This window comes from Bos taurus, chromosome 13 (genome assembly GCF_002263795.3).
Source record: "Bos taurus isolate L1 Dominette 01449 registration number 42190680 breed Hereford chromosome 13, ARS-UCD2.0, whole genome shotgun sequence".
Classification (NCBI taxonomy): domain Eukaryota; kingdom Metazoa; phylum Chordata; class Mammalia; order Artiodactyla; family Bovidae; genus Bos; species Bos taurus.
The window spans coordinates 74145005-74203180 of NC_037340.1; the positions used below are offsets into that span (position 1 = coordinate 74145005).

The 58176-nt window shown below is 43.9% G+C and overlaps 1 protein-coding gene across 2 annotated transcripts; it reads right to left on the bottom strand.

Moving 5' to 3' along the window:
- Positions 1 to 311: 311 nt before the first annotated feature.
- On the bottom strand, positions 312 to 10086 carry TKDP2 (trophoblast Kunitz domain protein 2). Of its 2 annotated transcripts, NM_001012683.2 has the most exons (6): positions 9974 to 10086; positions 7894 to 7977; positions 6705 to 6764; positions 5399 to 5473; positions 1386 to 1581; positions 312 to 929 (listed from the first exon to the last, which is right to left on the bottom strand). In NM_001012683.2, coding segments are annotated over exons 1-6 (510 nt in total). In that variant the 5' UTR covers positions 10068 to 10086; the 3' UTR covers positions 312 to 928. The 2 variants fall into 2 exon arrangements, with proteins under 2 accessions (NP_001012701.1, XP_059748410.1); XM_059892427.1 differs by lacking the exon at positions 312 to 929 and having other exon boundaries at positions 1331 to 1581; positions 9974 to 10083.
- Positions 10087 to 58176: the final 48090 nt, after the last annotated feature.

A 58176-nucleotide genomic window follows, 5' to 3' on the forward strand; every position in this document is an offset into this window, starting at 1 on the left:
GCCTCATGCCTATTCTCCTGAGAGTCCAAGAGGACAACCTTCCCCCAAATTTGACTGAACTTAGAAGAAAGGAATGAAAGCTCATGTGGAGATTTGTGTCTCCCAGGTTTCTGTGTGGCTTGGGGTGGCTATTAAGAGGTCAGTGATGCTGTCATGGGTTTGCTTCCTATACCCGGTAGGGCACAGTCTCTGGACAGTGAACCAGGAGGTGCCCACTGTCTGGAGAACAGTGAGAAGGACCAATATTCCCATGGACCCTCTTGATTAAGGTTTGCAGTTTCAAGCAAAAGACACCACTCCAGTCAGTTTAATTTAGCATATGCATTTATTGAAATGCATTATTGAATTATTTATTTAAAATGCATAATTATTGAAATATAGCCCCAGTGTTTGAAGCTACGGAAAGGAAAATTGCAACGTCATTGTAGGATCAGGAAGCTTCAACATTGCAAACCCTTCTCCCATTACTGATTCTGAGAACTGGTTGTGAGAAATTCCACCTTGGACACCCACAAAGAGAGCAGTGATGGTAGGGAGGGGGATGAAGCTGAAGATGCAGTGAGGATATGGGTGAAGACAAAAATCCTTCATCAAACTGCAGGCTCTATAGTTACTCTGGTCATGAGGAATGTGCTCCTACATTCCTTCCTTTCTTCCTCAAATAATTAGGAACTGTCTACTTGGTTCCAGGAGCTGAGCTACATGCTAGGAATAAAGGGAAGACATTCTCATGGTGCTGAGAGCCATCTGGGTGAGACAGAATTAGACATATTGACCAATAGAAGACAGGAATTAGACAGGTTCTGCTGAAGAGGGGAGGGGAGAGAAGGACTGCAAGAGACTGAACAGTTTCAGAAGCAGCCATGGCCTGCCCTGCAGAGGTCCTCCCCGGACGTCACATTTTCTGGGAAACACTCTTCACATGTCCTCTGCAAAAAGAAAGGAACTTGTTGAGTGCCATCATTTTAGCCTCAGACATGAACACCTATCATCTTGACAGAGCCTATAGTTTCCAGAAAAGATGAAACTATAGTCCCCATGATCCAAATGGCCAAAAAGAGAGAAGTGAGTTTTCCATGCCAAGGTGGGGCAGTCAGGAGCACATCAGACCTGCCCTGGAGGGTGGTTGACTCAGTATTCCTATCTAACATGGAAGAGCATGTGATTAGGCTTAGATTGTCATAAAAGGCATCCCGCTTTGACCTTCTGCCAAGCTGACCCCTGGAGAACTTGCTCAGTGTGTGGTTTCACAGGACTCTGCCGCCTCTTCTCCTGGGAAGCATTAAGGAGGAAGACACTGTGCAGGTGTGACTGGTGTGTGGTCCCCTGAGCTCCACCTCTTTCCCCAGTCCTTCCCCTGCCCTGTGCCCTGCCCCCTGTCTTACCACATGGTCACAGGCACTGGACAGCAGGTCACTATGCAGTGGGATAATGTCTGGAAGTTGTTCTTGTTCCCTTCGCAGCCGCCATATACAAATGGCTCGCAGTACCTAGTCTTGGCATTGTAGAAGTACCTGGTCATTTGGTCCTTGCAGGGACCCTTTAATTCAGGCTCCATGCAGAATTCAGGCTTAGAAGCTGCTGGGAAAGGAGGGGCAATGGCTCAGTTATGAGGACAGTCATCACAGCTCGTACAAGGACAACAGCTAGAACTGTCAGTTTCTTTGGGGTAGAGAATGCTAGGCTTGTGGAGGATGGTCAGATGGAAAATGCCATTTGAAAACCTTCTTTCTAGGAAAGAATTAGGAATGCTGCTAGGGGTGACATGATATATTAATCATGTTCACTTCTATATCTCCTCATGAAGTATTTTAACAAAAATTGGCATAATGCCTTTGCTTAGCCTCAAAAACTTCTAGGGGACTTCCCTGGTGGGCCATTGGTTAAGCATCTGCCTTCCAATGCAGGAGTCTGGGGTTCAATCCCTTTGTAAGAAAACTAAAGTCCCACATCCTGAGGGACATCTAAGTCAGCAGGCCACAACTACTGAGCCTGTGGCCTGCAACTAACACCAAAAACACCAAATAAATGCTCAAAAGAAAGAAAGAAAGAAAACAAAAACCAGAAATACACAACTCTATAGCAATGAAAACAGGTCAGAGGTGAAAATCATTCCCTATATGTCAATAATTACTGGGTCTGGGTACCTGGGTTTTATAATACTGTTCTCTGAACCTTTGTACATAGCAAAAACTTTCCACTGTGAATAAAAAATGTGAAGGAATCATGCTATAGTGAAAAAGTGCATGAAGAAAACATACCAGTGTGTTTACTTCTGATCCCTCAGGAGGACTGAATAAATCGAATGTTGAACTATCAATATGTTGATACTGTGATTATAAGAAGAAATAAATCACATATATTTCACATATAAATCACATATATGTGATTTTTTTTAAGATTCTTTTTCTGACACTGAGTTCCTAAACATCTTGGTATTTCTAATGTGATGAGAACAATAAAAGTGTCTTCTGGTATGTGAAGACAGTGATTTTGGAAAAACCCTTGTAAACCAGAATGGGCTCTTATCGCACAGGAAGGCACTATCTACAGGGCGGTGGGCACTTTCATTCCCACCCTCCACCGTGGTCTTCTATCCATCATCCCTTTGCCTTCCCTCAACCTCTGGGAGGATAATGGAGCTGTCTGTTGAACAACCTCCAAATGCTAATGATTTAATGCATCATGACTAGGTAATTAAGCCTCCATAGAAACTTCAACAGAGCAAGACATTCATGTTACTAGAGAGACCTGGGATCCACCCAGGGAACAACATAGGTCACATTCCATGTGGACCACTGCAGCAGCCTGCTCACTGGCCCTGGGCCTCTGTCTCTGCTCTTTGCCCCCTAGAGGACACTCTGTGCACTGCAGCCTCAGGGATCCTGCTGTTGAGCCCAAACCCACTGTTCCCAAGACCACCTTCCTCAGTGACTCCCCTTTTCTCTGAGAATCAAACTCTGATTCTTATAAAGGCCCACAAGGCTCCTCAGGACCTGCCCCCATGACATCTCTGCCTCAATCCCTTCCACTCCCCTTCCCTCCACCCACTCAGCTCCAGCCAGCCGGGTCCCAGCTGCTGCTCAAACAGACCAGACGCGTTACTTCTGCAGCCTCTACTCAATACCTCCTTATCACAGAAGGTTTCTCTGAAACTGGAGAAAAAGCACAGCATCCTTTCTACACACCAGTCTCTACTTTCTAAAAAAGTATAACCTACCATAGGATTTCTCCTCTTTGCTATTGCTTGTATCCCTACTACAAGGCAAGCTATATTGCCATATTTTTTCACGGCTTTTGCTCCATCTGAAGAACAATGCACTGTAGTAACATAATAACTCCCATTGTCATTCTCTCCACAAGGGCACAGTCATCAAATAGAATGGATATAATTGATTTCCTTTTAGTAAGAAATCACCTTGATGATGGGGCACATCTACATAATGGTCAATCTCCCTCTAACATTCAGTCTCCTTCCAGGATAAAGTAGTAAATAGTAAATAGTAGATAGTAAATAGTCTGTATGAGTTATCATTAACCTCAAAACATCTCTTAAACCAAATATTTATGGATTTTTGTGGAGGTTAATAAATAGCCATATTGACTCAGTTAGTAGTCATTGCTGATTGATCTCAATCTCAGAGTCTTCCCTCCTCCCCAGAGGTGCTGGCAAGAAAGTGGTGAAATTTCCAACCTCTAAATGGGTGTTTGAGTGTTTTGGAGGAGCAGCCCAGATCTGAATATTTCCTAGGTGCTCTCCCTGAGTGGTCTCGTGACTTAACAAAGAAAGGAAATTCCAAGAATTTTAGGAGGTCTGGGCAATGAAGCAGGAAAAGGATCAAATATGGATCAAATATATGAATAATAAAATAATAGTCAAAAGAGGACAAGTGAAAGGGCCTGGAGACTTTGCTCATATTGTCTTAACCTAGATCCCATGAGACAAAGACTGTGTTTCTTGTGTTACTGCAGTTTCCCTGCTCAGTGATCCTACGTCTTTCTGCTTATTTTAATATTAAAGTAATAATCATTACTTGACATATTAATATTTTATCTTGACCAAAGGAGGTCAAGGATCATGTTCTTCAGATGAACACACTGGTGGAAATGGACAAAATTGGTCATGAAATATGAATAGATTATTGATATTCATGACTGATAATCTGTTAAAGAATGCTTGTATATTTTTCCACTAGTCAGTTGAGGAAATTGCAGATGACTTGCCCCAGAACACAGACCACAGGGGTGGTAGAGTCAGGACAAGATACTATCACGTCATAGCCCATCTGATACAATACCTGATTCTACCAGGAATTCGAAAAATTATGTTTACTTATAAGAGTTTCTGGATGTAGCATCCTACTTTCATTACTTCCCTGTCTGCAAACCTCACCTAAGCTCCCAAATCACAGCAGAGAGTGAGTTTGGGTTTCCCTTGACCAAATATGTGGTATCTAGACTGACATCAACCAATTCCCCAAACGACTCCTGGGTGTCTCCCAGTCACTTAACATGTGATATCAAATCCATGCAGTTAGTACAGATCCCGCCCATTGAGGGATCACAACTGTCCTCACTTTAGTATGAACCGTGTGGTCCAAAGTTACTTATGCTTGTGACCAAATGGCTAAAATTTGGAGGTTCCATGACCATATCTCCATGTTCAATAACTGAATGGAACTAATGACCAGACTAAGGAAAACCCTTACTGACTGTTCTCAGATTAAGTAAGAAGGTAAGTGTTAGTTGCTCAGTCCTGCCCAACTTTTTGTGACCCCATGGACTGCAGCCCACCAGGCTCCTGTGTCCATGAGATTTTCCAGGCAAGGATATTGGAGTAGGTTGCCATTTCCTTTTCTAGGGAATCTTCCCAAACCAGGGATCAAAACTGAGACTCCTGTACTGCAGGCAGAGTCTTACGACTGAGCTAGAGGGAAGCCCGTTCTCAGATTAATAGAAATGAAAATTCAGAAAGAGTGAAATGGAGGAGGTGTGTAGGATGAAGGGGGACTGTAGGTTGGAGAGCCTTCATGCTCTAGTGAGCACAGCACTCTCACATCATATATTTGTATTCACCACCCCAAAACTCTCTGAATCCCAATATTTATGCAGGTTTGAGGTTTCAAAGTGAAGAGGATCTAAAGAGCCTCTTGATGAAAGTGAAAGAGGAGAGTGAAAAAGTAAGCTCCAGTAGATGGTTATGGACAGGAAGGCCTGGCGTGCTACAGTCCATTGGGTTGCAAAGAGTCAGACATGACTGAGTGACTGAACTGAACTGACTGAAATGAGGTCTCAAGAAACAGGCTTATTGATTGAATCACTGGCCACTGGTGATTGATCTCAATCTTAGTGACCTTCCCTCTCCCCAGATGTGAAGAAAATACACAACCTTTCTTACCATGTTTGAGTATTTGTGTTAGGAACTCCTCGACCGTATGGTTCTCAAGTTGTGTTCCGGAAATCATCACCTGACCTATGAAAGAGAGTAAATTGCAAGAGTTTCAGGAGGCCTGGTCCATGATACAGGAAAAGGATCAAATATGGACAAGAAAATGACAGTCAAAAAGGACAAAGGAAGGAGCTTGGGGATTTTAGTAAAATTGTCTCAGACTTGGTCCCAAGCCTACCACACAAGGGCTGTGTTTCTTGCTTTCCCTGCAGTTGCTCTCCTCAGTAGCTCCACATCTTTCAATTAGTTTTCATAATAGAGAAATAATCATTATTTGATAAAGAAATAGATTTAATTGTCCAAAACAAGTAGGTGGAGAAACTTTTTTCAGATTAACACATTGTGGTGGAAAATGGATAAACCTGGTTATGACGTGGGAAGAAACTGTTTATATTCATGACTCGTCATCAGTTCAAAGACCTCATGTAAGAAATTTCCCCTATTCAGATGAGGAAACTACCGATGACTTGCCCCATGACACAAGTGTGTGGGTGGTGGGATCAGGACAAGATAATGTCATATCACAACCCACGGACACACTGTAGATTCTGCTTGGATCTTGAAAATATAGATAACTGGTAAGAGTTTCTAGATGCAGGGTCCTACTCTTACTACTTAGCTCCCCAAGCCCCATGTGAGCCCTCAAATCACTAGACAGGGTGAGTCTTGGGGTTTTCCTGACTGCAAAGATATGATTTCTGCACCAACCTCATCCAATTCCCGATACCCAGTGGGCACCCCACTGTCAATTGACTTCTGAGACCGTACCTGTGGAGTTAGTGCCTGTGCCGCAGGTTGAGGTATCAAGACTCTGCTGACATCAGATGCCAGTCATGCAGTTCGAGTCACTCATACTTCTGACCAAGTAACTAAAAGTGGGAGTTTCCATGGCCCCACCTCCATGCTCAATATCTCAATCAAACCGGCAACTGAACTCATGAAACCCTATACTTACTGTCCTCGGAATAATATACAAGAGAAAACTCAGAAACGGTGAAATGGAAGAGCCATAGAGGGCAAAGAAAGAGTGGAGGTGTGGTGAGCATTCATGCCCCAGAGAGCACAGCACCCTCACATCCTCACCATTGGTTCCCACCCATAAGCTCGCTGAATGCTAGAATTTATGGAGTTTTATTTTTTTAACTTTGATTGAGGTTTCCTTCAACAGGGTTATTGATTGAATCTTTGGGCAGCAATGACTGATCTCAACCCCAGTGCCCTCCCTGCTCCCTTCAGGTGTAGGGAGGTTTCAAACCTTGAATTCCATTACTGATTATGTCAGCCAGTCCTTTCAGTCCATGAAATATCTTGGTACCTATGAAGGACAAAAATTCCAAAATTGTCAGGACTCTTGGACCATGAACCAGAAAAAGGATCAAATATGGATAATAAAATGATAGTCAAACACGGGCAAGGGAAAAGGCCTTGATACTCTGATCATTTTCCCAGGTCATTCTGACTAATTTTTATAAGAGAGTAATAATCATTATTTGACACATAATTATTCTTTCTGGCCCCAAGCAAGTAGGTAGAGAAATTATTTCAAATGAACATATCCACAGGAAAATAGCCAAAATTGTCCATGAATGTGAATAAACACTTTATATTTATGAACAGTAATATGTTCAAAGAATCCATGTAGCAGGTATCTGCTGTTCAGATGAGGAAGTTCTAGACGACCTGCCCCAGGACACACAGCATGTTTGTTGAAGGTCAGGACAAGATATGGTCATGTCACAACCCATTTGATATACTATCCTATTCTGCCAGGAACTCTGAAAATATCAATAACTGCTGAGAGCTTCTGGATGCAGTGTCCCACTTGCATTACTTCCCTGTCCCCCGAACTCACCTGAGCTCCCAAAGCACACAGAGTGTGAGTTTGGGTTTCCCTGAACCAAATACATGGTATCTCTAGCAACAACATCCAATTCCCCAAACATCCACTGGGTGTGCGCAAGTCAATTTTATTCCGATACAAAATCTGGGGAGTTAGTAGAGATTCTGCATGTTGAGGGCTCAAAACTGTCCTCAATTCAGATGACAGTGAAGTGGTTGTCATTTGACAAAGTAGCTAAAACTAGGAAGTAACATTACAGCACTCCATGTTCAATAACTCAATAAATCTAACGACCAAACTCAGGAAGACCACACACATATGGATCTCACATTATTATTAAGGATAAATCTAAGCACAGCAAAAATGAGTGAGACATGCAGGGTAAAGCGGAAGTGGAGTTGTGAGGAGCCTTCATGTCCTAGAGAACACTGGCCCCTCACATCACTGTCGTGTGATACTACCCCAAAAGCTCCCTGATTGCCCATATTTGTGGATTTTCATTGAGGTTTCACTAAACAGGCGTATTGATTGAGTTGTTGGCCAGTGGTGATTGTTCTCAATCCCAGTGCCCTCCCCTCTTCCCAGAGGTGGAAAAAGTTCAAACCTTTAACTACACCATCGATGACATGTGAAATCACATCTATTATTGAACGCTTCTCAGGTCCCCTTCTATGGCTTGTCTCCAGACCTATGAAAGACAGTAGATTCCAGGAGTTTCAGGAGGCCTGGCCCATGCACCATGACAAGGATCAAATGCATAATAAAGTAAGTCAACAGTGGACAAGGAAGGGGACAATATGGATAATCAAATAATAGTCAAAAGAGGACAAAGGAGAGGGCCTGGAGACTTTACTAATATTGTATCAGCCTTGGCCCCAGGGGCAAACCCACACTGGGCTCTGTGTGTTTCTTATTTTCTCTGCAGTGGATCTGCTCATTCATCCAGGTTTTTCTGGTTATATTCATAAAAGAGGAATAATTGCTCTTTGACACTTAAATATACTTTCTCACCCATAGCAAGTAGGTAGAGAAATCATTTCCACATGAACACATCTTGGTGAAAAATGCACAAAATTCACCATGAAATGTGATTCAACTGTTTATGTTCATGACTGGTTTCTGTTCAAAAACCCATGTAACATGTATCCCCTGTTCCAATGAGAAAATTGCAGATGACTTGCCCTAGGACATGTAGGTATCTGGGTCACGACAAGACACTGTCACATTACAACCCATTTGATACACTACCTGATTCTGCCAGGAACTCTGAAAATACAGATAACTAAGAACAGTTTCTGGGTGCAAGGTCCTACTTTCATGAATCCCCACTTTTGGAGCAACACATGAGTCCCCGAATCACAGGGGAGAGTGAGTCTGGGTTTTACTCTGACAACAAATATGGGGTCCTTTAAGAGCAACCGAGTCCCCAAACACCCACTGGGTGTCTAGCAAGTCAATTTACTTCTGATTTGAAATCTATGGAGTTAGTGCAGACTCTGCAGGTTGAGAACTCAAGACCGTCCTCAGCTCAGCTGCCATCTGTGAGGTCCCGAGTCGCTCATGCTTGTGATCAAATGGTGAAAATTGGGATGTCCATGACCCCACCTTCAAAATCAACAGCTCAATAGAATTGGTGGCTGAACTTAGGAAAAACACTTGCTTACACATCTCAGATAACTATGCAAAATGTAATTCAAGGCAGTAAAATGGAAGAGATGTGTATGCAAAGGGGGAGGGAGCTGTGCCCAACCCCTGTGTCCTAGTGAGCACAGCACCCTCAAATCAGCTTCCTGTATTCAAAAACGCACAAGCTCTCTGAGCCGTTTTTATGTATTTCTTCCAAGGGTTCACTAAACAAGCGTATTGGTTGGATCATCAGCCACTGGTGATTGATCTCATTCTCAGGTCCCTTCCCTCTCCACAGAGGTGCTGGAATGAGACATGGTGAAACCTGGAACGGTGAAATGGATGTTTGAAGTTCCTTGGACGCCAGCCCCTCTTGAAGGTACCTTGAGTCTCCTTTTATGAGTCATCTTATAACCTATAAAGTCAGTGAATTCCACGTTTTAGGAGGCTTGGGCTATTAACCAACAAGGATCAAATATGCAGCTTTGTGTTACTACACTACAGCAAGGTTCATGGACAAGGCAGGGACCAGGAATAGAGTCTCAGAAATGGGCCCTGATCTGGCAGAGTTAGCTGGGATAGATATATATTTAATATGAAATTTTAAAGATATCCTCATGAGCATCATGATGTCAGCTGAGTTAAAAGTTTCCAATGTAAGACTTCCCTGGTGGTCTGTAAGATAAGAATCCACATGTTAATGCAGGGACATGGGCTCTATCCCTGGTTGGGAGGATCCACATGCCTTGGGGTAACTAAGCAGGTGATCTGCAACTACTGAGCCTAAATGCCTAGAGTCCCTGCTCTGCAACGAGAGAAGCCACCCCAACGAGAAGACCACACATCACAACCAGAGACTAGCGCTAGTAACTAGGGAATATCCTGGCATAGTCAGCAAGACCAATGCTGCCAGAACTGAAAAAACAAATATCCTGCCCAACGTGACAGGAGAAATTCAGAGAAGACTGGTAGCAGTGTGGTCACAACTGGCCCCCAGCCCTTCCATGGACTTCTATCATTTCCCTCCAGTCTGTACAGGAAGGTGAGCCTGGTCCTACCTTGGTCCTGGGTATGGTGTTCATACACCGGGGTGCTGTCCACCAGGATAACCAGGAGGAAGAGAAGGGCTGCGGAGAGGCAGAGCCGGCTCATCTTGGTGGTGGCCTTGCAGGAGGGCTCCTGAGGATGCTTGGGATGGACAGACTGAGCTTTTAATATCCTGGCTGAGGGGTGGGATCAGAGGATGAGGAAGGCAGCGAGGCAGGGGAGGAGCTGTGTCAGTCTTGTTTATTGCAAAATCTCCCTCCTAACCATGCCTTCTGTCTGGAGGGGCCAAATCTGAGAACTACTCTGAGAACAGTAGTTATCAGGCTTGATTATGCCTGTGGGTCTAATGTAAGCACAGAGTGTGATCAGACAGATGGAGTTTGTCCCGTATGGACATTCAGAGACATCTGAGAAACTAGACAAGTGCGTGGCACATGATGGATGGACAGTGAGGGGATGAGACGGATCAAAGGACATATCGGTGAATAGCAGTGTGTTAGCCCAGGTCCTCCTTTTCAGCCTCGTGCTACTTTCATCACGTCTGGGCCTCAATGCCCTGACCCCCCTCACCTGCCTCAGATGACAGGGGTGACACAGGACAGCTTCCTGCAACCATTGCCACAGCTTCTCCACTGGATGGATGCTTGCTCTTTTTCAGGCATTGGCCCAGGCAGAAACTGAGCTGGAGAAGGTTAGGCCTCCTGGAGTATAACCCTCTTTATGCATTGAAAAATGAGTAAAGGCAGGGGGCCGAAGGGAAGCAGGGAAGTGAATGCATGATCACTTGCTGTCCCTGACCTGGTGTTGCAAACAGAAGTGCTGCCTGCATGAGTGGACTTCAGGCGATCTTGGAAGACTGCCTATAGCCACCTTCATCCTCCTGCTGTCCCTCATTGGTGATGGGGACATAGGACCTCAACTAGGGTACCAGCTCTGTGTAATCCTAACTTTGTGCCTGAGGATTTGAATCTCCCAGAGCCTCATATGTTCAGGTGTCATGTGAGATCCATGCTTCCCACATCATGTGGCTGCTGTGGAAGAAATGGAGGCAATTGGCATGTATTCCTTTCTGGAGAAGTCCAAGTCCTTTGTAGTAATTATAATAGCAGTACTGAGTCATTACATCAGGGAAAACTTAAATTCCTCATTGTGGCAGGCATTTTCCTAAGCACCTAACACATAAAACTCATCAAGTCCTCAAAATTTTTTTTAAAAAGGGGAGAAACTGTTGATATTTACTCATGTGACTGAGGAGGTACCTGAGATAACTAGAAATAAAGTAATTTACTTAGATCATAGGTTGTAGAGAGGGGATTGGGACCCAGGGATCTGACTTCAGTCTGTGCACATGCACTCTGCTGCACTGGAAGCTGTAAACCAGGGTGCACACATCAGGATTGACACACCCACAGTCCCTTCGCATATCCTTGTGTGTTTCCTTGTAGTTAAAACCACATAGCACACTTTAGAAGGGCAGTACGTCTTAATATCAAGTTACCCCAGGACAGAAGGACATCAGTAGCCAGTTACACACAAAATAGCCAGTGTGAGGGGAGGATCTGCTCTATCCTGAGATATTTCACATGAATGATTTCATTTAGCCTCAGATGAACCAAAAACTCTGGATCCTCACCCAGATTGTGTCAAGGAGAAAGCCGTGGCTCCAGATGGGAAGCCACTTGCTCAGGACACCCAACCTGCAGATCATAAAATGATTAATAGATTTTAGTACAAGAGGCACTCTGGCCCTTCCCCTCTTCCTGCCTCAATATGTCCACCTGAGACCAGGGAGCAGCAGAGACTCCCTCTAAGAGTACAAACTCCTCTTATCTACCCCCTCCTCTCTCATCTGTCTATCTTTCTCAACAGGTGTCCTCCTGTCCTGTCCTGTCCTCACTTTGGTCCAGGTGAGAGCACATCCCTCCAGTCTTCTGGAACATAAGCTTCCTGATGGGCTGATCTTCTCTCCACATACCCCCTCCCTGTGTCATGTATAACTGAGATCTCTGATTAGGAAGCTTCCCCTTTCCTGGGCATCTTTAGAGAAATCACAAGGCAGGAAAACCACAGGGTATATATCTGAATAAACCAGAGAACCCCAAACTCTGATATCAGGTCATATCTCTGCTCAGTCATATCATGTTCAGTAATTACCTCTAAAAAATGAGAAATTTGAATTCCATGCTATCTAATGCCAAATCCTAAAAGAATGGAATGTATCTTGAGCATGCAGAAGATGTTTAGATTTTTCTGAGGCTTTGTCCAGTGAGCATCATTTATATTCAAAGCATGTGCTCAATTTCAGGCTAATGGATAAAACAGCCCCTGGCTTTTTGGAAATAAGTAGTTTACTTTCTTAAAATGGTGTTGTGGATACTATTTTTATTAGAATTAATTTCAGGCTTAAAAGGGAAAACACAAAGCAGAGATTGCAAATGTGGCTAGCATCTAGGTATTATTAACCCACACAGTACCATTTACAATTTTGAAACATTTCCAGGATTTAGCAGTGGGAGATTTTATAAAAAATGAACATCTCACATTGTTGGAAAAAGTAAGTGATCTGACAACAGAGTCCTGCCATTTAACAAGAACCCTCTTCTGTCCATGGGATTCTCCAGGCAAGAATACTGGAGTGGACACACATTCCCTTCTCCAGGTGATCTTCCCAATGCTGGGATCAAACTTGGGTCGTCTGCATTGCAGGCAGCTTGTCTACCATATGAGCCACCAGGGAGCAGTGGGTCTCAACTCTGAGCAAGCTTCAGAATCTATTAGGCATTTGTTGAAACACAGATCTGATCCCTCTGTTGGGACATGGTTGGGACCTGAGTATCTGCGTCTAACAGGTTTCCAGGACTGAGGGTGCTGCGCAAGGGAACATGTTCTGAAAGCCGTGAACTAAGCTAAGGAGAGCTGCTCTCTTCTCAGGAGGGGAGTGTTCTCTCCAGTTTCCATAATCTCCCAATCTTCCCTATTGTCCCTCCAGTCTCCACCCCCACTCTAAATATGTCCAGCCATATTACTCACCTGGTCCAGGGGCATTTAACATTGTGACATATGGGACGGGTTCACAGTAAGTGTTCAGGAAAAGGTGTTAGTTTATTTTTAGCCACTAAGTCGTGTACGAGATCACCATGTGTCTGGGACAGACCTCCTTGATCTTGACACTGTTATTCTTTGCTTTGCAGCTGCCAAATACAAATGTCTTCAAGAACCCAGACCTAGCCTTGTAGAAGGATCTGATTATTTTGGCCTTGCAGGGACCTGTGTATGGAGATAGCAGGCAGAAGTCAGGACACAGGGCTGCAGAGATGGGAGGATCTTGGTCAAATAGGAAGGTGATCCTCACCGTTTGGTCTACCAGGTGAACAACTGAAACCACCAGTCTGTTTGCAATAGAGATAGATGGTAGGGGTGCAGGGGGGTGAATGTGAAAAGGCCCTTTGATATCCTTCTGTCCAGGGCATTATTACCAATGTCTTTAGATGTCACACTGACAGGATAATACTGTAAGTAATTACATATTGTTACTGAGTATCTACAGATTTATTGACATTATGCCACTGATTAACTCCAAAAGAACAAAACGGGAGGATACTTATTATGAACATTCTCCATATGTTGAGAATGATCAGAGCTGGACAAAGGCCTGTGAGTTTATAATGCTATTTTCTGGACATACGTGTGGTGGAAACATTTCACCACTGGGAAAGAAAGTGTGACATTGAATAACCACGAGTAGAGCACATGGAACACTGCTCACTGTTATGTGGCAGCCTGGATGGGAGCAGAGTTTGGGGGAGAATGAATACATTTACATATGTGGCTGAGTTACTTTGCTGACCACCCAAAACTGTCACAACATTGTTAATCAACTATGTTGTTAGTCTCTCCGTCATGTCCAACTCCTTGCCACCCCATGTCCTGCAGCCCACCAGGTTCATGGTATTCTCCAGGTAAGAATACTGGAGAGGGTTGCCATTTCCTCTCCAGTCATGACTGATAATCCTTTCAAAAAACTCATGTAACCTGGCCAATTGTTCATGTGAAGACACTGCAAATGACTTGCCCCAGGACACAAAACCTTTGAGTGTTAGGATCAGGACAAGTCACAACCCATTTAATCAAGCAACTTTTTCTCCAGGAATTCTGAAACTGCAGAGAACTGGAAAGCAGTTCTGAGTGCTCTGTTCAACATAATATCGTCCTGTCCCTAAGCCTCACGCCAGACACAAATGGTAGAAAAGAGTGAGTTTGGGTTTTGTCCCTGACACCAAACGTGGATCTCTGCCAGTAGAAAGCAGTTCCTCACACTCACTCTTGGGCATCCAAGAGTCCATTTACTTCTGACACTAAATCCACAGAGGTGGCCCAGACATCACAGGATGAGGGCTCCATCCCTGAGGATGGCTGCACTCTCAAGTGTTGATCACAATTTCCACTGTCACTTACTGTGTGACTGACTGGCTATAAATTGGCAGGTTCCATAACCCACCTCCCATGTTCAATAACTTATTAGAAATATTCAGAGAACTTAGGAAAGCCATTTACTTACTGTCCCCAGGTATTATAAAACATTAAAACTCAGGAACAGCCTAATGGAGGAGAAGTCTCTCAGTCATGTCTGACTCTTTGCAAACCCATGACCTGCAGCCTATCAGGCTCCTCCATACATGGGATTTCCCAGGAAAGAGTGCTGTAGTGGATTGCCAGAAGCATGGGGTAAATGGGGAGTTGGGGTTGCCAAGCCTCCAAGGACTCTCAGGACTCTCACCCTTCTCAATCCCTTGATGTTATCACCTCCCTGAGGCTCTCTCAACCCAGCATTCATGGGTTTTAATTGAGGGTGGAGGCAGGAAAGTTGATAGAATCATTGGCCACTTGTGATAAAACTCAGTATCAGTACTCTGTACAGTCCTCAGAGGGACTGAGGGGTGATAGTTTTAACCCTATAATCAGCTGATGGAAAATTCTGGAGTCCAGTCCCGTCTAGACTCTATCTCAGGTCCCATCCTTCACTCATCTCATGATTTATAAAAATACATAAAGTTCCAAGACTTTCAGGTTGCCTGGAGCATGAACAGAGACAGGGATCAAACATGGATCCTCTTATGACACTACAGTAGGATCAGGGGCAAGGCAGTGACCAGGAATAGTGTATCAGTTTTGAGGTCCCTAATCTGGTAGAGTCAGGTCAGGCACTGATTTTTCATAACTAAACATGTAACGTGACCTTCTGAGAGTCAAGAAACGTCCCTGGAGGGAAAACCGCCCAGTTTACAGAAGAAATCCAGAGGCTTTGCTGCAGCCACTTGCACCCCCTACTCTCTCCCTGCAGCTCTGGTCTCGCCACCTGTGGTTTTGGGATCACAGGACCTCAGTCTGTGTCCCAGTTCTGCCTTTTCCTAACTGTGTGATCTGTGGCCTGAAATTACCCTCATCTTCATTCGTTACATGAGATCATGCTGCTGACATCCTGGGGCCGTTTTGAAAGCAGTGTCTATGGCCTCCATAGACATATATTCTTTTCCTGGCAAAGCCAAAATCCTTTGAAATGATAACAATAATGGGTAATGATGATAGTTAACACTTAACTCTTTTGACCAGAGAATCAAATAATGGCATGGTGTGGTGGAGAAAGGCCTGGACCTGGGTGAGGTCACTCACTGAAGTAAGAGGGCTTTCACTTACCCCTGAGAAAGAAGGAGACATATTTCAAGAAGAGACTGCGACTTCTCTCTGGCACTCCAGGAACTTCCTGATGTTGAACTTCTTTTAAAGAAGGTGAAACTACAATATCCAGTCCTATTTATTCCTTGTATTTACTGCACATTTAATGGAGAAGGCAATGGCACCCCACTCCAGTACTCTTGCCTGGAAAATCCCATGGATGGAGGAACCTGGTGGGCTGCAGTCTATGGGGTCGCTAAGAGTCGGACACGACTGAGCGACTTCACTTTCACTTTTCACTTGCATGCATTGGAGAAGGAAATGGCAACCCACTCCAGTGTTCTTGCCTGGAGAATCCCAGGGACGGGGGAGTCTGGTGGGCTGCCGTCTATGGGGTCGTGCAGAGTCGGACACGACTGAAGCGACTTAGCAGCAGCACATTTAAAGAACATTTAAAGGACAGTCAGTTGCCAAGGAAACTAAAACTCTATGTGCTTCTCGACAATTTGCCTTGTTCCATGTTGTTCAAAGCATGTTGGAGTTCTCAAAAGGAAACAAAGCTGGGGATTTCTTAATGCAAACACCGTCATCCTCTTTTATAAAGAATGAATCTGGGTTTCTGAGAGTTGAAATTTCTTCCTCAAGTCTACACAGTAGCGTAGTGAGTTACTTAACACAATCTCTTTTCATTAATACCAAGTCATTATCCCATTGTTGTTGTTCAGTACCTAAGTCTTGTCTGACTCTTGTGATCCCATGGACTGTAGCCCTCCAGGCTCCTCTGCCCATGGGATTTCCCAGGCAAAAATACTGGAGTGGATTAAGATTTCCTTCTCCAGGGGATCTTCCCAAACTAAGTATCTACCCTGTCCTCTTGACTGGCAGAAGAACTCTTACCACTGAGATACTAGGGATGCCAACAGGGAAAGTTCAGTCACTAAGTCGTGTCCAAGTCTTTGGGACCCACGGACTGCAGATGCCAGGCTTCCCTGTCCTTCACTATCTCTCAGAATCTGCTCAAACTCGTGTTCATTGAGTCAATGATGCCATTCACCCACGTCATCCTCTGTCGTCCCCATCTCCTCCTGCTCTCAATCTTTCCTAGCATTAGAGTCTTTTCCAATGAGTCAGCTCTTCTCATCAGGTGACCAAAGTATTGGAGCTTCAGCTTCAACCTTGTTCCTTCCAATGAATATTTACTGTTGATTTTCTTTAGGATTGACTGATCTGATGTCCTTGTCAACCACAGAACTCTCAAGTGTCTTCTCCAGCACAGCAATTTGAAAACATCTATTTTGGGGGGCTCTGCCTTCTTTATGGTTCAACTCTCATATGCCTACATGACTACTGCTTAAAACCATAACTCTGACTATATGGAATTTTTTTTTTAATGATAGTTTGTTTACAATATTTTCCCTACACCAAGAAAGATGCCTTCTGGGACCAAAAAAACATACATACTTATTAATATTTTTCATTAAATCAATCTCCCATTCATACTCATGCTAAATGCACAGTTATTGAAGAGACTGGAGATTAAAAAAAAATTCCTAATAATCTCTTTGATAATGAGGCCTGTCTATGTAATTTTGAGTCTCCCCTAAAACCCTGCATCCTGATTGGATAATGAAATAATACTCGAGCAGGAGAGCAAAGTGAATCACCTTCACTTGACTGTACCATCTGGATAGAACAGCCTGCTGTCTTGAACAAACTCCCAGAAGTACTGCATTTCCTGTTCTTCCTACAGTTGCCTCTGGAGGGAAGATCAGCTGACTCTCAACATTCTGGTTAATTTCCTAACAGATAAATGATTATATTTGACAGATAAATTTTTTAGAGGGGTGGTAATCTATGGGGTCACACAGAGTTGGACACGACTGAAGTGACCTAGCAGCAGCAGCAAGGAAATGTAGGCAAAGGAGTCTTTTTGACTAAACCAAATTGGTAGAAAATGGACACCTTTGAAGACAAATGTGTAAAATGTTATATTAATGACTAATAAACTTTCAAAAAGCTCATGTAACCTGTTCTCTGGGCTCATGTAAGGAAAGTGCAGATGACTTGCCCCAGGACACACAGCATGTGGATCATGGGATCAGGACAAGACGCCATGCTGTCACACCCCATTTAATCAAGTACCTGATTCTGCCAGATATTCTGAAAATGTAGAGAACATGAATGGGGTTCTGAGTGCTTGGGCCCACATAGTATAGTTCCAGGGCCCTGACCCTCAATCCAGAGACAAATGGTAGACAAGAAGAGTGAGTCTGGGTTTTTCCCCTGACTAGAAATACGTGAGGTCCCTACCAACAGCAACCAGTTCCCCAACACCCATTGAAATCTCAGGAGTCAATTGACTCTGACTCTAAATCCATAGTGGAGAAGGAAATGGAGGATCCCAGGGACAGGGGAGCCTGGTGGGTTGCCGTCTCTGGGGTCGCACAGAGTCGGACATGACTGAAGCAACTTAGCAGCAGCAGCAGCTAAATCCATAGAGGTGACCCAGACCACAGACTGGGGTCTTGTTTCTTAGGTCAGCCCATACTTCAAGTGTCCAACAGAAGTCTGTCTGTCCCTTACACCTGGGATCAACTGGCTATAAACTCAGAGGTGTCATGAGCAAACTCTGATATTCAGAAACTTATTGGAACCACTCACAGAGCTCAGGAAAGCCCTTTACTTACTGTCCCCAGTTATTTTAAAGCAAAACACACAGGGACAGAGAAATTGTAGGGCAAATGGATAGTTAGGGCTGCTGAGCTTCCAAACTCTCTCAGGACTCTCCTCCCATCAGAATCTCTTGATGCCTCACTTCCCCTGAGGCTCTCTGAACCCAGTATTTATGGGTTTTAATTAAAGATTGAATGTAGGCAATTTGATAAAATCATTGGCCATTGGTGACTGAACTCTGTATCAGTGGTCTGTCCTCTCCCCAGAGGGACTGAAAGTTGACAGTTCTAACCTTCTAAGCACCTGATGGCATGTTCTGGAGTCCAGTCTCATCCAGACGCTATCTAGGTTTCTATCCTAGACTTATCTCATGACTTACAGATAGGCAATAATTTCCAAGAGTCTCACAAAGCCTGGGCATGAAAGAGGACAGAGAACAAAAGTGGATTTAGTGATTACACTACAGTGATGTGTACACAGAAGGTTGTGTCCAGGAAGGAAGAGTTTCCGTGATGGGGTCCCTCATCTGCTAGAGTTAGTTGGGATACTTTTGATTAAAAGCTGAACACATAGTAATATCTTTTGAGAGTCAAAAATTGTTCACGGTGTTAAACTGCCCACTTCCCAGAAGATATCCAGAGATGGTTGGCTTCACTCACCCCTCCCATGCAACCCAACCCCTTCCATGGACTCCCCTCATCCCCCACCTCCAGAGAGGAGAGATGAGCCCAGAATGTACTGGGCCTTGTTGCTAGTTTCACACCCTGGTATACTGGCCACAGGGGTGCCCAGGAGGGTGAGATGGGTTGCCAAAAAGCAGAGCTGGCTTATCTTCATGGCCTTGCAGGAGGCCTCCTGAGAAAAGATGGCAGCAGACTGAGCTTCTCACACCCCAGTTCAGTGACTGGAAGAGAGACAAGGAGGGGAGTGAGGAAGAGAAGGGCCTGGGGTCAGTATTGTACAGTGTGTACAACCCCCACTACCCATTGTCCTGCTTTAGCCTGCTGGGGTAAAATGTCCTGTATCAGTGCTTCTTCAACTTGACTTTGCTTGTGGGTCTCATGGAAATATGTTTTGTCATTGTACATGTGGAATTTAGTTCATATGGTCACTCAGGGAGGATCCTAGCACCTAAAGCAGTACATGGCATGTGAAGGACAATCAGTGAGTGGATGAGAGCAAATCACGGGATGAATAAGAGAACAGCAGTGTTTGAGCTCAGGTCCTCCTTTTCAGCCTTCTGTGCTGTCATCACTTCTGGACATCGATTACCAACCCCTGACTCCTCTCCACCCTCACCTAGCGCAGAAGTCCAGTGTGACACACACATATTCCCACAACCATCGCCATAGCTTCTCTACTGCATGGAAACCTGCTCTTTACCTGGTTGTTCCCTACAGGAAATTAGTTAGGAAGCTGATGTCCTCCTGGGGCAGCAACCCTGTTTTCTGTTTCAAATAAGGAGTAAGGGAAGGGGCAGAGGGGAAGTAGGGAGCTGGACACGTCTCCACAGCCTGACCACCTGCCCTCCTTCACCTGGTTTCACAAACAAGAGAGTTGTCTGCCTGAGTGGACTTCAGGGGACCTTGGAAGATTGCCCACAACCACCCACTTCCTCCTCTTCTCTCCCCCAGTGGTTTTGGGGTCACACGGCCTCCTTTTTATGACAAGCTCTGCCTTTTGCCTTTTTTGTGTCTTCAGATGGAAATCTCCCAGAGTCCTCCTGTCTTCAGATGTCAGGTGAGGTCAGAGCTGCCCACATCAGGGATTGCTATGGAAGCAACAGACACAGCAGACACATGTTCCTTCTCCCTGAGAAGTCAGAGTCCTTTGTAGTATTAATAATAATAGTATGAGTAATCACAACAGATAAAATGTGAATTATTCTATGTATCAGTCCTTATTCAAGCACTTGACATGTATTTACAGACTTAATTCTCAAAAACCCTAAATTAAGGATGAGATAGCATTGATAATTCCTCATGTTACAGAGGAAGAACCTGATATACACAAATAAAGTAAGTTGGTTACAGTCATCCAGTGGTTAGAGAGGTTTTGAACCCAGGGATCTGGCTGCAGAGTTTGTGCACATGCACTCTGCTGCATTGATAGCTGTTATCTATAGGGGAGATGTGAGGGGTGACACACCCACAGTCCCTTCACTCACTAGTGTATATTCACTCCCAGGTGAAATCATGTAGCACTAGCCTCCCTCCAACTCAGCTACACTCAGAAAAGTATTTCCATTCACACACACACACATGCAACACAGAGACACAAAGTGTGCTCCACTCCAGCTCAAGGAGGGGCAGCTGGGTTCCTTGCCCAGAAGCCCCAGGTGCAAGTCTAGCCAAATGTCAAGTAGGCACAAAGCAGGGTGATGAGCTGCATAAGACATGAGGGGCTACCTTCCTGGCACAGACACCCTTTCCCTTGAGAAGGGCAGGAGCTCTCAATACTGAGCTGCCCCAGGACAGAAGGACATCAGTTCAGTTCAGTTCAGTCACTCAGTCATGTCTGACTCTTTGCGACTCCCTGAATTGCAGCATGCCAGGCCTCCCTGTCCATCACCAACTCCCGGAGTTCACTCAAACTCAGGTCCATCGAGTTGGTGATGCAATCCAGCCATCTCACCCTCTGTCATCCCCTTCTCCTCCTGCCCCCAATCCCTCCCAGCATCAGAGTCTTTTCCAATGAGTCAATTCTTCACATGAGGTGGCCAAAGTATTGGAGTTTCAGCTTTAGCATCATTCCTTCCAAAGAAATCCCAGGGCTGATCTCCTTCAGAATGGACTGGTTGGATCTCCTTGCAGTCCAAGGGACTCTCAAGAGTCTTCTCCAACACCACAGTTCAAAAGCATCAATTCTTTGGCGCTCAGCTTTCTTCACAGTCCAAATCTCACATCCATACATGACCACTGGAAAAACCATAGCCTTAACTAGATGGACCTTTTTTGTCAAAGTAATGTCTCTGCTTTTGAATATGCTATCTAGGTTGGTCATAACTTTCCTTCCAAGGAGTAAGCATCTTTTAATTTCGTGGCTGCAGTCACCATCTGCAGTGATTTTGGAGCCCCCCAAAATTAACACGGACACTGTTTCCATTGTTTCCCCATCTAGTTCCCATGAAGTAATGGGACCAGATGCCATGATAATAGTGTTCTGAATGTTGAGTTTTAAGCCAACTTTTTCACTCTCCTCTTTCACTTTCATCAAGAGGCTTTTGAGTTCCTCCTCACTTTCTGCCATAAGGGTGATGTCATCTGCATATCTGAAGTTATTGATATTTCTCCTGGCAATCTTGATTCCAGCTTGTGCTTCTTCCACCCCAGCGTTTCTCATGATGTACTCTGCATATAAGTTAAATAAGCAGGGTGACAATATACAGCCTTGACATACTCCTTTTCTTATTTGGAACCAGTCTGTTTTTCCATGTCCAGTTCTAACTGACCTGAGCTGACTGGTTGCTTCCTGATCTGCATATAGGTTTCTCAAGAGGCAGGTCAGCTGGTCTGCTATTCCCATCTCTTTCAGAATTTTCCACAGTTTATTGTGATCCACTAGCCTGTAATTCATATCACAAGGCACTGAGAGTGGAGAGTCTACTCTTTCCTGAGACATTCCACATGTGCCACTTCTGTTAGCCTCATGTCACTCTTACAGCATCTGAGATTCTCATCCCTTTGGTTCAAGGAGAAAACAGAGTCTCAGAGGTAAGGCCCCTTGCTAAGGAAACACAACTTGCAGATGGTAGGATGAAGATTCTAGTTTGGGAGGCTTTCTGGCCCTGCCCCTATTTCTGCTCAATCTATCCACCTGAGGCCAGAGAGCAACAGAGACTTCCCCTAATAGAAACTCCTCTTTTCTCCCTGCTCCTCTCTCATTTGTCTATCTTTTTCTCCCCATGTCCTCATCTCCTTGTCCTACTCTAGTCCAAGTCAGAGGCTACTTGATGTGCCAGTTCTCCCTCTATCTCTCCTGTCCTTGTTCATGTGTAAAGGTGGGCTCTAAATCCCTTGCATTCCTATACACTAACAATGAAAAATCAGGAAGAGAAATTAAGGAAACAATCCAATTCACCATGGCAACAAAAAGAATAAAATACTTAGGAATAAATTTACCCAAAGAAGCAAAAGACACGTATAGAGAAAACTAGAAAACACAGATGAAAGAAATCCTAGATGACACAAACAGATGGAGATATATACAATCTTCTTGAATTGGAAAAATCAATATAGTGAAAATGAGTGTACTACCCAAGCCAGTCTATAGATTCCACACAATCCCTATCAAACTACTGATTGTATGTTTCACAGAACTAGAACAAATAATTTTACAGGCTATGGTTTTTCCTGTGGTCATATATGGATGTGAAAGTTGGACTGTGAAGAAGGCTGAGTGCTGAAGAATTGATGCTTTTGAACTGTGGTGTTGGAGAAGACTCTTGAGAGTCCCTTGGACTGCAAGGAGATCCAACCAGTCCATTCTGAAGGAGATCAGCCCTGGGATTTCTTTGGAAGGAATGATGCTAAAGCTGAAACTCCAATACTTTGGCCACCTCATGTGAAGAATTGACTCATTGGAAAAGACTCTGATGCTGGGAGGGATTGGGGGCAGGAGGAGAAGGGGATGATAGAGGATGAGATGCCTGGATGGCATCACTGACTCAATGGATGTGAGACTCAGTGATCTCCGCGAGTTGGTGATGGACAGGGAGGCCTGGCGTGCTGTGATTCATGGGGTTGCAAAGAGTCAGACACAACTGAGCGACTGATCTGATCTGATGGTAATATAAAGGACCCAAAATCTACCTTCCTGACTTCAGACTGTACTACAAAGCTACATTTGAAAAGACCCTGATGCTGGGAAAGATTGAGGGCAGGAGGAAAAGGGGACGACAGAGGATGAGATGGCTGGATGGCATCACTGACTAAATGGACATGGATTTGGGTGGACTCCAGGAGTTGGTGATGGACAGGAAGGCCTGGCGTGCTGCAGTTCATGGGGTCACAAAGAGTTGGACACTACTGAGTGACTGAACTGAACTGAACAAATCTACAGTCATCAAAACAGTAATGCACTAGCACAAAGACAGAAATACAAATAAGTGGCACAAAATAGAAAGACAGATATAAATCCACTCATCTACAGACACCTTATCTTTGAGAAAGGAGGCAAAAATATATGGTAGAGAAAAGACAGTGTCTTCAATAGTGGTACTGGGAAAACTTGTTGACTGCATGTAAAAGAATGAAACTAGTACACTTTCTAACACCATACACAAAAATAAACTCAAAATGAATTAAAGACCTAGATGTAAGGCTGAAAACTATAAGACTCTTAGAGGAAAACATAGGCAGGACACTCTCCAACATAAATCACAGCAATATCCTCTATGACCCACCTCTCTGAGTAATGGAAATAAAAATGAAAATAAACAAATGGCACCTAATTAAGCTTAAAAGTTTTTGCACAATGAGGGAATCTATAAGCAAGGTGAAAAGACGGCCCTCAGAATGGGAAAAAATAATAGTAAATGTTTTGAAACAGCTGACAAGGAATTCATCTCCAAAATATACGTGCAGCTCATGCAGATCAACACCAGAAAACAAAGAACCCAATCAAAAAGTGGGCAAAAGACCTAAACAGACATTTCTCCAAAGACATACAGATGGCTAATAAGCACATGAAGAGATATTCAACCTCACTTATTATTAGAGAAATGCAAACCAAAACCACAATGAGATATCATTTCACACCAGTCAGAACGGCCATTATCAAAAGGTCTACAAACTATAAGACATACATGTACCCCAGTGTTTATTGCAGAACTATTTACAACAGCTAGGACATTGAAGCAACCTAGATGTCCATTGGCAGATGAATGGTTAAGGAAGCTGTGGTATGTATACACATTGGAATATTACTAAGCTATGAAAAGGAGTGCATTTGAGTCAGTTCCAATGAGGTGGATGAACCTGGAGCCTATTATACAGAGTGAAGTAAGTCATAAAGAGAAAGAAATACTGTATATTAATACATATATATGCAATTCAGAGAGACAATACCAATGGTCCTACATGCAGAGCAGCATAAGAGACACAGATATAAAGAACAGACCTTTGTACTCAGTGAGAGAAGTCAATGGAGGGATGATTTGAGAGAATAGCATTGAAACATGTACATGGCCATAAGTAAAACACATGACCAGTGCAAACTGATGCCTTAGCAGGGCACCAAAAGACAGTGCTCTGACACAACTCGGGTGGACAGAGTGGGGAGAGAGGTGGAAGGGGTGTTCAGGAGGGGGGACACATATATGCCTGTGGCCAGTTGATGCAGATGTATGTCAAAAACCAGCACAATATTGTAATGTAATTATCCTCCAATCAAATTAAATAAACAAAAGAAAGAAAGAAAGAAAGAAATCTTCCTGGCTCCTGCAGTTCTCTTTAGAGAAATTACAGGACAGGAACAAAACCATTATTGTGTTCTGGATGAAGATAAGTGATCTATCTAACCCTCTGGGACCCCAGATATTATCTCTGCTTCTGTTCCTCACTATCTCCTAAAAAATGACAGTCTTGGATTTCCTACTATCTAAGGCCATATTCAGAAATGGATGGAATGCACCCAAGGCAGACAGAACATGTTTAGATATTTTAGATGCGGTACCCTCTGAGAGGTATGTTCATATCTGAGGAATGGGTGACCATTTTCTCACTACATGATGACACCACAACACCTCTCTTTTGGGACCACATAATATTTTTGGCACTAGTAGTAAAGTACCAGTCTGCCAATGCAGAAGACATAAGAGATGTCTTATGAAATCTCTGACCCAATCCCTGGGTCAGAGATTTCACATAAAATTTTTTCATATAAAAATTTCATATAAAAATTTTTATCTATCAATGCTGAAAAAGTAAACCAGCATCACAGTCCCATAATTTAACAACGCTGTGGGTCTCGCACTTGAGTGAGCATCAGAATTCTATAGCCATATGCTCAAAGACAGAGCTCAGATCTCTACCACCAGAATGCTGATTCAGAGGCACAGGGTGGGCCCTGAGTATCTGAATCAACAAGGTTCCCAGGCATTGATGGTCTGCTCAAGGGACCACACTTTGAGAAGCCTGAACTAAGGAAAGGAACTAAGGAAAGCAGCTGTCTTCCCAGGGGGGAAGTGTTCTTTCCAGTACCCATCATCCCCACCATTCCTTATTGTCCTCATGCCTCTGCCACCATCCCAAATAGTTCCATTCACATGACTCACTTGTCTTGGAGGGGATTTGAAATTGTGACCTGAGAGTGGATTCAGAGTAGGTGTTGATAAAAGATAGCTTGCTCTTCCTTAACAATCTTATCATTTAAGTACTATTCCTTTTTTAGAGATGCAGATACTAAACTTCAGCTATGGAAAAGTGACTTGATGGAGGAAAAACAGCTGAAAATTAGGGAGAAGACACTAGACTGTTAATCAGTGTCCCAGATATTTCAACATCACTAATACACAAGCATACAAATCCCTCCCAGGCTAATCTATTTGATAGTAACACCAATGATGCAGCAGAGACTTTGGATATGACTTCATGGGTTTCAATCACATTTACAGGAATAGGAGTTGGGTGCCAGCATTTCCAGCAGCATTCAGGCAGGCCAGGTTCCAAAGACTCTCAAAGTGGGGGTGGGGTGGAGGATCAAGATGAGTCATGTATGGATGGTAGAGTTGGACTGTAAAGAAAGCTGAGTGCTGAAGAATTGATGCTTTTGCACTGTGGTGTTGGAGAAGACTCTTGAGAGTCCCTTGGACTGCAAGGAGATCCAACCAGTCCATCCTAAAGGAGATCAGTCCTGGGAGTTCACTGGGATAACTGATGCTGAAGCTGAAAGTCCAATACTTTGGCCAGCTGATTCAAAGATCTGACTCACTTGAAAAGACTGTGATGCTGGGAAATTTTGAGGGCAGGAGGAGAAGGGGACAACAGAGGATGAGATAGTTGAATGGCATCACTGACTCAATGGACGTGAGTTTGGATAAACTCCGGGAGTTGGTGATGGACAGGGAGGCTTGGCTTGCTGCAGCCCAAGCGGTCACAAACAGTCGGACACGACGAAGAGACTGAACTGAACTGAACTGCACTGAAGAAGATTACAACATCTGAATCCTGAATTCACATCCCAGGCTCTACAGTCACTTCAGTCATGAAGAGATTTTCTCCTCCATTCTTTTCTTCATTCCTCCAATATTTATGGACTGTATCCTTTGTGCCAGGAGTTATGCAAAGTTCTAAGGATAAAGGGAAGACTTGCTGTCATGGTGCTTAGAGCCAACTGGAAAAGACAGAAGTAAAGCAATTAGACCCATGCAGGGAAGGGAAGGGTTAGATTTCACTGAGGAGGGTAGTTTTGAAAGTCAGAGGGAAAGGCTAAATATGATCACAAGCAGACAGAACTCAGCCCTGACTGGGTGCTCCTTGGACTTCAGCATCTCAGAGGAGCCCAGTTCCCATGGCCTCTGCAAAAAGAGAGGGACTTGCAGATTGAATCTCTAAAGCCCCAGACCTGGACAAGGTATCCCTAGACAGGACCTAGACCATCCTAGAAACAACCACAGTACTCTCAGGGTCACAATGACCATCAAGAAGGCAGTGAATTTTCCAAGCCCAGGTAGGGTCTTCAGGAGCACTACAGACCTCCTCTATGGGGAACTGACTTACTCTTCCCATCTGAGAAATGGGACCATGAGAGTAACCTCAAATTATCAGGATGGTGCTTTGGGGGATTATGTATTGCCAATCTGGTCCCTGGGGATGCAAGCTCAGTCCATGATTTCAAAGGTTACTGCAGATACTTCCCATGGAAAAGAGAAATGAAAATACTCACTGCAGGTGATTTTGAGGAGACCGTGGCCTCCAGAGCTCCACCTCTTTCTCCAGCCCTTCCCCTATCCCATGCCCTGTTTGCTGTCTTACCCAGGATGGGATAACACCAGCAGGGGTCTTAACACAGCCTGGACCCAGTTGAAGTCTTTTTTCTCAACATTTTAGCTACCATATAAAAAGATCTCTGAGAACTTGGGCTTGGCAGTGTACCTGTCTGCTTGTTTTGGCCTTGCAGGGACCTATGTATGGAGGCTCCAGGCCGAAGTCAGGCCACGGAAGTCAGGTCTGTAGGGATGAAAGTAATTCAGTCAAAAAGGTAGATGGTCATCACAGCTGGGTTTAAAGGGTGAACAATCGAATACATCAGCTTGTTTGCAAGAACATGGTAGAGGTGCAAAGATGGGAAAGTGAAAAGACCATTTGACGCTTTGTAGGGCATTATTTGGAGAAGGCAATGGCAACCCACTCCAGTACTTTTGCCTGGCAAATCCCATGGATGGAGGAGCCTGGTAGGCTGTAGTCCATGGGGCCGCTAGGAGTCAGACATGACTGAGCAACTTCACTTTCACTTTTCATTTTCATGCATTGGAGAAGTAAATGGCAACTCATTCCAGTGTTCTTGCCTGGAAAATCCCAGGGATGGGGGAGCCTGGTGGGCTGCCATCTATGGGGTCACACAGAGTCAGACACGACTGAAGCTACGCAGCAGCAGCAACAGCAGCAGGGCACTATTTGAATGCAGAATTCCAAATAATACCAAGAAAAGATAAGAAAGCATTCCTCAGCGATCAATGCAAAGAAGAAGAGGAAAACAATAGAATGGGAAAGACTAGAGATCTCTTCAAGAAAATTAGAGATACCAAGGGAACATTTCATGCAAAGTTGGGCTCGATTAAGGACAGAAATGGTATGGACCTAACAGAAGCAGAAGATATTAAGAAGACGTGGCAAGAATACACAGAAGAACTGTACAAAAAAGATCTTCACGACCCAGATAATCACGATGGTGTGATCACTCACACTCACCTAGAGCCAGATATCCTGGAATGTGAAGTCAAGTGGGCCTTAGGAAGTATCACTACATACAAAGCTAGTGAAGGTGATGGAATTCCAGTTGAGTTACTTCAAATCCTAAAAGATGATGCTGTGAAAGTGCTGCACTCAATATGCCAGCAAATTTGGAAAACTCAGCAGTGTCCACAGAACTGGAAAAGGTCAGTTTTCATTCCAATCCCAAAGAAAGGCAATGCCAAAGAATGTTCTTGCTATGGCACAGTTGCACCCATCTCACACACTAGTAAAGTAATGCTCAAAATTCTCCAAGCCAGGCTTCAGCAAAACATGAACCATGAACTTCCAGATGTTCAAGCTGGTTTTAGAAAAGGCAAGGGAATCAGAGGTCAAATTGCCAACATCTGCTGGATCATCGAAAAAGCAAGAGAGTTCCAGAAAAACATCTATATCAGCTTTATTGACTATGCCAAAGCCTTTGACTGTGTGAATCACAATAAACTGTGGAAAATTCTGAAAAAGATGGGAATACCAGATCACCTGACCTGCCTCTTGAGAAACCTGTCTGCAGGTCAGGAAGCAACAGTTAGAACTGGACATGGAACAACAGACTGGTTCCAAATAGGAAAAGGAGTATATCAAGGCTGCATATTGTCACCCTGCTTATTTGACTTCTATGCAGAGTACATCATGAGAAATTCTGGGCTGGAGAAAGCACAGGCTGGAATCAAAATTGCCGGGAGAAATATCAATAACCTCAGATATGCAGATGACACCACCCTTATGGCAGAAAGTGAAGAAGAACTAAAGAGCCTCTTGATGCAATTGAAATAGGAGAGTGAAAAAGTTGGCTTAAAGCTCAACATTCAGAAAACGAAGATCATGGCATCCGGTCCCATCACTTTATGGCAAATAGATGGGGAAACAGTAGAAACAGTGGCTGGCTTTATTTTTTTGGGCTCCAAAATCACTGCAGATGCTGATTGCAGCCATGAAATTAAAAGACAATTACTCCTTGGAAGGAAAGTTATGACCAACCTAGACAGCATATTAAAAGGCAGAGACATTACTTTGCCAACAAAGGTCTGACTAGTCAAGGCTATGGTTTTTCCAGTAGTCATGTATGCATGTGAGAGTTGGATTATAAAGAAAGCTGAGCACAGAAGAATTGATGCTTTTGCACTGTGGTGTTTGAGAAGACTGTTGAAAGTCCCTTGGACTGCAAGGAGATCCGACCAGTCCATCCTAAAGGAGATCAGTCCTGGGTGTTCACTGGAAGGACTGATTTGAAGCTGAAACTCCAGTACTTTGCCACCTGATGAGAAGAGCTGACTCATTTGAAAAGACCCTGATACTGGGAAAGATTGAGGGCAGGAAGAGATGGGGACGACAGAGGATAAGATGATTGGCATCACCAACTCAATGGACATGGATTTGGGTAGACTCCAGGAGTTGGTGATGGACAGGGAGGCCTGCTGAGCTGTGGTTCATGGGTCACAAAGAGTCAGACACGACTGAGTGACTGAACTGAACTGAACTGAGGGCAGTTTTATTAATGTTGTTAGGCTTCAGATCAACAGGGTAATACTGTAAATAATTACATATCATTACTGAATATTTATAGATGAATTGGCATGATGCCACTGATTAGCTGCAAACAGAACAAGAAAGAAGAATCAGTTCTGTACAGTTCAGTCGCTCATAGTTCCGACTCTTTGTCACCCCATGGACTGTAGCACGCCTGGCTTCCCTGTCCATCAACTGCTGGAGCCTATTACAACTCATGTCCATTGAGTTGGTGATGCCATCAAACGAACTCATCCTCTGTCTTCCCCTTTTCTTCCCGCCTGCAATCTTTCCCAGCATCAGAGTCTTTTCAAATAGAGCTAAAGCTGGAGTTTCAGCTTTAGCATCAGTCCTTCCAGTGAATACTCAGGATTGATCTCCTTTAGGATGGACTGTTTGGATCTCCTTGCAGTCCAAGGGACTCTTCAAGAGGCATCTCCAACACCACAGTTCAAAACTATCAATTCTTTGGTGCTCAGCTTTCTTTATACTTCAACACTCACATCTATACATGACTACTTGAAAAACCATGACTTTGACTAGATGGACCTTTGTTGGCAAAGTAATGTCTCTGCTTTTTAACAGGCTGTCTAGTTTGGACATAACTTTCTTTCCAGGAAGCAACTGTCTTTTAATTTCATGGCTGCAGTCACCATCTGCAATATTTTTGGAGCCCCAAATAAATAGTCTCCCACTGTTTCCCCATCTATTTGCCATGAAGTAATGGGACCGGATATCATGATCTTAGTGTTCTGAATGTTGAGTTTTAAGCCAACTTTTTCACTCTACTCTTTCACTTTCATCAAGAGCCTCAGGTTCTTCTTCACTTTCTGCCATAAGGGTGCTATCATCTGCATATTTGAGGTTATTGAAATTCCTCCCAACAATCTTGATTCCAGCTTGTGCTTCATCCAGCCTGGCATTTTGCATGATGTACTCTGTGTATAAGTTAAATAAGCAGGCTGACAAAATACAGCCTCGATGTACTCCTTTCCCAATTTGGAACCAGTTTGTTGTTCAATGTCCAGTTCTAACTGTTGCTTCTTAACCTGCATACAGATTTCTCAGGTGGTCCATCTCTTTCAGAATTTTTCACAGTTTGTTGTGATCCACACAGTCAAAGGCTTTGGCATATCAAAGAGACCGAAATAGATGTTTCTTGCTTTTTTGATGATCCGGTGAATGTTGGCAATTTGATCCCTGGTTCCTCTGCCTTTTCTAAATCCAGCTTGAACATCTAGACACTCATGGTAAGAGGGAAACAGGCAGGAAGACCAGGGGTCTCCAAAGGGAGGAACTAGACTGCAAGTGTCAGACATTTTTCTCTCTCTTAAGTGGCAGGAGGAAACAAACCAGCGATATTTGTTTCCTTCTCTATATAAATTTAAAAGGAGGTTTCTCTTAAAATACTATGTTGCCATAATGACACCTGGTTTCCCCTGAAGTTAACTACTCTCAAACCTAGAGATAACCAATGCATTTTTTATGGAAATGTTTGTCTTAAGATATGCTAATGTGCTATGCATTTACCCCAGACTCTGTCTTCAAGTCGGTTCTGCCTCATAGCTCAGAACCTACTTGACAAACCAGTATGTTATACTCAGATATTGTTCCCCTAATCTATGTAAATGAAACTATTTGTATGGTGATCTGCCCTTCTTCAATATTCAAGTTAATCATTTTATGGCCCAGGATGAACCATTTGGTGCCAAGATTATCCCAAAATGCATCTTATGGGTGAGGGACCTGGTGCCATTCTGAGTTTTAAGACATTCCTTTCTTTCATTAACAGACTGCTAGTGTCTATATAACAACCAGCTGAAGACTAGCAGAGGGGTACTCTTTTCTGCCCCCCTCTGATGCCTATGTCAGAAGCTTTCTCTATCTTCTTTATACTTTAATAAAACTTTATTACACAAAAGCTCTGAGCGATCAAGCCTCGTCTCTGGCCCCGGATTGAATTCTTCTCCTCTGGGGGCCACGAATCCCAGCGTCTTTGCGTGATTCAAAAACAACCTTTCATGGTTCATGTACTGTTGAAGCCTGGCTTGGAGAATTTTGAGCATTACTTTGCTAGTGTGTGAGATGAGTGCAATTGTGCAGTAGCTTGAGCATTCTTTGGCATTGCCTTTCTTAGGGATTCAAATGAAAACTGACCCTTTCCAATCCTGTGGCCACTGCTGAGTTTTTCCAAAATTTGCTGGCATATTGAGTGCAGCACTTTCACAGCATCATCTTTTAGGATTTAAAATAGCTCAACTGGAATTCCATCACCTCCACTAGCTTTGCTTGTAGTGGTGCTTCCTAAGGCCCTCTTGACTTCACATTCCAGAATGTCTGCCTCTAGGTATGTGAACACACCATGCTTAATATCTGGCATGAAGGATACATAAGAGTATTCTCCATATGTTGATCATGATTGGAGCTGGACAATGATCCAGGGGTTTATAATACTATTTTCCATACATGTGTTTGCTTGAAAGCTTCCACTATTGAAAAGAAGGTGTGAAGGCTCATGAGTTAATGGAGAAAGGCATGGAAGAAAACCCATCATTGTGTTCAGTTTGTTTAGGTCATGGGCACCAGAATATAGGAATATTGAGGGAATACTGATACTTTGACCTATTTGTGAAAATGACAGTCACTCAGTCATGTCTGACTCTTTGCAACCCCATGGCCTGTACAGTCCATGGAATTCTGCAGGCCAGAATACTGGAATGGGTAGCCATTTCCTTCTCCAAGGGATCTTCCCAACCCACGGATCAAACCCAGGTCTCTCACATTGCAGTCAAATTCTTTACTAGCTGAGCCACCAGAAGCCATCAGAAATACTAATTTAGTATTCTTCCTGTTCCTGGACCAGAGCTCCTATAACCATTGGATTTCCTAAGAGATGACAGCACCAAGGGAACATTTTACCATGTGAGTGAGGTGACAAACAAAGCCTCAGTGGAACCATAGAATGGAGGTTGGTTGTCTGGATAACCAACACCTGATTGGGGGCTGGAGTTTTAACTTCCACCTTTGCCTTTTCCTTGCACCCATACCTCAAGGAGAGGTGAGGGTTTGAAAGGCAAATCTATCACAAATGCCTAAAGATGTAATGAATTGTGATTTGTCGTGAAGCCTCCACAGAAACCTCAACAGAGCATGTTATTCATGGTATTCTAAGGAAGTGAGATCGATCCAGGCAAAAATATGGGTGTACTCCATCATGGCTCACCTGGGCCAGTGCAGCAGCCTGTGCAGAGGCCTCTGATTCTGCCTTCGCCCCCTAGAGACCACTCTCCACACTGCAGCCGCAAGAATCCTGTTTCAAAGTGAATTCTATCCCATGGGTCCCATGACCAATCCCTCATTGACCAAGAGTCAGATTCTGATTTTTATAGTTTTACAAAGCTCTTCATGACCTGTCCCCATGGCCTCTCTGTCTCATCCCTTTCCATTCCCCACCTCCTCAACCCACTCAGCTCCAGTCACCCTAGGCCTGTCTGCTGCTCAATCACACCAGGCACATTTTTGGGACCCTCTGCTCAAGGCCTCCTTATCACAGAGCATTTCCCTGGCCCTCACTACCCTCCTTTATCCCCATCAATCTCTTTCTTCACAACACTCATCATGACCTGGTATAGGATTTTCCCTTGTCTTTATTGTGTGTCTCCCTCCTAGGAGGATATTATTTTACTTTTTTTTTTTTTTAACAGCTGTTTCCCTACACACACAAAAAAAACTATGCTCTCAGAACCAAAAGGATACAATTTGATAAAATTTTCTAAGTAAATGACTCTCCTATTTCATACTCATGCTAAGTGCCTTGTCATTGAAGGGAGTGGATAGAGTAAAATTCTTGTTAATCTCTATGAAGATGAGGCCTGTCAAAAAATAATGAGTGTAACTGTCATCTATATCATTATAAGAAAATAAAACATAGTCTCATAGTGGAGCAAGAGGAAGGGCATTGAGTCCTGACTAATGTCATAGCAGCCTGGGAAAAGCAGTCTTGGCCCCAAGAGCAAACTCAAGGAAGTACTGCATTTCTTGTTCTGCCTGCAGTTGCCTGTGGAGGGAAGATGCTCACCTGCCACTCAACTCTCCGATTAATTTCATAACAGGGAAATGATCATTATTTGACACATATACTCGGATTATCATGAGAAAATGTAGGTAAGTCGACAAGTCTTTCAGACTAAAACTTTTGGTGGAAAACACACATCACCGACCACAAATGTGTAAATTCTTTGTACTCATAACTGGTAATCCTTTCAAAAACTAGAAACATGGACTTCCTGCTCTCATGAAAAAACTACAGATGGAACTGTCCCAGGACACAGAGCAAGTAGGTAATAAGATCAGGACAAGACAAACACAGTCTGTCACAATCCACTTAAATAAGTGCCCGAGTCTGCCAGGAATTCTGAAAATGCCAAGAAGTGGTGGGGGATTTAGAGTTCTCTTCTCAACATAATAGAGTCCCCAGTGTCTGAGCTTCACCTCACACACAAATGGTAGAAAAGAGACAGTCTAAGTTTGTCCCAGACACTAAACATGTGGGGTCACTGCCAACAGTAACCAGTTCCCCCATACACACTGGGCATCCAGAAGTCAATTCACTTCCGACGCTAAATCCTCAGAGGTGACCCAGGCCCCACAGGGTAAGGGCTTCATCATTGAGGACTGCCCACACTTCAAGAGTTGATCACGACCCCTGGGGTCACTTAACACTTGTGAACAACTGGCTATAAATTCAGAGATCCCTTGACCCACCTCCCATGTTGAACAAGTTATCAGAACCACTCACTGAATTCAGATAAGCCCTTTATATACTTTCCCCAGTCATTACAAATGATAAAACTCAGGGACAGCAAAATGGAGGAGAAGCATAAGGCAAAGAGGGAGTAGGAAATGCTGAGTCTCCACGCCACCTCAGGACATGCCTACCTTACAAACCCTTGATGTTATCACCTCCCTTGAAGCTCTCTGAATCTAGTATTGATGGGTTTTAATTGAGGGTTGGATAGAGGAAATTTGATGGAATCTTTGGCCATTGTTAATGGAACTCAGCAGTATCAGTACTCACTCCTCTCCCCAGAGGGACTGGGGACTGATCACTCTAACCCTCTAATCATCTCATGGCATGTTCCAGATCCAGGCACACACAGACTATCTAAGGCCTCATCCTCCACTTATCTCATTACTTATAGAAAGACAATAAATTCCAAGAGTTTTAGGAGGCCTGGGGCCTGAATCAGGACAAGGATCAAATGCGGATCTTTTTACTATTCTCGCACTCATCTCACATGCTAGTAAAGTAATGCTCAAAATTCTCCAAGCCAGGCTTCAGCAATATGTGAACCATGAACTTCCTGATGTTCAGGCTGGTTTTAGAAAAGGTAGAGGAACCAGAGATCAAATTGCCAACATCTGCTGGATCATGGAAAAAGCAAGAGAGATCCAGAAAAACGTCTATTTCTGCTTTATTGACTATGCCAAAGCCTTTGACTGTGTGGATCACAATAAACTGTGGAAAATTCTGAAAGAGATGGGAATACCAGACCACCTGACCTGCCTCTTGAGAAATCTGTATGCAGGTCAGGAAGCAACAGTTAGAACTGGACATGGAACAACAGACTGGTTCCAAATAGGAAAAGGAGTATGTCAAGGCTGTATATTGTCACCCTGCTTATTTAACTTATATGCAGAGTACATCATGAGAAACGCTGGACTGGAAGAAACACAAGCTGGAATCAAGATTGCCGGGAGAAATATCAATAACCTCAGATATGCAGATGACACCACTCTTATGGCAGAAAGTGAAGAGGAACTCAAAAGCCTCTTGATGAAAGTGAAAGTGGAGAGTGAAAAAGTTGGCTTAATCAACATTCAGAAAACAAAGATCATGGCATCCGGTCCCATCACTTCATGGGAAATAGATGGGGAAACAGTATCAGACTTTATTTTTTTGGGCTCCAAAATCACTGCAGATGGTGACTGCAGCCATGAAATTAAAAGATGCTTACTCCTTGGAAAGAAAGTTATGACCAACCTAGATAGCATATTCAAAAGCAGAGACATTACTTTGCCAAAAAAGGTCTGTCTAGTCAAGGCTATGGTTTTTCCTGTGGTCATGTATGGATGTGAAAGTTGGACTGTGAAGAAGGCTGAGTGCCTAAGAATTGATGCTTTTGAACTGTGGTGTTGGAGAAGACTCTTGAGAGTCCCTTGGACTGCAAGGAGATCCAACCAGTCCATTCTGAAGGAGATCAGCCCTGGGATTTCTTTGGAAGGAATGATGCTAAAGCTGAAACTCCAGTACTTTAGCCACCTCATGCAAAGAATTGACTCATTGGAAAAGACTGTTATGCTGGGAGGGATTGGGAGCGGGGGCAGGAGGAGAAGGGGACGACAGAGGCTGAGATGGCTGGATGGCATCACTGACTCGATGGACGTGAGTCTCAATGAACTCCGAGAGTTGGTGATGGACAGGGAGGCCTGGCGTACTGCGATTCATGGGGTCACAAAGAGTCAGACATGACTGAGCGACTGAACTGAACTGAAAGTGGTTTTTAGGGATGGGGTAGAGTCTAGCAATAGACAGTGTCAGAGATAAAGCTCATGATTCTGTAAAATGAGGTGGGAGATTTTTATTAAAAACAGAACACATAATGACAATTTTTGAGAGTCAAGAAATGTCCCTGGAGTTCAACTGCTCACTTCCCAGAAGAAATCCAGAGAGGGCTGGCAGCATCCACCACACCCCTCTTCCTCCCTCTTCTTGCACTCATCTCCTTTTCCTCTGGTCTGTAGAGGAGAGGTGAGCTGGGACTTACTCCGGGCCTGGTTGCTTGTTTCACCTCCAGGAATGCTGGCCAGAATGGTGCCCAGGGGAAAGAGCAGGACTGCAGAGAAGGAGAGTCTGCTCATGTTTGTGTCCTTGCAGCAGGGTGTCTATGGAAAGATGGGGGCTGAGAGTTTGGTTTACATCCCAGCAGATGGATAAGAACAGGTGAGAAGGAGGGGAGTGAGGAAATGGAGGATTTGGGGTCAGTCATTTACAATGTGTAATCTCCCCACCTTCCATTGTCTTGCTTCTTCCTGTGTGTGTGTGTCTGCTCAGTCACTTGGTCTGGTCTGACTCTTTGAGACTCCATGAAATGTAGCCCACCAGGCTCCTCTGTCCTGCTTCTGTCTACTTGGGTAAAATGCCCAAGAACTACAATTCTCAAACTTGACTCTGTCTGTGGTTTCATGAAAACACAGAATATGATTCTACAGGTGGAATTTTGTCCAATATGGTCACACAAGGAGCATCCCAGCACCTAGAGCAGTGTATGGCATGTGATGGTTGGTCAATGAGTGGATGAGAGCAGATCACAGGACTGTTAAGTGATCAGCAGTGTGTTAGTCCATGTCCTCCTTTATAGCCTCAGTCAGGGGTCTTCATATCTATTTCTTAGTGCTTCCCCTCTCACATTAACCCACCTACTTCAGAAGACAGGAATTACCCTGGTAACCTTCTGCAACTGTTGTGGCAGCATCTCTACTGGAACACACAAGCTCTTTACCTGGCAGTGGTCCAGTCAGTTCCTGAGCTGGGGAACGGCATCTCCATCTGGGGCACAAACCCTAATAATCTGAGTAGAAATAAAGTAAAGACAGTGGGCATAAGGGAAGCAGAGACATAAACACATCTCCAGAGCATGACCACCCACTGCCCCTCACCTGATTTCACCAACAGGAGAGCTACCTGCCAGAGTGGACCTCAGGGCCTGGAGTGGATTTCAGGGATCTTGGAATATTGCCTACAACCCAAGCCCCAACACAACTCTGGACTCTCCACTAGTGCTTTTTTGAAAAGAGGACCTCAGTTGGAGTTCCAGTTCTGCCTTTTCCTAACTATGTGATCTGGGACCAGAAATTACCCACATCTTCATTTGTTACATGAAATCATGTTACTCACATCGTGAGGCTGTTCTGAATCATTGGAGGCCATAGACATATATTCTTCTCCCTGCAAAGTCAAAGTCCTTTGAAATAATAATAACGGTGAGCAATTATGATAATTAACACTTAATCCCATTGACTAGAGAGTCAAACAAAGACAAGTGGGGTGGGAAAAGGGTTGGACCTGGGTGAGATCAATCACTGAGGCAGGAGGGCTTTCAGTTATCTCTGATGAAGAGGAGACCTCGTTGGGACTGAAACTGTGACTCCACTCTGGCACTAGATCAGTTTCCTAAGGTCGAATTTCTAGAATATGACACCACTACAGTCAACTTTTTGTTCCTTTTCTTACTACAGTTGACAGCACATTTAAAGAGCAGTCAGGAATGGAGGAAACTAAAACTCTGTGTACTTTTAGACACTTAGCCTTTGTCCATGGTGTTCAAAGCATATTAGCAGTTTAACCAACAGTGGTTCTCAAAATATCCCAAAATGAGGATTTCTTAATGCAGATATCATCATCCTCTTTATAAAAAAAGAGAACCCGTGGCTCAGAGACAGGAATTGACTTGCCCATGACCACACAACATAGTGAGTTACTAAAGCCAGACTCTTCATTAATACCAAGTCATTTTTATTACGCTGTCAAAAACTAGTAATTATTAATAAAGATTAAAGAATTTGATATTTATAGTATCCCTCTTACTCTTATCATGTCTGGACAATCTTTATATGCTTGCTCGGCCAAAACTTGAACTAAGCATTTAACCAATACATCTCTTCAATTCTCATCACAACTTTTTGCAATTGATAGAGAAAGAGAAAAACAACCTCTGAGTTCCAAGACCTGATCTGGTACCACAATGGGCCTTCTGTTCTTCTGCTTGACATAAACATTTTGTAAAACTTAAATATCAGATGAGGGCAATGCGTACATGTGAAAAATCAAGACAAAAATAGGACATTGAATAATCATGTATGAGCACTGAGCAAAGGAGCTACATTACACAAACCACCAATATGACCAAGCATCTTCCTATTTTGAATGACTGCTATTTCTTGATCAAGTACAGCTCTAACCTCTTTGTAGTCTTCCCTTCTTATAGTTAAGACTAAGATACCCAATAAGAAAACTACCTACTTCCTAATACAATCTATCCAGAGCAAAGTCAGTTTCCTGAAACCCTCCCCAAACTAACCAAATACAAGCTCACATCCTGTAAGTTCTAACACTGTCTTTTTTTAAATTAATCAATTTATTTTATTTGGAGGCTAATTACTTTACAATATTGTGGTGGTTTTTGCCATACATTGACATGAATCAGCCATGGGTGTACATGCGTTCCCCATCCTGAATCCCCCTCCCACCTCCCTCCCCATCCCATCCCTCAGGGTCATCCCAGTGCACCAGCCCTGAGCAACCTGTCTCATGCATCAAACCTGGACTGGCGATCCATTTCACATAAGATAATATACATGTTTCAATGCTATTCTCTCAAATCATCCCACCCACGCCCTCTCTCACAGAGTCCAAAAGTCTGTTCTTTACATCTGTGTCTCTTTTACTATCTCGCATATAGGGTCATCATTACCAACTTTCTAAATTCCATATATATGCATTAATATACTGCATTGGTGTTTTTCTTTCTGACTTACTTCACTCTGTATAATAGGCTCATTTCATCGACCTCATTAAAACTGATTCCAATGCATTCTTTTTTATAGCTGAGTATATGTACCATAGCTTTCTTATCCATTCGTCTGCCGATGAGCATCTAGGTTGGTTCCATATCCTAGCTATTGTAAACGGTGCTCTGATAAACATTGGGGTACACGTGTCTCTTTCAATTGTGGTTTCCTAGGTGTGTATGCCCAGCAGTGGGATGGGATTGCTAGGTCATATGGCCATTCTATTTCCAGTTTTTTAAGGAATCTTCACACTGTTCTCCATAGTGGTTGTACTAGTTTGCATTCCCACCAATAGTGTAAGAGGGTTCCCTTTTCTCCGCATCCTCTCCAGCATTTATTGTTTGTAAACTTTTTGATAGCAGCCATTCTGACCGGCATGAGATGGTACCTCATTGTGGTTTTGATTTGCATTTCTCTGATAATGAGTGATGTTGAGCATCTTTTCATGTGTTTGTCTAACATTGTCTCAATAGGATAGCACTTTGCTTTCCGAGATGATTCCTGTTCCTTGCTGCAGTGAGTAATAGACCCAATGAGAAAAAATAAATAAATAAACCCAATGAGTTCGACTAGAAAGGGGAGTGCTTGTAGTGGTCTCTGGCTAGAAATATTAACAAGTACAAGGCTTCTCCTTTAGTTATTTTACAACTAAAGTAAGCAAAGCTCAGAGATGCTGGAAAATTTGCCCAAGACTACAGGAAGTGAGTGGCAGCACCAATACCCTCTGCATTCTTGTTTATTGCAATGCTGGGCTTTCTGTGGTCCCCAGGCTTCACTTTCCTCATCTGTCATAAAACAGATACTCTCCGTTCTTCAAAGGTGCCTCCATCCTACATCTTCCCAGAGGCAGAACAGGAAACAAAGTCCCTCTATTGGGAGGACGGGGACCTGACAAGTTAGGAAAAGAATACAGCAGCTAAGTGCCATTTTTACACCACCATTTCCTTCCTTGAAGAAGTTTTAGAATGATTAATAGAATAACGAATCAAATACTAGCGCAGAGCCTGGGACACCGAAAGGTAATTGTCCTTCTTTAACCGAAATAAAAGTCCCCTTCTCACATGTGACCTCAGGAAATTACATTCCTTAGAAATGTGCACAACTGAAACTCATGCCCATTCTCCTTCTGAGAGTCCAGGAGGAAAAAAATGCCCCCAAATCTGAACTGGATTTAGAAGAAAGAAAAGTTTTCATGTTGAGGCATATGTCTCCCAGAATCTTCAATTCTATGTAGATTGAAGTGGTTCTTAAGAGGTCGATGATGCTATAATGAATTTGCTTCCTATGCCAGTAGGCCAGTCTCTGGACAGGGAAATGGGAGGTGCCCACTGTCTGCAGAACAGTGAGAAGGACCACCATTTCCGTAGGCCTCATTTGTTAAGGTTTGTAGTTGCAAACAACAGACTCCACTCCAGTCAGTTTAATTTTGAATATGCATTTATTGAAATATAAACCACGGTATTTGAAGCTATAAAAAGGAAATTTGCAACATCATCGTGGGGTCAAGGGGCTTCTTTATCCCAAACTCTTCTCTCATTATTGATACTGAGAACTGGAGGCTGGAAATTCTACCTTGGCCACCCACAAGGAGAGCAGTGACGGTGGGCAGGGGGATGAAGATGAGGATGCCGTGAGGATGGGGGTGAAAATGAAAATCCTGTGTTACATTGCAGGCTCTGTAGTTACTCTGGTCATGAGGAACGCGCTCTTACATTCATTCCTTCCTTCCTCAAATAATTATGAACTGACTCCTTGGTGAACTGAGCTAAGTGCTAGGGGTAAAGGGAAGACATGATCTCATGGTGCTGAGAGCCAACTGGGTGAGGCAGAATTAAGGCATGTAGACCGAGGAGGAAAGGAAATAGGTAGGTTGTGCTGAGAAGTGTAATGGAAAGGACTCCGAGGAGAGGGAACTGTTTCAGTGGCAGCCACAGTCCAGCCCTGCAGGTGTCCTCCTCAGACTTCACATTTTCTGGGGACCACTCCCAAGTCCTCTGCAAAAAGAAAGGAACTTGTTGAGTGCCATCACTGTAGCTCCAAACCTGGACACCCGTCATCTTGACAGATCCTAGATATTCCAAAATATATAAAACCGCAGTCCTCATGACCCAAATTGCCAACAAGAAGGAAGTGAGTTTTCCAAGCCTACGTGGGGCACCTAGGAGCACTGCAGACCTGCCCTGGAGGGTGGCTGAATCAGTGTTCCCATTTGAGAAAGAGGAGCATGTGATTAGGCTCAGATGACCACAAAGAGGCATCTGGGGCTGACCTTCTGCCATTCTCTCCCTGGAGAACTCGCTCAGCATGTGGTTTCACAGGACACTGCAGCCTCTTCTCCTGGGAGCAGTGAGGAGGAAGACTGTGCAGGGTGAATGGTGTGTGGCCCCCTGAGCTCCATCTCTTTGCCCAGCCCTTCCCCTCCTCCTGTGCCCTGCCTCTGTCTTACCACAGGGACACTATCCCTTCACCACAGAACTTCTTGCAGCTCCTTTCTGTGAGGAAGTTGTTCTTGTTACCTCTGCAGACGCCATATATAAAGACTTCACAGCGCTTGGTCTTGGCACTGTAGAAGTACCTCATCTTCTGCTTATGAGAGGGACCTAGGAATGCTGGGTCCAAGCAGATGCTAGGCCTGGAAGATGCTGGAATGGTAGGGGCAATGGGTCAATTATGAGGTGGTCATAACAACTCGGTACAAGGTCAACAACTGGAATCACCATTTTGTTGTTGTTTTTTTTTCCTGCATTTATTTATTTTTTTAAATTTCATTTTACTTTTTAACTTTACAATATTGTATTGGTTTTGCCATATATCAAAATGAATCCGCCACAGGTATACATTTTGTTTTTCAATAGAGAATGTTAGGGCTGTGGGGGGTGGCCAAATTGAAAAGCCCATTTGGAAACCTCCTTTGGGGACAGAATTATAAATGTTGCAGAGCATGACATGATATAGTAATCATGTACAAATGTATTTTTCCTCATGATTTATTTTAAGAAAAATTGGTATAATGCCTTTGACAAGCCTCAAAAACTTCTACAAGACTTCCCTCATGGTCCAATAGTTAAGAATCTGTCTTCCGACGCAAGAATCCTGGTTTTAATCCCTTGTCAGGGAACTAAGGCCCCATATGTCTTGGGGCAACTAAGCAGGCAAGCCACAACTACTGAGCTTGCTCCCCACAACTAGACCCTACCCACCCAAATAAATCCATAAATGCTAAAAAAAAAAAAAAAAAAAAAGAACCCACAACTCTACAACCACACAAAGAGATCACAGGTAAAAAATATTCCCTATATGTCAATAATTACTGGGTCTGGACGCCTGAGTTTTATAATACCAGGTAGTATCTGTGCTTATGTGTATGGTACAAATTTTCCACCATTAATAAAAACTGTGAAGGAATCATGCCATAATGAGAAAAGGCATGAAGAAAACATACCAGTCTGTTTACTTCTGTAACCTCATCCAAGGACCGTATAAATTGAATAGTGATACTATTTACATGTTGATACTGGGATTATAAGATGAAATATGTGTTTTTTTCATTCTTTATCTGACACTGAGTTCCTAAAAATCTTGGTATTTCTTATGTGATGAGAACAGTAAAACTGTCTTCTGCTGTATGAAGTCGATGATTTTGAAAAGACCCTCATAACCCAGAATGAGCTCTTATTGCGAAGGAGAGGACTACCTACAGAAGGGTTGAAACTTTCACTGCTATCCTCCCCATGGTCTTCTAGCCTCTGTCTGCTCACCTTCCCCCAACCTCAGGGAGGGGAGAGGAACTGTCCATTGAACAATCTCCAATGGAAAACTCTTACTTACTGTTCGCAGATAAATATACATGATAAAATCCACAGACAGTGAAATGGAGGAGATGTGTAGGGCAAAGAGGGAGTGGAGGTGTGTGGACCCCCATGCCCTAGTGGAACACAGCACCCTCACATCACCCTCTTGTATTCACCACTTGGAAAACTCTCTGAACCCCAGTATTTGTGGATTTTTATAGAGGTTTCAAGAAATAGACTTATTGATTGAATCATTGGCCATTGGTGATTGATCTCAATCTCAGTGCCCTCCCCTCTCCCCAGAGGTGCAAAAAACAAAAAACCTTTCTTACCACATTTGAGCTCCTTTACTGAACGTTTCTCCAGTTACTTTCCATGAACTATGAAAGAGAGTTAATTTCAAGAGTTTCAGGAGGCCTGGACCATTAAACACGGAATGGATCAAGTATGGAAAAGAAAATAACAGTCAAAAAAGGACAAGGGAAAGGGCCTGGAGACTTAGTAATATTGTTTCAGCCGAGGTCCCACAGCCTACCACACAAGGACTATGTTTCTTGCTTTCCCTGAAGTTGCTGTCCTCCATGGTTCCACATCTTTCAATTAGTTTTAATAATAGAGGAATAATCATTATCTTATAAAGAAATATTTTTACTTGTCCAAAGCAAGCAGGTAGAGAATTTTTTTTTTAGATTAACACATTGGGATGGAAAATAAACAAATCTTGCTGTGAAATGTGAATTTCTATTCACATTTCTTTCTATTCATTACTCGTCATCTGTTCAAAGAACTCATGTAACGTGTTTCCCCTGTTCAGATGAGGAAACTGCAGATGGCTTGCCCCAGGACACAATCATGTGGGTAGTAGGGTCAGGAAAAGATACCGTGAGGTCGCAACCCATCTGATACACTACCTGATCCTGCTAGGAGCTTGAAAATACCGATAACTGGTGAGTGTTTCTGGGTGCAGGGTCCTATTTTCCCTACTCACCTCTCCCCAAGCCTCATGTGAGCCCTCAAATCACAAGGGAAGGTGAGTCTGTGTTTTTTCCTGAAGCTAAATACATGGTTTCTGCACTAACACCATCCGGTTCCCAACACCCGATGGGAGAACCAGTTAATTGACTTCTGACACAAAATCTGTGGCGTTTGGGCTGATGCCACAGATTGAGGGATCTAGATTTTCCTCTCTTCAGAAGCCAGCCATGTGGTCTCAAGTCACTCATGCTTCTGACCAAGTGACTAAAAATGAGAGTTTCCGTGACCCCACCTCCACGCATAATAATCAGTGGAACTGGTGACTGATCTCGGGAACACTCTTACTGTTCTCAATCAATGTACAGGATAAAACTCAGAAAGAATGAAATGCAGGAGATCTGTAGGGCGAAGGGGGAGTGGAGATGTGCAAAGCCTCCATGCCCTGGTTAGATGAGCACCCTCATATAACCTCCTTTTGTTACCATCCCGAATGCTCTCTGAATGCCAGTGTTCTGGATTTTTAATGAGGTTTCACTAAATAGGCATATTGATAGAATCACTGGTCAGTGGTGACTGACCTCAATCTTAGTTCCCCTCCCTTTCCCCACAGGAGCAGAAAGTTCAAACCTTTATTTCCTTCATGCATTGCTTTAACCACTTCCTTATTAAACCGGATCCCACACTGGCAATCTTGGCACCTATGAAAGACAAAAATTCCACAATTTTCAGGAGTCTTATACCATGAGCCGGGACAAGGTTCAAATATGGATAATAAAATGATAGTCAAAAGTGGACAAGGGAAAAGGCCTGGAGACTTTGCTAATATTATATCAGCCTTGTCCCAGGAGCCAGCCACACAAGGGCTGTGTTTCATGCTTTCCCTGCAATTGCTCTGCTCAGTGGTCCCAGGTCTTTGTGATTTATTATTATAGTAGAGGGATAATCATTATTTGACACATAAATATTCTTTCTCACCCCAAAGCAGTAGATAGAAATATCTTTTCAAATGAACATATCCTGGTGTAAAATGAGCAAAATTGGCCATGAAATGTGAATAAACTCTTTGTATTTATGACTGGTAATATGTTCAAAGAACCCATGTAATAGGTATCTGCTGTTGAGATGAGGAAACTACAGATGATTTTCCCCAGGACACATGGCATGTGGGTGGCAGGGTCAGGACAATCCATTCGATATACTATCCTATTCTCCTAGAAACTCTGAAAATACTGATAACTGGTAAGAGTTTCTGGGAGACGTGTCCTATTTTCACTACTCACCTCTCCCCAAGCCTCAAGTGAGCCCTCAAATCACAGGGGAGGGTGAGACTGGGTTTTTTCCTGACATGAAAATTGTGGTTTCTGCTCCAACACCATCCAATTCCCAACACCCAATGGGAGAATCACAGCCAACCGACTTCTGACACCAAATCTGTGTAGTACAAGCAGATGTCAGAGGTTCAGGGATCCAGACCATCCTGATTTCAGATGCCAGCCATGTAATCTTGAGTCACTCATGCTTCTGACCAAGTGACTAAAAATGAGAATTTCCATCACCCTACTTCCAAGCTCAGTAACTCAGTAGAGCTGCTGATCCAACTCAGAAAACCCTTATTTACTGTTCTGACATTAATATACACCATAAAATTCAGAAACAGGAAATGGAGGAGATGTGTAGGGCAAACAGAAGGGGAGGTGGACAGAGCGTCCATGTCTCAGAGAGCATAGCACCCTCACACAACCTTCCTTTGTTACCACCCTGAAAACTCTCTAAATTCCAATATTAATAGATTTTTAATGATGTTTGACTAAATAGGCATATTGATTGAATCATCAGCCAGTCGTGATTGGTCTCAATCTCAGTGCCCTCCCCTCCCTGCAGAAGTACAGAAGTTCAAACCTTTAAGTCCATTTTTGGAGATACGTTTCTGCAACTCTTTTAGTATATCTGATCCCACTCTTAATAGTCTTGACACCTATGAAAGAAAAAAATTCCAAAATTGTCAGGAGTCTTAGACCATGAACCAGGACAAGGATCAAATATGGATAATAAATTAATAGTCAAAAATAGACAAGTAGAGTGCTTGGAGACTTTACTAATATTGTATCAGCCTTGGTCCCACAAGCCAACCACACAGGGCTGTGTTTCTTGCTTTCCCTGAAGCTGCTCTGCTCAGTGGTCACAGGTCATTCTGATTATTTTTTAATTCAGGAATATTCATTGACATACAAATATTCTTTCTACCCCCAAGCACACAGGTAGGGAAATTTTTTCAAATAAATTTATCTTGGTGAAAAATTACTGAAATTGACCATGAAACGTGAATAAACTCTTTACAACTGGGGATATTTTCAAAGAAGCCCTGTAACAGGTATCTGCTGTACAGATGAGGAAACTGTAAATGACTTCACTAGGACACAGGGCATGTCGGTGGCAGGGTGAGGACAAGATGCTGTCTTGTCACAACCCATTTGATATACTACTATCTTATTCGGCCAGGAACTCTGAAAATACTGATAACTGGTAAGAGTTTCTAGGTTCAGTGTTCTACTTTCACTACTTCCCTGTCCCAGGACTCACCTGAGCTCCCAAGCACAGGGGAGAGGGAGTTGGGGTTTCCCTGGCATGAAATACGTGGTGCCTCTAGGAACAACATCCAGTTCCCTAAACGCTCACTGAGTGTCCAAAAAGCCAGTTTACTTCTGATACAAAATCTGGGAGTTAGTACAGATTCTCTAGGTTGAGGGCTCAAAACTGTCCTCAGTTGAGGCATCAGCCACATGCTCTCGAGTTCCTCATGATTTGACAAAGTGGCTAAGCCTCAGAAGTTCCATTACCCCACCTCCATGTTCAATAATTCAATAGATCTGATGACCAAATACAGGCAGACCACTCACATACTGATCTCACGTTATCATTAAGGATAAATCAAGGGACAGTGAAACAATGAGATCTGTGGGGAAAAGTGGAATGGAGGTAGTAGGCGCCTCCACACCTTACAGAGCACAGAACCCTCATATCACCACCATATGTTACCACCCCAAAAGCTCTCTGAATGCCCATATTTATGGATTTTTATTGAGATTTAACTAAACAGCTGTATCAATTGAATCATCGGCCACTGGTGACTGTTCTCAATCTTGGTGACCTCTCCTCTCCCCAGAGGTGAAGAAAGTGCCAACCTTTAAGGATGCCATCAAAGATTTTTGAAACTACCCCTTTTAGTATTATTATTATTCTATTTTACTTTTAGTGAATGTTTCTCAGGTCCTCTTCCATGGCTGATCTCCAGGCCTATGAAAGACAGAAAATTCCAAGAGTTTCAGGAGGTCTGACCCATAGACTAGGGCAAGGATCAAATATGGAGAATAAAATAATAGTCAGAAAGGTACAAGGGAAAGGCCCTGCCTGGAGACCTTACTAATATTGTATCAGCCTTGATCCCAGGAGCCAACACACACAGGGTTGTATTTCTTGCTTTCTCTGCCATGGCTCTGCTCATTTATCCCAGGTCTTTCTGATTAGTTTCAATAATAAAGGAATAATCCTTATTTGACACCTAAATATTCTTTCTCACCAGAAGGAAGTAGGTAGAAAAATTTTTTTCAGATTAACATGTCCTGGTGGAAAATGCACATGATTCACCATGAAACGTGATTCAAATCTTTATATTCATGACTGGTAATCTGTTCAAAGAAGGCATGTAACTTTTTCCCCCTGTTCAGGTGAGAAAATTGCAGATGACTTGCCCCAGGAAACATGACATGTGGATGGTAGGGTCAGGACAAGATACTATCATGTTATAACCTATTTGATATGCTACCTGATTCTGCCAGGAACTCTGAAAATACAGATACCTGAAAACAGTTTCTGGATTCAGTGTCGTACTTTCATTACTCCCCTGTTTGGAACATCACCTGAGCCTACAAATCACAGGGGAAATTGAGTCTGGATTTTTCCCCGACACCAAATGTGTGATGTCTCTACCAAGAGCAACCAATTTTCCAAATACCCACGGGCATCCAACAAGTCCATTTACTTCTGATCCAAAAACTGTGGAGTTACTGCAGATTCTGCAGGTTGAGGGCTCCTAACTGTCCTCAGGTCAGATGCCAGTGGCCAGGTCTAGAGTCACTCACACTTGTGACCAAATGACTAAAATCAGGGAGTCCATGACCCTACCTTCATATTCAACAAATCAATAGAAACTGTGACTGAACTTAGGAAAAACACTTGCTTACTCTTCCCAGGTAAATATACAAAATAAAAGACAAAGCAGTGCAGTGGAGGAGATGTGTAGGGCAAAAGGGGAGTGGAGGTGTGCCCAGCCTCCACGCCCTAGTAAGGACTGCACCCACACATCATCTCCATGAATTCACCAGCCTGAATGTTCTCTGATCCCAGTACTTATGTATTTCTTTCTAGGGTTCACTAAACAGGCATATTGGTTGGATCATCAGCCACTGGTAATTGATCTCACTCTCCCTCACCTCTCTGCAGAAATGCTGGAATGACAGGTGGTGAAAATTGTAACCTTTAGAGGGGTGTTTGAGGTTTCTTGGAGACCAGCCCCATCCTGAAGGTACCTTGAGTTGCCTTTTGTGATTCATCTTGTATCCTGTAAATTAAGTAAATTCCAAGAGTTTTAGGAGCCCTGGGCTACTAAGCATGAGAAGGATCAAATATGGATCTTTTTATTACTACAGTGCAGTGAGGTTCAGGGGCAAGGCAGAGACCAAGAATAGAGAGTCTCAGAAATGGAGTCCCTGGTTTGGTAGAGTTGGGTTGGATATATACATATACATATACATATATATATATATATATATATATATCACCAAATCGCTTCAGTCGTGTCCAACTCTGTATGATCCCATAGACAGCAGCCCAGCAGGCTCTGCCATCCCTGGGATTCTCCAGGCAAGAACACTGGAGTGGGTTGCCATTTCCTTCTCCAATGCATGAAAGTGAAAAGTGAAAGTGAAGTCGCTTAGTCTTGTCCGACCGTCAGCGACCCCATGGACTGCAGCCTTCCAGGCTCCTCCGTCCATGGGATTTTCCAGGCAAGAGTACTGGAGTGGGATGCCATTGCCTTCTCCAATATATATGTGTGTGTGTGTGTGTGTGTGTGTGTGTGTGTGTGTATATATATATATATATATATATATATATATTTGAAGATATTTCTTCGTGAGAGTCGTGATGTCAGTGGAGTTAAAAGTTTGCACTTCAGACTTCCCTGACAGTCCAGTAGTTAAGAATCTGCCTGCCAATGCAGGGCTTGTGGGTTTGATCTCTGCTTTGGGAAGATTTTGCATGCAGCGAGGCAGCTAAGCAGGTGAACCATAACTACAGATCCCAGATGCCTAGAGCCCCTGCTTTGCAACAAGAGAAGCCACCCCATGAGAAGCCCACATACCACAGAGAATAGCCCCCATAACTAGAGAATGTCTTCACACAACAAGGAAGATCAATGCAGCCAAAAACAAACAAAACTCCTGTCCAACATGGCAGGAAAAAAAATCCCAAGAGGGTTGCAGCACTCACCCCACCCATGCCCCCCTGCTCTTGCCCTGGACTCCTCTCATTTCCCTCTAGGGTGTAGAGGAGAGGTGAGCCCAGACTTACCGTGGTCATGGCTCTTATTAATATCCTCTGGGGTGCCATCCACCAGGATGACCAGGAGGACGAGCAGCATTGCGGAGAGGAAGAGCTGGTGCATCTTCATGGCCTTGCAGGAGGTCTCCTGAGGATGCTGGGGATGGACTGAACTTTTAATATCCTGGCCGAGAGGTGAGATGAGGTGATGAGGAGGGGAGGGGGAATGGGAGGGGCTGGATCAGTCCTGTTTATTGCATAATCTATCTAACCGTTACTTCTGCTTCTCTCTTCAGGGGCCAGATATCCAAAAATAGCAGGTCTCAGACTTAATGATGCCTGTGGCCTCATGTAAACCTAGATGGTGATCAGACAGGTGGAGTTTGTCCAATATGGTCACTCAGGGAGCATCCCAGCACCTAGAGCTGTGCCAGGTATGTGATGGATGGTCAGTGAGTGGATGAGAGCTGATCAAAGGACATTTAAGTGATCAGCAGTGTGTTAGCCCATGTCATCCTTTTCAGCCTCATGCAAGTGTCATCTCACCTGGACCTCAATGCCCTGACCCCCCTCACCTACCTCAGATGACACGTGTTATATAGGATATCTTCCTACAACTATTGCCACAGCTCCTCCACTGGATGGACATGTGCTCTTTACCAGGCACTTGTCCAGGCAGGAACTTAGCTGGAGAAGGTGATGTCCTCCTGGGCTGTAACCTGCTTTCTGCCTCAAAAAAGGAGTAGGGGGGGGGGGGGCAGAGGGGAAGCAGAGAGCTGAACATGTCTCCACAGCCTGACCACCTGCTGGCCCTCACCTGGTTTCACAGACAGGGAGTGAACCTCAGGGGACCTTGGAAGATAACCTGCAACCACGTCCTTCCTCCTGCTCTCTCCTCTAGTGGTTTTGGGATCACACTCTGCCTTTTCCTAACTTTGTGCCAGAGGATGGAGATCTCCCAGAGACCCCTATGTTCTGGTGTCAGATGAGATCCATGCTGCCCACATCATGGGGTTGCTGTGGAAGCAACGGAGGCAACAGACATATATTCCTTCTCCCTGAGAAGCCAAAGTCCTTTGTAGTAATAATAACAATGCTGAGTACAAGGGACAAGTCACAACCCATTTAATCAAGTATCTTATTCTGCCGGGAATTCTGAAAATGCAGAGAAATGGGAAGGTGTTATGAGCACTCTGCTATAGTATAGTCCCAGGGCCATGACTCTCATAGCAGACATAAATGATAGAGAAGAATGAGTCTGAAATTTGTCCCTGACTCCAAACATGTTTCCCTTGAGGCTCAGCTGGTAAAGAATCTGCCTGCAATGTGGGAGACCTGGGTTTGATCCCTGGGTTGGGAAGATCCCCTGCAAAAGCAAAAGGCTACCCACTCCAGTATCCTGGCCTGGAGAATTCCATGGACTATATAGTCCACGGGCTTGCAAAGAGTCAGACACGACTAAATGACTTTGGCTTTCGACACATGTGAAGTCTCTACAGCAACCTGTTTCCCAACACCCACTGAGCATTCAGGAGTCAATTCCCTTCAGACACTAAATCCACAAGGTGACCCAGCTCCCACAGGGTGGAGCCTCAGTCCCCAAGGACTACCCACGTTTCAAGAGTTGATCACAAGTCCAATTGTCTCTCATATGTGTGACCAACTAGGTATAAATTCATAGGCTCCACGACCCACCTGCCATGTTGAATAACTTATTAGAATCAATCACAGTACTCTGGAAAGCCCTTTACTTACTGTCTCCAGTTATTAAAAAGCATGAAATTCAGGGACAGACAAATGGAGAAGAAATGTCAGTTGAATGGGGAGTTGGGGGAACTGAGCCTCCGAGCCCTCTCAGGACTCTCCCTGCTCACATTCCCTTGATGTTTTCACTTCCCCTGAGGCTCTCTGAACCCAGTCAGTGTTCATGGGTTTCAGTTGAGGGTTGGAGGTAGGCAACTTGATAAAATCATTGCCCATTGGTGACTGAACTCAGTATCAGTCCCCTCTTCTCTCCCTAGAGGGACTAAGGGTGGATAGTCTTAACCCTGTCACCTGATGGCATGTTCTGGAGTCCAGTCCCTTCCAGGCACTATCTCAGGTCCCTTCTTTCAAGATCTCAGGATTTTGAAAATACAGAAACTTCTGAGAGATTCAAGAGGGCTGAGTCATGAACTGAGACAAGGATCAAATATAGATCTTGTTATGACACTGGAGTGTGATTCAGGGGCAAGGTAGTGACCAGGAATAGAGAGTCTCAAAGATGAGGTCCCTAATCTTGTTGAGTGAGAGTCAAGGAATGTCCCTGGAGTGAAAACTGCCCAATTTACCAGAAGAAATCCATTGAGGCTTGGCAGCATTCACCTCTCCCCTACTCCCCAGTCCCTTCTATGAACTCCGCTCATCACCCACCCCTCAGCCTGTAGAGGAGAGGTGAGCCAGCACTGATCCTGGGCCTGGTTCCTGGTTTCACCTACCAGCTGCCCAGGAAGATAAGAAGGGCTGTGGAGAAGCAGAGCCAGATCATCTTTGTGGCATTGCAGGAGAAATTCTGAGGAAAGATGGGGGCCGACTGAGCTTTTTGCACCCCCATCTGAGGGCTCAAAAGGGCCAAAAAAGAGGAGAGTAATGGAAGGGAGGAGCTGGGGTCGGTCTCATACAGTGTGTGATCTCCCTGCCTCCCATGGTCCTACTTCTGCCTACTGAGGCCAAATGCCCAGTAACACTGATTCTCAAACTTGACTATGCCTGTGGGTCTCGTGGAAACACGGGTTATGATTCCAGAGGCGGAATTTTGTCCCATATGGTCACTCAAGCAGCATCCCAGACCGAAAGCCGGGCAGGACACATGATGGATGGTCAGTGAGTGGATGAGAGCAAATCAAAGATGGATAATTGAACAGCACTGTGTGAGCTCATATCCCCTTTTCAGCCCCCTGCAGGTGCCTTCACATCTGGGCCTCCATGTCCACTTGCCTCAACGCAACCTCCTTTAAAAGACAGGTGTAACACAGGTAAGCTTCTTGCAACCGTTTTGGCAGCATGTCTACTTGACCCACATAAGCTCTTGGTCCAGTGCCAGGTTAACCTGGCGCTGGTCCGGGCAGATGGTGAGCCAGGAACAGAGCATCTCCATCTGGGGCACAAACCCTGATATTTTGAGTAGAAAAAAAGAGTAAAGGGAGTGTGCAGAGTGGAAGCAGAGAGATAAACATATCTCCACAGTAGGATCACCCACTGCCCCTCAACTGGTTTCACCAACAGGAGAGCTGCCTGCCTGAGTGGATCTCAGGAGATCAAGTGGATCTCAGGGGACCTTGGAAGATCACCTGCAAACCCCACCCCCACGCACACACTGATCTCTCCAACTCTGTGACTTTGGGATCAGAAGACCTCAGTTTAAGTCCCACTTCTTCCTCTTCTGAACTATGTGATCTGGGGCTTGAAATTTCCCTCATCTTTTCTTGTTAAATGAGATCATGCTGCTGACATCGTGGGGGTAGTTCTGAAAGCAATGGAGGCCATAGATGTATATTCTTCTCCCAGTAATGCCAAAGTCCTTTGAAATAATAATAATAATGAGTAATTATGATAGTTAACACATCTCCCTCCACCAAAGGGTCGAATAAAGGCAAGGTGGGGTGGGAAAGGGGCTGGACCTGGATGAGGTCAATCACTGGTTACCTCTGAGGAAGAAGGAGACCTATTTGGAAGAGAGACTGTGTGTGACTCCACTCTGGAACTGATGTAACTTTCTGCTGGTGAACTTCTCTTCTAGAAAGTGAAACTACAACAATCAGTCCTATTTGTTCCTTTCTTTAATACAGTTGACAGCACATTTATAAAAGTCAGGAGCCAGTGGAGCTAAAACTCTATGTGCTTCTCGACAATTTGCCTTGTCCTCTGGTGTTTAAAGCACATTACCTGCATAATCAACATAGTCCTCAAAATTAATCAAGTCTGGGGATTTCTTAACGCAGACACCATCATCCTTCTTTACAAAGAAGGAATCTGTGCTTCCAAGAGATGAAATGACTTGCCCAAGTGAGTTACTTAAACCAATCTCTTTTCATTAATAAGAAGTAATTATCACATGGCTGGATTTAGAAAAGGCAGGGGAACCAGGGACCAAATTGCCAATATCTGTTGGCTCAGAGAAAAAGCAAGGGTATTCCAGAAAAACATCTGCTTCATTGACTATACCAAAGCCTTTACTTGTGTGGAACACAACAAACTGGAAAATTCTTAAAGAGATGGCAATACCAGAACACCTTACCTGCCTCCTGAGAAATCTATACCCAGGTCAAGAAGCAACAGTTAGAACCGGATATGAAACAACAGACTGGTTAAAAATTGGGAAAGGAGTACGTCAAGGCTGTATATTGTTACCCTGTTTATTTAATTTATATTCAGAGGACATCATGTGAAATGCCAGGCTGGATGAATCACAAGATAGCCTCAAAATTGCTGGGATAAATATCAACAACCTCAGATATGCAGATGACACCGCCCTAATGGCAGAAAGTGAGGAGGAACTAAAGAGCCTCTTGATGAAGGTGAAAGAGGAGAGTGCAAAAAGCTGACATAATTCTCAGCATTCAAAAAACTAAGATCATGGCATCCAGTTCCATCAGTTCAGTTCAGTCACTCAGTTGTGTCCAACTCTTTGTGACCCCATGGACTGCAGCACGCCAGGCCTCCCAGTCCATCACCAACTCCCAGAGTTTACTCAAACTCACATCCCTTGATTCGGTGATGCCATCCAACCATCTCATCCTCTGTCGTCCCCTTCTCCTCCCACCTTCAATCTTTCCCAGCATCAGGGTCTTTCCCAAGGAGTCAGCTCTTCACATCAGGTGGCCAAAGTATCCAGTTCCATCACTTCATGGCAAATAGATGGAGAAACAATGGAAACAGTGACTGCAGCCATGAAATTAAGACGCATGCTCCTTGGAAAAAAGCTATGACAAACCTAGACAGTGTATTAAAAAGCAGAGACATTACTATGCCAACAAAGTTCCATATAGTCAAAACTATGGTTTTTCACTAGTCAGGTATGGACACAAGAGTTGGACCATAAAGAAGGCTGAGTGTGGAAGAATTAATGCTTTCAAACTGTGGTGCTGGAGAAGCTTCTTGAGAGTCCCTTGGACAGCAAGATCAAACCAGTCAATCCTAAAGGAAGTCAACCCTGTATATCCACATTGGGCAGGGCAATTTTCCAGTCCCGGTGAATGCTGACACTATCCTTATATTCCACAATCAATCTGAATTGTCTTCCCTCCCTGCTAATATGTCTGCACCAACCATAGTTCCTATGCCCAGCAGACTGACAGCCACAGCAATGAAGTGGATCACTCTGTATCTTGCATAAAGAATAAACCCTGAAAGAGCCATCAACACAGGAATCCCAAAGCAATACAAAAAAGCAAATACCACTTCATCTTCATCATATACTCCTCTATCACCTGTTGATCCTGGGTCCAGAAAATACTTGCTACACCCTTGATATTGCCAGTACTCTTATTATTCATAGCTAAAATTACACTTTAATATTATTTGTGATGAACTGTATGTTCTAGGTAACTCCTGGTTTTTAATCTCTATGAAATTCTGAGTTTTTCATGGGCCTCCTATGATGTCTGTCTTATAAAAGATTTCCCGTCTTTCCCACCAGGCTCCTCTGTCCCTAGGATTTTCCAGGTGAAAATACTGGAGTGGGTTGTCATTTCCTTCTACAGGGAACCTTCCCCACCCAGAGATGAAACCTGCATCTCCTGCTTGAAGGCAGATTCTTTTTACCACTGAGCCACCTGGACACTAGTTAGAGTCGTGTACTGGTATGCTCTGACAATCAGGTAATTAGCCTCTACATCAGCTAGTCCAAGCAGGATGTACTTCCACCATTACTTTTTCAAGATGTATAAAAAGATTATCACTGATTGAAATGCCAGCATCACTGTATAAATTAGAAACAGCAAGCAATAGTTGATAAAGCTCTGAAGCATGGGGGTATTCACTTTGTATCTTTCTGCCAAATACTGGCTGGTGATGGCTACCCCACATATACGCAAGGACAACATTTGACCTAAGCAACTGTTTTCAAACTATTCCTATTCTCTTTGGACACAGGTCAGAGAAACAGGTCAGAGTCCTGCAGCCAGGGGAAGAGTTTGCCCTTGATCCAGAGCAGCAGGCAGGTGGATCCCTGCGCTTATGGCTGCGGGCCGCCAGGTCCCGCTGGCGGCGAGGCAGTCTCCATGGGAGCCCCACGGTCTCTGGCGCCCGGAACCCCTAGAAATGCCAGATCCCAGAAGACGGGAGTTCACTCAAACTCACGTCCATCGGGTCCCTCTAGCTCCTCTCAAATTCGGATTCTTATGAAGTCCTGCAAAGGCTCCTCACGACCTGCACCCGTGGCCTCTCTGCCTCATTCCCTTCCACTCCCCTCCCCTCACCCACTCAGCTCCAGCCACCCTGGTTCTGGTTGCTGCTCAAACACACCAGGCTCATTTTTGGCAGCCTCTGTTCAAGGCCTCTTTATTCCAGAGTGTTTCCCTGACCCTCTAAGCTTCCTGAATCCCCATCACTCTTTCTTCAGAATACTCATCACCATCTGGCATAGGATTTTCCCATCTTCATTGTCTGTCAGCCTCTTAGATAGCATATTATTTTACTATGTTTTGTTTACAGCTGTTCCCCTACACCAAGAAATATGCCTTCTGGGGCAAAATCATAAATATTTGATAAATATTTGTCAGATAAATTAATCTCCCATGTCATTCTCATGCCAAGTGCAGAGTCACTGAAGAGACTGGATATAATAAAATTCCTGTTAGTCTATTTGATGATGAGGCCTGTTTATGTAATTTTGAGTCTCCTGTAACATCCTATATCTGATAGGAAAATGAAATAATAGTCTGACAGGACAAGAAAGGGAAATGCCTTGAGTCTTAACTCGTACTGTACCAGCCTAAAAAGAACAGTCTGGTGCCCTGAGCAAGTTCAGGGATGTACTGCATTTCCTGCTCTGCCTGCAGTTGCCTTTGGAAGGAAGACACTCAACTGTCACTCAACATTCTGATAAATTTTGTAATGGAGAAATGTTATCATATTTGGCAGATAAATTGTTTTAGAGAGGTGGTGAGGAAATGAAGAAAGGCTAGTCTTTTGGACTAAGACATTTAGGTGGAAAATGGACATCACTGACCACAAATGTGCAAACTTTTATACTCATGACTGGTAATCCTTTCAAAAATCTCTGATCACAAGGTCCTACAGTCCCACTGTTCAGCTGAGGAAAGTGTAGATGACTTATCCTGGGACACACAGCATGTAGGTGGTAGAATCAGACAAGACTCCTGTCACAACCCATTTAATCAAGTACCTGATTCTGCCAGATATTCTGAAAACACAGAGAACTGGGAAGGGGTTCCCTGGTGGCTCAGATGGTAAAGTGTCTGCTTGCAATGTGGGAGACCTGGGTTTGGTCCCTGAGTCAGGAAGATCCCCTGGAGAAGGAAATGGCAAGCCACTCTAGTACTCTTGCCTGGAAAATCCCATGGACAGAGGAGCCTGGTAGGCTACAGTCCATGGGGTCGCAAAGAGTTGTACACAACTGAGCAACATCACTTTCTTTCTTGCTGGGTGCTTGGGCCCACATAATTTTAGTCCCAGAGCCCTGACCCTCACACAAGACACAAATGGGAGAGAAGAGTGAGTCTGGGTGTTTTTCCAGACTTGAAATATGCAGGGTCTCTGCCAACAAGCAACTGAATCCCCAACACCCACTGAAATTCCAGGAATCAATTCACTTCTGACACTAAATCCATAGAAGTAGTCTAGAAGCCTCAGGTGAGGGCTCAGTCCCTGAGGACTGCCCATACTTTCAAGTGTTGATCACAAATCCTGCAGTCACTCACTGCTGTGACCAACTGGCTATGAACTCAGAGGTTCCATGACCAAACTCCCATGTTCAATTACTTATTAGAGCCACTCACAGAACTCAGGAAAGCCTTTTACTTACTGTCCCTAGTTATGTTAAATCATAAAACTCAGAGATAGCCAAATGGAGAAGAAGTGTAGGGTAACTGGGGGAGTTGGGAGTGCCAAGCCTCCATACTCTCTCAGGACTCTCCCCCCTCACAATCCCTTGATGTTATCACTTCCTCGAAAGCTCTCTGAACCCAAAGTTTATGAGTTTTAATTGAGAGTTGGAAGTAGGCAAGTTGACAGAATCATTGGCCATTGGTGATTGAACTCAATATCAGTACCTTCTCTTCTCTCTGGGGAGAGGTTGATCATTCTCTCTAATCACCTGATGGCATGTTTTGGAGTCCATTCCTATCCAGACACTATCTAAGGTCCTATCTTTTACTTGTCTCATGACTTACAGATATTCAGTAAATTCCA

Excerpts from the sequence above, each read along its gene's own strand:
- TKDP2 (XM_059892427.1), bottom strand. The coding sequence starts at position 10,067 with ATGAGCCGGCTCTGCCTCTCCGCAGCCCTTCTCTTCCTCCTGGTTATC. Across the intron at positions 6,765-7,893 it reads CATCGATGGTGTAGTTAAAG|GTACCAAGATATTTCATGGA; the intron begins GTTTGAACTTTT and ends TGTCCTTCATAG. Across the intron at positions 5,474-6,704 it reads AATCAGTAATGGAATTCAAG|GTCAGGTGATGATTTCCGGA; the intron begins GTTTGAAACCTC and ends TCTCTTTCATAG.